This window comes from Ptychodera flava, chromosome 22 (genome assembly GCF_041260155.1).
Source record: "Ptychodera flava strain L36383 chromosome 22, AS_Pfla_20210202, whole genome shotgun sequence".
Taxonomy (NCBI): domain Eukaryota; kingdom Metazoa; phylum Hemichordata; class Enteropneusta; family Ptychoderidae; genus Ptychodera; species Ptychodera flava.
In genome coordinates this window covers 4,452,802-4,524,890 of record NC_091949.1, presented here as the reverse complement: position 1 = coordinate 4,524,890, position 72,089 = coordinate 4,452,802, and the positions used below count along the sequence as shown (strand labels likewise).

At 36.6% G+C, this 72,089-nt stretch overlaps 1 protein-coding gene across 1 annotated transcript; it reads left to right on the top strand.

Moving 5' to 3' along the window:
• Window positions 1-13,417: 13,417 nt before the first annotated feature.
• Window positions 13,418-55,533, top strand: LOC139123398 (uncharacterized). Its single transcript, XM_070689544.1, has 14 exons — window positions 13,418-13,661; window positions 17,785-17,926; window positions 19,431-19,550; window positions 26,268-26,390; window positions 26,744-26,860; window positions 28,508-28,753; window positions 38,502-38,756; window positions 39,200-39,796; window positions 40,267-40,806; window positions 41,594-41,863; window positions 43,053-43,292; window positions 53,845-54,102; window positions 54,579-54,877; window positions 55,399-55,533. The coding sequence occupies exons 1-13, from the start codon at window positions 13,422-13,424 to the stop codon at window positions 54,674-54,676; spliced, it is 3,246 nt and encodes a 1,081-aa protein (XP_070545645.1). The 5' UTR covers window positions 13,418-13,421; the 3' UTR covers window positions 54,677-54,877; window positions 55,399-55,533.
• The last annotated feature ends 16,556 nt before the right edge of the window (window positions 55,534-72,089 follow it).

Sequence of the window (72,089 nt, the reverse complement as noted above, 5' to 3'; positions counted from 1 at the left end):
TGGGTACTATTCTTGTGCAAAGTTTGAAAGAAATTGACCAGGGCATGTCTGAGATATCTGCGTGAACGGACGGACGGACAGACTGACATGACCAAACCTATAACTCCCCCAGGACTTCGTCCGTGGGCACTAAAAACAACGCAACAGTTATTACAGCTACACCGGCGGTAGGTTCATATCCAGAGCCCCGTACGGTCTGCCGCCGTCGCTTGAAAACAATCTCATAAACCTGGCCATATGGGCAACTGTGTATGAGCAGCTGGATGCTTGACTTCCCGGAGAAGGCGAGCTGTCACGTTCAAGCTCAGGATTATTTGTCGATCAAATTTCAGTAAATTTACCTTACCCAGATGAAATTTTGTCTATATGCTGAAATTTCGCCGAAGTTTGACAAAATTGCATCGATCTTTCAGGTTCATATCCGACATTTTTTAGTTTTGAGTGCAGACAGAAATAAGTTTTGAGGCAACATGGCTACGACCCCATGTTGACCCCTATATATCCCTGCGTACGATGCTATGTGCTACAGCTAACACACAGCATCGTACGCAGGGCTAGCGAGAGAGTTGCCGACATCGACGGTTATTTACGAGAAGTGAATAAAAGACTGTCATTTTTGGAAGCGATCGAGTAGCTGAGGTAGGCTGGGATGCGACTTGGGCCCAAGAACGCTGAATTTCGGCAGTAATTTGGCTTTTTACGTCAAGTCCCAAAATGGATTTGAAGTCACCGACCCTACGTACGCGTACGGGTCTTTGCAGGGCTGTGGTGAGCATGGGCTTCATGGCACAATGAAGCGAATTTAGCAGTACGCCCTCACCGATCAAATTGGCGTTATACATTCGTTTTATTCCATGAACCTGACCCCCCGTCAAATAGGAAGATTCCGGAACATCAACCTAGCGCAGACGCCTTTCCTAAAGAAACCCAAAATAAAGTTAGCATAATAATCTCTTCTTTAGTCAGTACGTAAACACGATCCATGCTTGTGTACATCCGCACAAGCAGGCATTTGCCCACGAACGTCACGGCCGGGGTCGATCGACTACACCTGAGGCTGAAATGACGTAATTTCAACCACAACTGAACGCACACCGCCGCACGCGACGGGCACGCGACGGACGTCGGACCAGCAGACGATCTCTGGTTACTAGGGCCAAGACGCGTTTGTATACTGTATGTATTAGGTATATCTAAAACCTTCTCACTCGCTTCCATGAGACAAGTCGAACGAACGCGCGCGCGACCATAGTTACACCTAAAGACGAAACGTACACTTCAGATCATCGTCGAACGAACGCGCGCGCGTCCATAGTTACACCTAAAGACGAAACGTACACTTCAGATGGTCGTTGAGGGCGTCGCATATGCCATCTCTTGCTTTTCATTGTCCCAGGAAGCCCGTGTGGTGAGCGGGGCGATTAGCTGTAGCGGAACACACAGCATCGTACGCAGAGCTAGTTGACCCCAAGTGAAAATGTGTTCGCGATCAAATCTTCCTATATTTTTTTCAGAATTTTCGACAAAATCATTGCTTCTTACATCTTTTTTAAAACATAAAATATTAAAATAAAAATGCGATGTGCCATGTCTCCAGATTTCTAAAATATCGTTCGTTGACCGTTCGACGGAATACTCATTTCGCAAACTTGTGACGCAGTTGAAATTCAATACTGACCGCCAAATAATCTTAATGAGACGAGATCATTCTAGACATCCTCCAAATTATCCAACCATTCGCGTTAGAGTTCAGCTCGCTTAGAGGATCATAACATTCTTCGGCCTTCGTTTAGATCGACCCTAATCTCTCCCATTTAGGAAATAAATACACAAGCTACCTTGACAAAACTTCGTGCACCATCCCGGACCAAACACACTACAAATCTGTCTTGACGTCATCATCTCCTTACATGGGAATCGGCATACCGTATTTTTTAGCAAAGGAGACACAGAATACGTCGGAGTATTCAGTTTCAAAACGTATTACATTGTGTGATGTTGTCAAAAAAAGGTAATGTTACTGCAGTGGTATAAATTACAAAACACAAAAGTTCAAATCAGTTTATTTTGGACTGGCTTTACCCAACATTTCATATTGTTTCTTATGCCAGATTTGACCACGTGCTTACTGGCGACCCCTTTACATGCAAATTTTGTGTCAAATGGTGTGTTCTCCTGGAAAAACAAACGTACGATTTCTATATGAAGGAGGCGAAATTTGCCCTCAAAACTCGAAACCACCCCTTTATGGGGTGTACCTAGCTATTTGAACGAGCTTCTCGAATCTGCAGCTCTATTTCGAAATGATGGTCTGGTTTTCTCAGCTCAAGGATAAGTGTTCTCCATCGCTGTGGGCATTACTATTCTCAACTGGGGGTACAGTTTCCAGTCGTAATGTTTTTCATTGTGTCCGGGATATAAAACCTTTCCTTTTCACAATTTAATTCGATTAACACTAGTCCACATCTTGTCAGCGATTAAACATGTTTCAAGTTTAAATGTTAAATTCTGGTCTCGAGCCCTCTTGTTCGACCAAACTGAAATTACCCCTCCCACTTTGGCTCGTCCAGTGGGTGTAGCAAGGGTCGTGCCATCGCCTAGGAAACGGAGGGTGCATTAATTGTTGCATTTCGATGCACATTTTGATTATATTCAGAAGATTTTGTGGCAAAAACTCAGATAGAGAAGCATTAATATTCACATCTCACTTATTTAAGACTGGCTGAGAGCAGCACTTCCATTCAGTTAACATCATTACGCCATTTATTATGCCAAGAAAGATGAAGCCAAGACATTTTGCCCTCCCTGGTCTCAGCCAGGAATGGTTATACCTTACAGAGTTTTTTCCCACGGAATGAAAACAAATGTACTTGGGCTGAGGCCCAAGTACAATAATAATAATAATAATACACACTTTGGCGTCCAAAATAACGATACTTTCAGAAAAAAAATTGGAAAAATGGCAAAAACTTACCCAGTTATTGAAGTAGATGCCCGTTTTCGGCCCGGTTCTGGACGTATGTTGGAGAACTTTTACCCTAGTTACTGGTAGTGTGTTGTGCACATGCTCAGTAGTCATTCATAGGGGTTTATGGGAGCAAATATCAGATAGAGTGGTTACGGAAAAGGGTAGAAGCGGTAAAAGTATTTAAATTTCACAGATGTGGCGCTACACATTTCAAGCTAAAATTACAAACTCTGATTGGCTGAATGTTGGCGCATGCGCGCGTAATTGAACAAGCAAATTTCTAAAAGAGAATGCGATGTACATTGCACTTGGGGTACCATTTTCTGAAGTTGGTAGCACGGTGACAATGGCTGGTAGCCCATGCACATTTTAGTTCAAGGGTAATTTTTTCGTTAACCAGACAAGAAAAGGCTATTTTTTCAAGATTCTGCACATGAAGTGAATTTTCTAGTCATTTGATTGTATACTCCAACACCTATAATACCCAAGGAAGCAGGTAAAACGGACGATAGAGATACTCAAAAGTTTTGTGACGTAATAACAACCGTTTTACTCTCAGAGCTGTATGCACATTTAAATAGCCGCCATGACAACATCACACAACCTTTCCAATACATACTGTAGCAGGGCTAAAAATAGACCATGGCCCTTCAGTAGGGAGGAGGTATAATTTCCGTGTCATTGTGATTGATAAATTATGTTCAAAATGCAACAAGTATGCGTTTCCATTGGCAATCATTTCCTTTGCCTGTCACTAAAATACTGCAGTTCAGATTTTGAAACTTTGTTGCAAAGTTCCACCGCACGGCCGGTCATCTTCGTAATTTTTAATTTTTTGATTTTGGAATTTCACTGAAAAGTCGATTCACTATGCATTGCGGTCTATGGTGAAGCTATGAATATTCTTTTTTTTCAGTACAAACTTAAATAAATATGTGCATTTACTTATGGTTGAATATTTAGATTATTGTTCTTGATTAGACTAAAGTGGTTACAAGTCTTTGGTTGTGTAAGAAATTTGATTTTGGAATTTCACCAAAATGTCAATTCACTATGCATGGCGGTCTATAAGTGTGTGCGTATTTTGTTGGTGATTTCCTTTTCAAGAAAAATCACACGGACAATCAACGTTTTGGCTATAATATCAGCTGTTGTCAAAAGTGACCCTCCCCCAAGATAGGTTTACCCTCCCCCTTGAACTGTTTTCTAAAAAGTGACCCTCCCCCAAGTCCCCCGGCCTACCCCCCTGTAATTACTGAAGGCTCCCTAAATCGTTCGAAATTCTTGGCCAAAGCGAACCAAAATACGCTGAAACATACAAGCACCACCAAATGTCGCCGATTCAATATGAGTGCAAGACACCAACGAATGCGTTAATGTTATATATGGTATGTAGGCCAATATGTAGGAGTTATTGTGGAAATATTCATGATGTGACCTAAGCACGCGAGTGGTACGCAAGAAGCTCTCAATCAATATGTGATGAAAAGAAATTGATGAAATGTTTGCTGTCGTCACTAGCGACCGGCTGAAAGTGATGCCAGGTAGAAAATATGCTTCGCTGAATACAAAATACTCAGGTATACTTTCGTCAAGCAGTGATTATTTAGCGACAGATTCCTATGCAAAAATCTTTCGTATCGTTGACTTTGAGAAATTGACTGACGTCGATAGGCACCTTGCCCATCTGAAAGGCCGTCGTCGTTACCTATTGCTATCAAAGAAGTCATGGACAGCCATAAGAGCTGGAGTTAAAAACGTTAAAGACTCAGTTGTAAAAAGCAGAGCTGAGATGTTACATAGCTCACAAATCAGATGGCCACATATTCTAAAATGTGTATTCTGTATAGTTGTAATTGTCAACTCTAGAGCTGGATCTTCAATGTTTTTACTTGTCTTATCGTGTTGTATAAACGTGCAGGCAATTCAATTTAGTAAACACTAGCGCCATTAATCATGAAAAAACATTAACAATGAGTACAGGAAAAAATAGGCAGCATTTGAATCCAACATCTTATATCTTATTTTACAACAATATGTATCTTTATCCGGAGGAGTAAAATCGCCAGAGTACCAGAGAACTGTTCACTATTCACTTCGAGAAAATGTGCAGGTTTCAATCCCTGAGTTAATGTCATCTCTGGCTTAAGGTGTTAGGTTGAGTTTATCCTAATTTACAGAGTTAATAATAATAATAATAATAATAATAATAATAATAATTAAGCACTTATATAGCGCCATACATCCACAAAAATGCTCATAGGCGCTTAACAGAAAATAGCAACAATAAAAATACACAGGCATTACAAGTGAAAATTTAGATAAAAGGAAAAATGAAGAAAGTAACCAAGATAAAAATTGTGGACATAAAACTAACAACACGGTAGAAACCGAATAAAGAACTGGTACACAGTATAAAAATCATCACAGGCTATAAGCAAGCTTAAAAAGGTGAGTTTTCAACTTCTTCTTAAAATGTCAAGTGAATTACAGTTTTATTTCAAGTGGAAGCTCGTTCCATAAAATTGGGGTAGCAGAACAAAAGGCCCGATTCCCAAAGGTATTAGATAGAACTTTCGGAACAACTAACAGACATTGGTTATAAAAACGAAGACAGCACTTTGGTTTGTATCGTGTAATTAGATCGCAGAGGAAAGACGGAGCAGCACCGTTCAGGACCTGAAACATGAACAGCAACAATTTAAATTCAATGCGTTTATGGACAGGCAGCCAGTGAAGTTTAATAAGATATCAGTAATGTTGTCGATTTTTTTAACTCTTGTAATCAGACGAGCTGCAGTGTTCTGGACGAGTTGAAGCTTCCGCATATTTAACTTGGTCATACCATAAAGTAGACTATTAGCATAATCCAGTCTGGATGTTACGAATGCGTGAACTAACTGTTTTGTTGCGTCTTCTGTTAAATATTTCCCTATGGCGCTGATATGTCTGATATGCATGTATAAGGATTTACACACTGCAGTTACGTGGTTGTTCACGCTCATTGTGTTGTCAAAGAGAACGCCAAGGTTTCTAGCGCACGTTGTCGGAATGATGGTACAGCCGTTAATTCACAAGGATGGTATGAGTTCATATTATTCACTCGTTTACCTTCCCTGCGAAAACATAATTAGGAACAAGTAAAGTATTCAAGACTGTGTCAATATTTAAGATATCATGGAAAATATTAACTGACATTAATATTATTGTTGTTCCTCATTTCTGTTTTTTAAGATGCACTCAAAATGAGGAGAAATTTATTACCTTGCCCTTGCATACATTTAATGTTTATGTTAGCTGACAACATACAGTGTCATTGTTCAAGCTTGCTATATTTTGTTCGATTTGCGTTCAATTCATGCGACTCTTGTTGGGTGACATCTCTTTTATTGAAACTTGGAATTTTACCGACCGGTATATACCTTCGGTGTTACTTCATATCTGATCGATAAATTACAGAGTTTATACAATAACGCATAATAAATTTACCGATGCGGAAATGAGGATGAATTACAGTGTTCTTGACGATATCACTATCTATGTTCTCGGAAATGTTTATGCTCATTTGAAGTTCGTTGTTTTTGGCCAATATGATGCACTAGAAATGAGGAGCAAATTAAAGAAAAATCACTTTCGACATCATAAATTGACAAAAAAGTATGATGAAAGGGCATATTTACTATTCAAAGTAAGCGTACAAAATATTAGACATAAATTGAATCTAATTGGGTACTCCAGTGCAACTACGACATTGGGAAAACTGTTCATAGAAGCGCCGTATAACCCATTCACGTTAAACGTGCGTATGTTTTCCATATGCATGTGTCTTATGTAGTATCTTATAGGTCAGTTGTATATTTGCGAAATAATTCTTTTAGAAATGCCAGTAAATATGACTAGCATGGACTTACGGAAGGTTGAAGATAATTAAAAACCATGTATCCCTGGAGTGCTACTATGCGGAGATAATGAAGCTTATTTAGTAACCCCAAAATGTTTACAAACCATGTTTAAAAACCTGTGATAAAACAAGAGTCAGGCCTAAAACTGTCGAAGTCTGTCCTAGAACATGCGAACTTAATATATATTCTAGACTGTTCTAGTTTTACTACTCTTTCTGTTTATATTGTACAATTTTCGTTTATATTAGCCTACTTTTTAACTGTACCATATACTTGTAACAACCTCACTATGTTTTATGTAACATCTATTCCCTTGTTTAACCATTTGGTTGCTTTTAATCAAAATGTGTAACCTCTCAGAATACACTTTGTACACTGTCAAAGCGTTCGTTTTATAAAACCACAGCAATTATCTCGAAAATAACAACTCTTGTCAAGCACAGATCTAGATTTATCACATCGCACAATGTTGCTATGTCAATGTTACCAAGGAAGATCTTGTCGACTAAAACGGCAGAGACTATCAAAAAGGTAAATGAGCGTAAGACGTTAACATTTCAGCTGTTGGTTTACAGCTGTTATACTTGGCCTGCGTTACCCTTTCGAGTGTTGGTTTGGTTGCTGTCAACTATGTCAATTCGAAAAGCATGTTTTACATATTTTATATAGAATTTAGAGACTGAAACAATTATGTCCTTCCTAGTAGTAGTAGTACTGGCGAAGGCGATTGAGAACAACAGTTTTATAAATTGGGAAAATGTTCCGACGAGTTGCAGCCAAAACAAACTGGCAAGGTATAATTTGATAAAGACATTAGAAACATCGGCGCATGGCCATGACATAAATGGGAGTGAATTACTGCAGGCCACGGATGATACCGTTTGATGGTATAAAACTGTAACCTAATTCTCGCTGTCAAAGTTTTCATTCTAAGTGGTTTTTTTTTACTTAAAACTTTGTGACATAATTGCTCTGTACACAAGCTGCAGGTACTCAGGCAGTTGCTGCGAAAGATGTCGTCGACCAAACAGCAATATTTCAACGACCCTTTTATGTAAAGAGTAAGGTAGCAGTAGTTGGAATAACAGTGTAAGTAGCAGCGTTAAATGCAACAGAATAAACAGCCAGATGAACACTTGATAAAAATGGATTGAAAGACCTTGCTGAACCTTAGAAAAAAAAACTATCGAAGATAATGAGCTTCACAACGAACACACAAAAACGATTCATAACTGGTAAAAATCAGGAAGAAAGTAAAGCTCCACTGAGAGAGAACTAAGTGTGATAGGTGACGACAACAAACGTCTTGAGGAAGACTCGAGAACTTTGCGTGTGACGAAACCAAATATATCAGGTCATCGCACTCTTCTTAGACTTATACTTGATCGAAGCTAGAAATTCATATAGCTGCTGGAAGTCAAGGGAATGGTTTTTTTATTTTTTGTTTGCGCTGTACATTTTATTCTCTATCCATCACCTTGTGTTTGCTCGTGCTCTATATTTCTCGAGAATGTTAGCCTACAATGTTACTATACAATTAGTCAAGTTTCCGAATATTTTTACTTGTCAACATCTTTTCGCTGTATTTTGTCACATATCAATTGTACTTGATTAACTTTTCCTTTTGCTTTCATTTGCTTTATCGGTAAGTGTTTACCAGAACATAGCATTCTGTACAGTGCCGAAACGACACCTTTTTGAAGATAAGAACTATTTTGAACAAACATGTATACAAAAACGTTACCCCTTTAAAAATTTACAGGATTAGTTGTACACAGCCAATTTATAAATGTCACTTACTGCAATCGCCTTTCACTGTATTTTATCAATTTTCCACTTTTCTCACTTAACCATTTTTGCTTAATTAAAATTTGTTTCGTCCATAAATGAGCCCAGAAGAAAACATTCTGTAAACGACCAAATATGTATTTTATGAAAAAATGACAATTTTCTCCGAAATTGAACTCTCATTGAACACGTATGTATGCTCATCGTGCATCGTGGCGTAGCTTTGTCAACGTTACATAAGAAGAACTAATTGACCAAAATGGGTAGAAACTGTATCAAAAATGAAACCTTGCCAACTTTGTCACATAAACTTAAAAGAAATCTAAACAAGATTATTGAGCGACAGGATATGTCGATGCAAAAAGCCTTTCGTATAGTTGACATTGAATGAACAAAAAAAATTGACTGTCGTTGTCGTTACCTATTGCTATCGAAGGGGTTATAAACAGTTGCAAAGAGCGGGAGCCCACGGCGTTTTGACAATCACCTACAAAAAGCTAAAGCCTCAGCTGTACATAGCCAAGTTACGATGTTACATAGCTTATAAGTGAATGCAACATATTCTGCATAGTTGTGGTTGTTTTCTCTACAGCAGGATTTTCAATGTTTTCTTTCTGTTTTTATCATATTGTACAAATGTGCAGTCAATTCAATTTTGTAAACATTAGCGGCATTAATGGTGTAAAACATAAGCAAGCAATGAATACAGGGAAAGATAGGCCGCATTTAAATCGAACATATTTTATCTGATTTTACAAAAATGTGTATCTTTATCTATCTTTGCTGGAGGAGTAAAATCGCCAGTGTACCGGAGAACTGTGTTGTTCACTAATTTTCACTCGGAAAAAAGTGTGCAGATCCCGATTCCCTGAGCTAATGTCATCTCTTTTTAAGGTGTTAGGGAGTGTTTTGGCCGAGCGGTTAAGCAACTGATGTGATCGTTAGTGAATAGTTACCGTACATTTTTGGTTAGAATCCGATCAAGAATTTAACAGCAACTTCCCCTATAAAAGTAGGATTATCGTAAATCTATGCAAATGTAATAGATATGACATTAGGTCCAATAATCGTTATCATTCAAGGTAACTATGAAATTTACCAGATCCAAGGAACATATCGATGATGACAAAGGCAATGGGGTCATCTTGAACCACGATATAGTGGTGGTACCAGGTGTCCGGAATGGGTAAGCGTACCCTGCCAGCTAGCCGCACCCGTCAAGATTGACCCAAAGCGACAAATCCGTGAATTCACCAAATTACTTTTGTGAGTCAAAATTTGGTATGTTGTCACTCATCATTCGAGAAAAAGACAGGTCATATTTTGATACAACATCTCCGTATCTACCGTAGAACTTCTTAAATGATTTCACTTATCTATTTTCTGAGAATCCTTGCCTCACTAACTTTTGAGCTAATAGGCTGTTTCTAACTCGAAAGTCTTCATATAAATTGCATGCTCTACTGTATCTAAGAAGTTGTGAAATATACACACCATAAGCTGGAGATGATGGTATATTGCTCGACAAAAAGGGAAAGTTTATGATTTCAAAATTGAAATCGTCTCTTTTGTCATACAGCTTAGTATATAGTGTATTATGTCTAATTTCAAACAATACGTCTAGGTATGATGCCTAGTCCACACTTTCCGTTTCTTTTATTTCTAAATCATCTGGGTAGATGTGGTGTAGATAATTGGATATACCAGGATTGTTTAAACTGATGAGATCATCAATATATCTGTGGGTGTTGTTAAATCGCTTGGCAATCCTTTTACACCCAGATTTCTGAAGTGATTGCATGAACTCTGCTTCATACGAATACAAAAATATGTCTGCAAGAAGTGGGGCGCAGTTTGTGCCCATGGGAATGCCTATGGTTTGCCCGAATGTCATGCCAGCAAACTTGATAAATATGTTGTCAATTAGGAATAATATAGCATTTGAATCACCTCAACGTCACTGTATTTGAGTTTGGCATCTCTGTTGTTGGTTAAATAGCCTAAGTTGCGCTTGATGGCAATGCATTCATACCTACGACTACCATGAATTCTTGTAAGAGAAGGCTTTCTTCACGAGAGATGATAGCCTGTCTTTAAGTTTGTTATGTGGGATGGTTGTGTACAAAAAAGCGAAGCTACCAATCGGACGTGCCCTGTTTGGTCCTAGGATCCTATATTTTTTGCCATGTTTTAGGCGTTTATTGTCATTGAATCTTGCATATGAAGTCTGATGTTTGACTAAACTTGAGTCGAAAATAAACCGTAAAAAATGTTCATTTTTGTCGGAGAACGCATATGTTTCAAAATGTGTTCCTGTACGACCATTTGACACATCTTTGCGTATGTCACGAAAGTCCCCATCATGATTATTCTAACTCATCATACCGTTAAAGCGATGCTATGAGAATTCAAAGACTCCCGCCAAGTGTATGCAAATGGCTGCGACATCTGCAATCCCCTATTGTGAGCAAACGATACTGTAACGTCTCGTTTAATGTTACCTTCCCTGTGAAAACATATTAAGGAACAAGAATAACATTCAAGACTGTGTCAATGTTTATGATAGCCTCGAAAATATTAGCTGACATTAATATTACTGTTGTTCCTCATTTCCGATTGTTATGATGCACTGAAAAGGATTAGTAATTTCTTATCTTGTGTCTGCATAATTTTGTATTTATGTTAGCTACATTATACAGTGTCACTGTACAAGCTTGCTATATTTTTTCGATTTGCGTTCAATTGATGACTCTTTTGTTGGGTAATATCTCCTTTTTGCAACTCGGGATTTTGCAGAGGGATATGTACTGCACGGTGTTGGTTCAAATCTGATTTACAATTAACAGAATTCATACAATAACGTATAATGAAGTGTTAGTGACTATGTCAATATCTGTTTTCTCGGAAATTTTCGTGATAATTTGTACTTCGTTGTTCGTGGTCAATAGTTATAAAGCACTATAAATGAGCAGCAATTTACACAAGAAATTACTTCCGACATCATAAACTGACAAAAAGTTATGAATAAAGGGCAATATTTACAATTCAAACACAGGCACCCAAAAATTAGATTATGGATCTGATGGAGTACTCAATTGCAACCAATGGGTCAACTGTTAATTTAAGGGCCATTCATGCCCTGGGTCTAGTTCATATTAGTACTTTACGTTAAACGTTCGTATGTTTGCCAATATGCATGTGTCTTACCTTGTTTCATACCATTTCGTTGCATTTGCAGAATACTGCACTTAGAAATGTTAGTAAATATATATATATATATATATATATATATATATATATATATAATATTATATATATAATATTATATATATATATATATATATATATATATATATATATATATATATATTTATTTATATATTGGGGTTTTGGATTTTCTATCTCTGAGAAAAATTAAAAATCTAAAAGTGTCTATTTGCTATAGCTACCTTAAATTCGTGAAAACGCTATTTTCCTCCTTGGACTGACTTTGTGAATTATTATTTGTACATTGTTACTACGAAACTGCTGTTATGGCCCGAAAGCCCGTGTTTAAGGCATACTTTCAACCTATATGGCAAAGTCACGATTCTTGCCTAACCTTGGAACATTGTCATCATCTCACCTTTGTAGCGAAAAACCTTGGAACTGGTCTGGAGAAAATGTTTCCCCCTAATTTTAAATTTACGATGTCACATAAAATACATTGCGCCAACTCAATGTTACTTCACCATTGCAAGAAAGTTGTTTTCGAGACAAGCCTCGACAAGGAAATGTTCTCAATGGAAGAGCTGCCTTCACTTTAAAGTTGCACTTGCATTGATTTCAAACAGTTGCAAAACACCCAAGCAGATGGTGAACATGGTATATTGCAAGTAAATTATGAATCGAAAATTTTCCGGATCTGAACGATCTTTCTACGACAAGTGTCACAAAAAAGGCATCTTTTGCCGGATTCTCTCTCACCATTTCGATGTGTTTCTCATGCTCATACATGTCTGCAAGACTCAAAAATGGTGTTGCCTGCTCCCCTTATTTTAAAATGTGACTTCCTGTCATGACTCTATCGATCAAACCTCAAGAGAACGCGTACTTGACGGTATTCGAGAAAATTGCTCAAATTGTGCAATGTCCTTGACGCGACAAAAATAACACAGAACGTATATACCGAAGATATTCAACTAATCTCCGTTTGAGCGATTTCTCAAGGACACAAGAATGTGCGCAGACGCCGCGGATATGGATCACGAATCGTGCTGATATGAGTAGCTATATTAATTGAGAGTGAAATTTTAATGACCGTAATGTGTCGTCCTCACAAAAGCAGAAATGTATTTCTCGCTGTTTGTTTCCAGTTTCCACTGGGGCTCCTGAAAAACGTCTGGCAACCAATTACCAGATTGACGAATCCTTTTAAACCATAAAAAATCTCAAAACGTTCTATTGATTTTTGAAGAGTAAGAATTCATATACGGAGATGTGCCACTGGTTTTGTGAACCAAGAACGAAACACACAGTGTTACAGAGCAGCTTTACTCGTCATCAAGTTTATGGCAAGGTGATTTGAATTTATAATTTTGACGTTATTGAGCTTTAAAGAAATCTCTCCAGGGACCACGACAGAATGATCTCTGCTTTGCGGCATATCAGGTGATGTCTCCATTATATATTACTCACAAGTCACTTTGTATAAATCACGTGATAGTTATGCTAATCTTTGAATCACAAAATGTTCATGCATCGACTTTGTAATGACAATCAACATGGACAAAGCACATGCACGTAAGATTAAGATGACTGGCAAGAAGAAGAGAGGTTTACGGAGCATCATCTCAAAATTTGCGAAAAATACCACTGCCCATGGGATAGCAAACATTTCCAATAGTACATCAACTTTTGGTCGGACTGTCTGGTCGGTTGTCTGTGTGACGGCTTTTAGTCTTTTTCTATGGCAGTCCTCAGAGCTGTTGAAGGATTATTTAGAATACGGAATTAAGATCAAGGTGAGTAACTAGAATTGGGTCACAAACTCAAAGTACTCTTTTGTTCAAGAATTCCATTTTACTTCTCATACCACTCAGCATAAAAGATGAACCTAACACCGTCTTTTTGGTGCCAGGACGTCCACGTATCACGCTTCTTACAGGTTGTATTCTGCAAAATTAAAAAACGTTTACGGTTTTCTTTCAGAAAAAAAACATGTTAAGCTTCAAATTGACTAGATCGTGCGATACCCTTGACAATACCATTTGAACTTAGTCTATTTTTCAACCTTTTTTCTTGGCTATTCTACGCTTGTTTAGGAAGCAAACTTTCTACCGATCACCGATACAATGCTTGGACGTATACATAGGTAGAGAGAGAGAGTATGAAGCAAGCTCATGCTTCGAACATAATTTTAAATATGTAATCAAACAGCGTACTATTAATACCTGCAAAGTCGAAATAGGAGAACTCACGGACCAAGGGTGTTTCGACGACCCTCTACAAAAAGCTACAGAATCAGTTCAACATAACCTAGTCAAGATGCCAATTAGCTTATAGTGGTCGCATATTCAAATATGTGCATTTGACATAGGTCTGATTGTCACGTCTACGGTAGGATCTTTAATGTATTATTTCTGTTCTTATCGTGTTCTATAAACGTCGATGTAACACTAGTGCCATTGATTGTGAAAAACAGGAAAATATACGCCGCATTTGAATCGAACATCTATGCCTGATTAAACACTTTATGTGTGTTTATCTATCTCTCCCGGAGGAATAAAATCGCCAGAGTACCAGAGAGAATTGTTTCGCTCATTCATTTTAACTTGAACAAAGTGTTGAGGTCCCTGTTCTCTAAGTTGATTTCTTTCTTTTTAAGAGTCATGAAAGTTGATTTTTAGCTGAGCCGTTTGAGAAATTGGTACCGTATATTTTGAGTTAGAATCAAACCGAGACTTTACAAAATTCATATTAGACCTTTACTGCAAAAACGTAATGAGTAACAATTACTGCATTAACGTTTGTGTTGATATTTACGATGTTCTAGAAATTACTTTTATTTGTTTTATCTATAAATCTATCGATGAAAAAGGCATTTTGTATACTGTTCAATGTTCTTCTTATAGAATAACAATTTTCTCGAACGTTACGAATCTCTTCGAACCCAAAGGTATGCCCAATCAAAACGTTGCTTTGCCAACGTTACATGTGAAGACCCCAATTCAATTGTCCAAAAATGGGCTGAAACAGTGTCAAAAATGCATGCTTGCCAACTTTATCACAAGAACTTAGACAAATCTAAGCAAGATTGTTGAGTGACAGAGGATCTTTTTGCAAAACAATTTTTAAATTCGTATCATTGACTTTGTAAGAACATTGAAATTACTGATGTCGACAGAGACCTATTCGATCTGACAGACCGTCGTCATTACATATTGCTTTTAAGGAGTTATAAACAACCGCAGGGAGTTGGGGTCAAAATGTGTTTTGGCCATCAGCTACAAGAAAACTATCGACATAGCGTATAAATTTAAGAATTGTGCACATTCTGAAATGTGTATTCTGTATAGATATGATTGTTATCTTTACAGCAGGATCTTTATTGTTTTCTATTCGTACCGTATTGTTCAAACGTGCAGGTACTACCATTGTACAAACACTAGCGCCATGAATCGGGGGAAAGAAAACAATTAATGGATAATGGGACCATTGAATCCAACATCTAATACTTGAGTTACGACAGTACGTATCTTTATACATGATTCCCAGTGGAATAAAATTACCAGGAACCAGAGAAGTGTTTTTGATCATTGCTTTTCACTGGGCGATAGTGTGTGGGTCCCTATCCCTTAGTTGAGGCCATCTCTGTTTTTAAGGTTGAGATTTACACATGTGGTTTTGGCATAGACCCTCGAGGGTGTATGGTTTTGGCAACTGTGGCTTTGCTAGTTTAATGGGTACCAAACGTTTTGAGCTAAAATCCGATCGAGAATTTACATAGTATAATACGCATAAATTTAAGCTAAAATTTGAGCTAAAATCCGATCGAGAATTTACATAGTATAATACGCATAAATTTACTTTCCCTGTCAAAATATAATAAGGAACAATTGCGGCAGTTGGAATTGACTGATTATGTTCTCAGAAATATTCTCTGACAACAATGTTACAGTCGTTTCTGATTTCTGATTGTTATGATGCACTCAACATGACGCCTAATTTATGATTACCTTGTCTCTGCATACATTATACATTTATGTTAGCTGACAATATACAGAATCATAATTCATATTTGCTGAAAGTCAACATCGTTTACTGTATTTTATCCCTAATCCATTTTACACAATTTACCGTTTTGGTTCAGTGTTAATCCATAATAAGTGTACACCTGAATAAGGCATTGTTATACTGCAGCATCTTCATTATTTTCTGGCTATTCTCATCGTGATGTATAAACTATTCATGATTGTTTGGTTGACTACATTAGCAGGTTGTGTTATTGATTCCTATCTAAATACGTTTGAAGTATATTTATGTGGCGTAACTGTTTTTCTTTTTCGACTGTCAGGAGTTATTAAGATGCTATATACATGGCTTAAATTTCTTATCCATGACCTAACGACCAAAGTAAGATGTATTTACATGCTTAAATTTCTTCTCCATGACCAGTGAACTCTGTGTACTGTTTCTTTTCTATTTTGTGGAATTCTTTGATGAAAACGAGGAGTTAAATTTTTCTGCGTTGTTTTGGTATCGAAAGAATTGTGATGGTTTCCTAATAAATGCAGTCTAATGGGTCACTTAATGCATCTGGCTTATGTTCATTGATAAATGAGTTGAAGTCGCTTCGAATGCAACTTTTAAATTTCTCCATCAAAATAAGTTGTCGTACCTTTGCATGATGTTCACAAACCTTCTCAGACGAACGACAACGGCCAAACAGTAGTTGTTCTCTTATCGACGAGTGACGAGTAAATTCAATATAAGTATAATATTTCACTTTCATGCAGTCTCTATAGTTCTGACGATCAGCTTTTGGAACTTATGTCTAGCCCTTGAGGATTAATCCTTACAGGGAATCAGTGTCCATTCCCAAACAGTGGAAAGGCTTCGGTGTGGCACTACAGCCATACTTCAATTAGCATAGACACTTTGCACATAGCGACGTGACGTCAGTACTTTAAGGTCAGGCAAGGTCACCAATTATGTATGCCGCAAACAACTAACAACATTCAAAATACGAATTATTGCACAAACCATGACCATCACTAAGTGCGTAATACAGACTTTCTACATAATTTCTCATATGAAGTAAGTAATTTAGTTAACTTTGTTATTATTCCTAGGTTTACCTTAATGAGGCTAATCAATTTTTGCTCTCGCATGGTAGTTGAAGTTGTGGCTGCCTCTCAAGAGGGCAGCTGAGCCTACATAGCAATAAGATGGGAAGATTATAAATGTGTATTCGTCTGTTGGGGTGTTCACAAAAATTACATTGCTCCCTGTCCATTCACTGTTAAAATGACTCTCATATGAATGCTGTTTCTGAGAATGAACGAACTTGCGCTCCACCACGAAAAGTCGATTGTCCACAGGGTTTCTCTATTTGCCACATCAAGATCAAGGGTTAAATACCTTGATAGTCTCATCTAGGATTTTTCTTGACCAGTTACATTCACATTAGAATAAATGTAGCCTAACACTTATATCCGCCGAGGTACTTATGCTTGCCACCATCAGCACTGTTCTTGTATTTCCTGTATTGACTGGTGACCACTGTGACAGTGGCCTTTCATGCGAACGAAATGCAGCAATTTACAAGATTTAGATTGTATGTGTCGATAGTAAAGTTCAGTTGGTGAAGCTTATTGGTTAACACGGAAAAGAAAGGTGTTTTAATTATTGCCGTTTGACTTTATAACGTTTAGCAATAGAACCTAAAAACGATATGTCTATTCTAAATACACGTATTGCTTGGCCATGAACTGTCACGGATTCCCACCTACTTTCCTACCGACCTACCTATACCTACCTACATACCTGCTTACTTATTCACTGACTCCCTGACTCATTCACTTACTCTCTCACTCACTTACTGGTGAATACCTAGCTAACAATCTTTTTTTTTTCGTTTCTTAGTTTGATGTTGTTTCTGTACCAAAGCTGTCTTTCCCCACGGTGACTGTCTGCAATACAAATAAGATTCGAAAATCAGAGATCTTGAAGTCGGAACACAGAAGAATACTCGTTGTTGATGAAGACGTCGTTCATCCTTATTACGGTAAGCAGCCTTTTTTACCTTTGCTTTTATATCTACATTTGAGTATACTATTTCTTCCACGACTGTTCTTAGATTTTCGAAAACAGTTTCACTCAGAACTAATCCAGTGAGTTTGAAGTATCTATTGCCTCAGTATTCTTCGGCCATGCTAGTGCATAGTTTTATCAATGACATCAAGGAACATTCTTCTTTCTAAGGCAAAATGTCCTGCCAGGGCTCTATAGAATCGTGTGGAATCAATAGTTAAATTGCGATACAAACTTTGTTTTCGGAAGTTGACCTGTAAATTTATTATTTCTCCTTTAAACACCAAGAATCATATTCCTCTGTTGTTTTTGCAACCTTTGGTAGTTAATTATATGACATATCATACTAACTGTTCATCACAAATTGATCGTCGAAAACAAATATGTTTTGATGCAATGCACGAACTGTATTTGTCAACCAAACCTGATCAAGAGATATATTATACATTAAATTGTTCTGACTTAGAAGTGTGTAATTGTTTGACTGGTATCTTTGAGCGATTTAACGTTAAGAAGTTAAATGTAATAACAGTACAATTGCGGTTCAGAGAGAACAACGCTCATGCACACTGTCAAAGACACATTAGTGCACTGTAAGCGTTTTACACAGAACATACTTCGCATATAAGCCTTAGTCTTACTCCAGCGGCTGCTCGGACGAAATAATCATTCTTATTATCTAGTTTGGTCTCGGTTGCACCATATTGTCGTTCTCATACCATCTTTTCTCTACACTCAACCAATACGAAATAATTATCCTTATCAGTAATGATGTCGTTGTAGGAATCGGAGCAGCTTTTGTAAGATATTAAAATATTTCGTAAGATATTAATGTTTTCCTTTCGGCAACAGGTAGAAAAGACCAATGATAACAGGAATATAATCTTGATGTATGAGCCTTCTTACACGTGATATTTTGATAAGTTTGTTGTCTTTTCTAAATATTCACATAAAATGAAGCCTGTTGCATAAAACGTTTGCATGCATTCTCATTAAGACGAACTTAATTAATTAATTACAATGGGTATTCTATATTATGTCTGTGGTATGAGCTCATATTTAAATGAATAGAAGTCGCCTTACCTTCTTGTAATACGTTATTTAGTAAACGTTGTTCATATACAAGAACTCACAACAGTAGAACTTCATAAAAGTTACAAATACTGTTAACCAATTATTTTAGATATCTTTCGTTTTTAATGAAACGACGGCATTTGTTTAAACAGATTACTAAGTCAGTCGGTAAAGCAAAAACTAAAACCAAGCAATCATAGCACACAGCAAAACACTAAATCAGGCAATGAATATATCGCCACGTTTAGCTTGAGTCGCATCAGGGACATTCTATATCCAATACTAAAAACTTTCCCGCGATTGAAAATACATTTTTCCTCCACAGCCATTATAGATCTTTGATGAACACGTACATGCGACTTACGATTGACCGGCATTTCATTGTTGTTGTTTTTTATTCTAAGCCCCTTGCCTACCCAGTGACTTCACATGTAAAAATGGTACACATTGCATCAAGCAATATCTTGTCTGTGATGGTATCAACCACTGTCAAGATATGAGCGATGAAGATAACTGCGACTATGGTAAGTGTTTGGAAAACATATAGTTGTGAAATATTTTCATGTATAGTGTAATGTCTAAAGAATGCATATAAACTCTGACAACGTTTTCTTTGGGTGAGAGATGTTTAGTCATGGTCGAAAATATGACCATAGTTTACCATAAAAGTTAAAACAAAATCAACTTCTTTTCTAATTCACAAAGTTTTGTGACGTAGCCATCTGATATCATTACACTATCTACGTCACCCTCCCTGTGTGCAACGCGACCCTGTATCATATTCAATGCAAGGCATGTTGTGCTGCATGATATATAGATTAATGGTGTCATATCTTTACATGGTAAGACGTTTCAAGTACATCCCAACGTCTAAGAGACTTAGAAAGCACAATTTCTTATCTGTTGTTGAACAATTACACTGTCTACTGGGTAGTGTACTTGTATGTACCTGAGACATGAGTCGCAAACGCATGATACTGTATTATGTAAAGGGTTATGATGGTCACAGGATAGCAATTGTGCATTTTGTTTAACTGGAAGAAGTTTAAGAAAATATTCGTCATAGTTGCTGGCTATAACGCTTTTTGGGACTGTATACAAATATGTAAAGCATGTATTGTAGAATAAATCTTCCATAACAACGTGAGAGATATATGTTCCAACTAAATTAGTAGTTCAGGAAAGAAATATCAGATATTGTAAAACAAGTTATGTATCAGAGTAGAGATCATTTTTTCTATCAAATGATGACCTTACTATAATCATACAATCTAATGGTGTAGATACACAATATCATAGAAAGATTTAACAAATCGCACGTAGACGTTTTAACCGAGTGTATAATAATATGCTCACTCTGTTAAGAATTGGTAATGAAATTCAAATGTAAGACAATAAACTATGGTAATAAAAAGTATTGCTTATATACTACAATTAACGTCATCGTGGCCGGTAAAACAGAAATATATTACACTTACTTCGTACAATTGAGAAAAAGTAGTCCTTGTAGGCAGTATTCTTTAATTTAACCTCTCTCCCATTTAAGATTTCTGGTGACTGTATGATATATTATTAAAAACCAAACCTATTAGTCTGACATTAGTATTACCGTTTTGTGCAATGGTTTTAGAAAAAGGCATATCAAGTAATTGACATTGTGTTTCAGTAATTTTAACCACAAATGGTATTTTCACAGGATTCATGCAATTAAAATCAGCATACAATTACTTTCTCAGTGTAAACAAAGGCCAAAAAGCTGTCTTGTATGACTGGTAAATCTTCCTGTTTATTGATCACGTCACTTAAGGTAGCTTTCCACCTTTGTTTTGGTATTTTGAGACAATAACACGATTTTTTTATCCCTGAAAAGTATTCCTACAATATTGATCTTCCTGTGTGTAGAATATCTTGGTCGTGAAGTTCCTGTTTTTGGGTGAAATTTTGGAATAAAAATGTACGAGAGGCACAGGTGTACATTTTGGCGTTTGAGACTACCGTTAAGTCTTGATTGACAAGGGATTACGCTAAGCAAGCAGCGTCACAGTATTCGAATGCACTTGGACAACATCCGCTGTGAAAATCCCATTAACACCTACCGTTCACTGCGTGGGTCAAGACCATAGTGCACCTGGCAATTAGGCGTCGAAAGGTGGGTCTTACCGTTTTTCTCATGGGGGTGGCCGCTCCCAAAAAATCACAATTTATCGACACAATCGGACAAGGTCAGACTTATGACATTTTTTATTGCCATTCAAAAGGAAAAAACCGAACCAATTTACTAAATCGCCTCTTTCTCAGTTCGGCATTTTGTCACATTGCAGCACGTTCAAAAGAGTTTAAGGTAGCTTTCCGCCTTTGTTTTGGTATTTGGAGATAAAAACACGATTTTTCTTTTATCCCTGAAAAGTATTCCTATAATATTGATCTTCCTTGTGTGTAGAATATCTTGGTCGTGAAGTTCCTGTTTTTGGGTAAAATTTTGGAATAAAAATGTACGAGAGGCACAGGTGTACATTTTGGCGTTTGAGACTACCGTTAAGTCTTGATTGACAAGGGACGTTCTTGATTGACAAGGGGATTACGCTAAGCAAGCAGCGTCACAGTATTCACATGCACTTAGACAACATCCGCTGTGAAAATCCCATTAACACCTACCGTTCACTGCGTGGGTCAAGACCATAGAGTGTACCTGGCGAAAGGTGGGTCTTACCGTTTTTCTCATAGGGGTGGCCGCTCCCAAAAGATCATAATTTATCGACACAATCGGACAAGGTCAGACTTATGACATTGTTGACGGTACAATTTCAGATTACAAAAATGGCCCACACACTAAATGTTTTATCTGGGACATTTTTGTGCTTTTGTAAAAGCACCAGGAGTGGTGGATAAGTTTCGTAATGATAAACATCTTCGAAGAGGCTGTCCCGTATACATAAATGGTACGTTCCATTGGCGGCCTCAGTGACAGCGGGAACGCTGGAATACCGCAACAGACACCCGTCACATCTACAACATTCAAGCAACATTCGGCCTCTTTCGGCCGAAGTTTCAGCTTCTTTTGGCCCCAAGACATTTCGACACCCCTGTTACGATTTATTTTTTTCCCTTCAAACTTATAAGTAACTGACAGACCAGTCATATTCATAAGCGTGACCTTTGCGTTCTGACCAGTATGACTTTTACAGTGCCGTTTAGGCGCCGCTTTTCAAACTTTGACAGTGTCGGCGGCTATTGCTATTGAAAATGATATGAAACTCTTTCCTCACGGTTTTTCACCATGTTCTCACAAACTTTAAAGCATGTGAATGCTGACACTATATTTCTCAGTGTTTTGATTTGTAACATTTGGCACGAGTTTCCCCAACCAGGTAGTGCCGAAACGTCTTTGGTCGCGTTGCCTAAACGTCTTGGCGTCGGAAATTGTGCGGCCGAAACGACTTTGCGCCAAAAGGTCTAGAAACCCGACATTGTCCGTTCGATGAGAATACTGAGTGAGTTGAACAATTTATGAATAAAAATGAAATATCAGAAACCGCGGCACTTGAACTACTTGGGATTAGAAAATACAAGGTGGAAATAAATTGCATGGGCTTCAAGACATCGACAGGAAATTTTCCCGTGCAGAAATCACACGCCACAAAACAATAGCTGCTTTGGTTTGCAGACGTTTTGGCACAATGGCAGTGAACTGATAATGTCGAAGTCGTTTCAATCCCGCGGTCCCGTTTTTCCTTGTCCCATTTCGTCACCGACCTTGACAAGGTAAAAACATACGTCGACTAACAAATGTTCATCGTACACCGGACGAATGTGAATCAAATGATTTTATGGGAATGGACACGACAACATTGTTATCAGTTATCATGGCAGTAGCCAAAATGCTGCAGGACCGAAGACAAATTTCAATATGAATTTGACCGTCACAACGTAATAACGTAATCGCCCTGAGTTTTCATCAACATGTCATCATTGGTCGGTAAACCATTGAATGCGACGCTTACGGGCTAACTACTTGAATACAGTGCAAAACACCACCCTAATCCTGAAATTTACATGTAATGAAGACGGGTCTGATATCATATTCGCCTGGAATCGATGGTACTCATGTTGGATACGAACGACAGCAGAGAGTTATCTATCTGTGACGTATGACGCTTGACGAGCGGTCTATCGCATGCAACTTGCGCTTGATGAAATGACGTACTTTTCTCTATGTTCATGTTTTCTCAACTTCTCTCCTTTGACTTTTATGCCGCCGACAGGCGATTGGCTCATTTTAGCATAAATGACTCCAGAAACGGTCTTCACCCACAGAAATGCTGTACAGAGTGAGGACGAACTATTGTCTCAGAAATGCTCGTAGTTTGATAAGTGTTAATCGGTTTTCAAGGCGCGTGAAGATCTAAAAAATGGCTTCTCGCTAGAATCCTCGGTTACTCTAACCGTAATGGATCACAGCATGGAGCTGTTCTTTTTATCTCCATGATCACAGACACCGCAAATGTACATCCACATACAAACGCAGATATTTTTGTTGTCAGCCAATATTGTTTTCTCTATATCACTCATCGGGCTCGCTTTCATTCCGCAGCCGTGAGTCGTTTCCGAGGTCGAATCGAATGCTGCCATAAACTTACACTACAGTGTACGCTTGTCATGGAGGTAATAAGTCCAAACGCTCGTGTAGACGGCATCGAGGTGCCGTAGCAGTTCCGACAGTTAGGTCGAACAGTTAATACTCTATTTAAACCTTACAACTAATCAGTCAACAGATTATGCATAATCCCTTCCCTGGCACCCCAAGTTTATTTACTCATCAGCTACTGTGTAGATTGCGCTCTAAAAAGAGTATAACGCTCCCAAAATTCACCCTTTTTAGCCTCATTTCGACCGTTGACACTGATTTCAATGAGTGAATATACTGTTGAAGTTGAACACTTTGATTTCACTATCTGGTTTTAGTGTTTTGTCGGTTGAGTACATTGTTTATTGCCATTCAAAAGGCAAAACCCGAACCAATTTACTAAATCGCCTTTTTCTCAGTTCGGCATTTTGTCACATTGCAGCACGTTCAAAAGAGTTTAACTCGAGAACGCGTGAACGGAAGTTCACCAGATTTTCACAGACGTTTGTCAAGTAGGCTGTCTCCAAAGACGTTTCTCAGTTTTTTTTATGAAGATTTTTAAGGTGAGTTATTGCTGCTTAATTAGGCGGCATTTTTAGACAAATCGGTTGATAAACTTTGACTCAACGATGTGAAAAAAACTAAGGTCTTTTTCAAAAATCTGAAACACGGTTTTGTAGCCAGTATTCTGATGACCAATTGCCCGTTAACACCTAAACAATAGCCCCTCTCCGCCCAGACTTAAACTTTTTTACTTGAGACTACACATGTTCTTTACACTTTCACTAAGATCTTCAAAAAAATTCATCGCACACTAATTTTCTTGATAAAACAAAAATATTCATAGAAATAGCTTTCAGGTGATCTATAATACTTGGGTAAAAGTACACATCTTGATGGCAAAATTCACGTTTGAAAATAGGTCGTCGCAAAGGCGGAAAGCTACCTTAATATATATTCTCCAGTTTTTAATTGTACAATGGATTGTTTGTCATTCGTGCATTTGGAACCCTAAAATTACGATTTATACTTTCTTTTATCAGACATTGTCGTACCACTGATCCCTTTATACATCCTTAATTAAAGGTCGAGGAACTGAACCTTTGTCACCTTACTTGTCATAAATATAGGGTGCGTTGCTAAACCAATAAGTGAGATTCCCACGATAGCGTCATACATAGAGATGGATGTGTATCAATACTAAGGCACTTTATATAGCTGGTGTCGAAATGTCAATTTTCATCTTATGTGAGGGGACGTGTACTATAATAACAACACGCTATGACCTCAGCACGTGAATTGTAATTTACAGATGTCATTGCCAAATGTCATTGCCAACATGTCAACTGTAGAATATCATGGCATTACTCACGGAAATAGCTTCTCTGCTATACAGTTCATGCGATGAGGTAGTGGTGTTGACTTGGCGTGGCTAATTGGTTCTCAGACATTAATTATATAACAGTTTTAATGGAAATCTCATATTACAGACTTTAGTTTATGGTGCCAATATAATTTATGTCATGTATAGATTATGCTTTAACCGTGATAGAACACAATGTGTAATGTACACACTTAGTCATGTCTCAAGGTAAACGCTTCGTAATGTGTTATTAGAAAGCTACTACTATTGACACTTGGAGTCAATGAATAAATAAGTGAATCAACTATTAAGGCGCGGAGGATAATTTTCGGGTCTTTCTAAACAATATAGAGCCTCAAATTGATCTTGCAAAAATACCTTATATTAATTACTGCATTTTCCGAATCGATGAAATTCGATTCCGTGATGTTTAGAAAATAGTACACTCCTAGTATACGTAACTCTGAAGGTGAAACTGATTGATTGAAAAATCGAACGATACAACACTCATTTACGCTGCCGTCACCGGTCTCGCGGTTGTAAACTCGGATCCCGATCTCGGTCGTCAATGTTTTCGTCTAACGGACTTTGATGTTTGCAGTGACACATATCTCGCCCGTAGATAGATCCTAATTTTGTTACTTGACGGAAACTCTGTTATTTTGTGAGCGTTGTCTGAGCGAGAATTTACGGAACTTTTTGTGTGATGAATGACATTTATCGTTGTTAGTCGAATGTCTTTTTGCTTTTGCCTCCTATGTCGCTTTCCCGAAGATTATACGGTACTCATTTATTCAGGTGAACTTACGTTGAGATGTAGATTTCAGGTTTATCGCCAACCGGGATCGCCAGGTACGACGTCCACATTGAGCCCTGCCTTACGACTCGATTGGGGCCTGGCCGCGACATTACTGAGCCAGTAAAATAAAACGATTGACGGTATCCCCATTCTATTCTCGGGAATAGCTATATAGTTTTAAGCAACTCGAAATTTCGTTGGACATGCCTTGTATGTTTCCAGGTATGGAACCTTTTTTGTAAAAATGTCATGAGAGCACGGCATCGATCACTACAAATTGGTCTGTGTCCGTCGCGACTTTCAGGTAGAAACGGTAAGCTTACCATGTAGGAAAAACGTTCCGGTTGATGACGTACAACAGGGGTAATATGGATTTCTTCTCTGTGCTGGTGTACGTCACACAGGTGGAGATACGGGCCAGTTCATGTGATAAATATATATATTGTAATTATTAGGTGAATGTGGCAGTGATCAATTTAGATGTGCATCTGGTAGTCCTAAAGGATACTGCATCGATGACAGATGGAGGTGTGATAGGAAGGATGACTGCTACAATCAAGAAGATGAAATGAATTGTGGTACACTGTTTTCACTAAATCTTTTAGTTGGACTGTGACGCAATTATTCCTGTTTCCTTGTTTCATCAAACAAATTGAACAGTTTTGTTTCATTTTAAAAACGATATTGAGTGAAAAATTCCCGAAACTTGTACATCTCATATGCTAAATGCACTTGGCTCAAAGCATTTATAAAATAGTTTGCTCCTGAATAAATGCGCAGCTTTTTTATTTTCATGGAGTAAATGCCAACTAAACGGTATTCGAAGACATATAAAACATTAATTATCATTTCTGGAACTTCAGTTTAAGCTTTCAAGTAATGTATTTACTGGCCTTTAAATTGAAAGCTGACATATATTCTTCTCTACTAGACTGTCGTGACAAGGAATTTCAGTGCGATGATTCCAGTGGTACTTGCTTAACTTATGACATGGTCAACGATGGCATCAAAGACTGCCCGGGTGGAAGTGATGAAAACTCTGCATGGGGTAAATGTCTTACTCTCTCTCTTTCTTTAATTAGCTTTGGTTTTAACATCTTAGAGACAACCACACCAGCTCTAATTCTAAAAAATTAAAAAGTATCGATTGGGTTTAGTCTTAGAGTCAGAGTTAATTGAAAAATATAATCTGCGCTACCAACAAGGTATAAGGTTCGAGGGAGGGCCTTAATCTACACAATGATCAACTCCGAACTTCATCTATGACTAGACTAAACGAAGAATAAATGTTCAATAAGAGGAAAACGGTAACGACACAGCCCGTAAGAAATCCTGCAAGATCTCACTTAGTAGTATGCGAATTTTATATCACCCCTTGTGACACATACTAGTCTTTTGAATCATAACAATTTTGAACCTTTGCTGTTGACTACAAGGCATTTAAGAATCCCCAGATATCTTTAAATTTACGATATGTGCAGATATAATGCAGCTTAATATGCATATTCCTTATTTCACAATTTTACGAATACGTAGATAAATCGAATACTTGTCACAATAAAAATCTCACGTTACCGAGCTACTTGTACGTATATTTGCAAATTTAAGGTTAATTAATATTCGCAAACGATAGCGATTCATTATATCGTAACAACCACACTGGAACAGTCTATCTTAATACATGCTGCATAAATTAATACAAGTGTGTGGCGCTTCCAACTCAAGATATGTCAGTGTGATAACAACTGTAAGTTTTCGATCGGGTTTGAATCAACGACGTACGGCTTCCCGTCACCTAGTCGAGACGCCACATTTACAACCGCTCGGTCAAATTCTCACTCTCAAAAGAAGAGTGGTTCAACCGAGCTAAGATGTTACAACTTCAAACCCTCCACACACTCTGGAGTTCATGACGCACTAGCACTCACACACTCGCTAACATACATCATACAAAACCCTCATCAAAGTAATGAATACACATCTTTTTACTGCGCAAAAAACAGCCTCAAATATTTACTATTCCCTGCCGTTGTTCGGAACATTTCAGCGTCAGCAAAAGCTTATTGAAAGTCAGTTATTGATTAAAGTGACACTCCCTAAGTTAGCTCTCACCAGCTTATTATACCTAAGGCAAATATTTAATTCAAGTGTCACCAAAGGTTTTATACATTCAAAGCACGATTTCAAATATTCATCAACTCCAGCCACTTGACAAGAAATGGAAACTCCCATTCATTTGAGAGTTCAATATTTAAAGCTGTTTTTTTCATATAATTTGATTCGCAAACTCTTTGTATATATCCCTTATAGAAAAACAATATGAATAAATGAAAATTAGCAGACTATTGATAAGAAGCTATTTGTATCTCCCACTCAAATAAACTCTCTGTGCAATCATACTTTTAGCTGCAGATATTGATGACTATCTTATTACAATCATAAACAAGAAATTGACAAACTATACACGCTTTATATTTGTAAAGTATGGTATAGCGCATTGAGAAATTAAAAGTCGTTTTTATAGTATCTCTATTTTAGGGTCTTCAATTATATTACCCTACTCGTTGAAATGTACAGTAAGGACATTTAAGACTTACTGGTCTCAGTCAAATTGACCCAATGGTGTAATATTAACTCGGCAGGATAATGGTGCAACCACTCAGATTTGATATTTTCATTTTGTCTTCCTTTCTAGCTTTACAAGCATTCAAGAGTACATACAATAAGCGATTGTCCCCGAAAGATGCTGTTCTAAAAACAAATACATCTCTTGGACTCTGTGCCCTGTCCTGTATGCATTTCAGCGAATTCACGTGCTTGTCATTCGATTATGATTCTCAAAGGCGAGAATGTTATATCAATCCCGGAAGTAAGGATACGCTTGTCCGCTTCACTCTAACAAATGATGATGATTATGATTATTACGAGAGAATTTACCGTGGTAAGTAGACTGCTTTTTTTCAAACCAATCATTGTTCCTTTCAATCGCGGTAGGCTTTGTTTTAACCACTCCCATTACTCTGATTACATTATAAAATAGAAGAAGCTACATTCCAGTAGAAAATTTAAGTGTGCACTTATGCTTTTTCTCTCACAGAATGACATCCCAGTAGAAAAGTTTACACCTTTGATTTGTCTCTCACAGAGTAGCGTATTTAAGTCATGTTTCTCGTCTTGCGTAATATATCAGAATTACATATTAGATCCATTGCAGTTCTATTTGTGCTTTTGTGTCTAAGTATTTTCTGTTTATCCGACATCGGGTAGTTTCAAGAAAATCTAGAATTTCAAAGTTTTCACTGCAAAATGTCGCCGCATTCATTGCATCGGTACCGGTGTATTAATGTGACTTGGAAAGTGTACAGAGCAATAAAAGACAATTCTTTCCTCTAGCATATGCCATCTATCTTTCAATAGTACCTACGCTTAGGGAACAAGCAAAATTAACAAAAGAGGGCCTAAAAGGAAAATTGGGAGTCACAAAAAAACTTGGTGTCCAAGGGGGTCTTGGAAATTCCTAAGTAACATGAAGGCTCATCTCGCTTTTAATACAAATCATACCGATAAATCACACTGAAAAGAGAAAGAAAACACTAGTATCATAAAATATATATAAATATCCACAGAATGGGTTAGTTTTACGTTGATAAAATCAGAATTTGCGCTGCACTGTAGATAACCATATAGGGTGAAATGATCGCAATCATACACACCCGTAATCAATTCCACTAGGTCGAAATTCGTGATACGCTAGTTATAAACATAGACACAAAACAGCAAAAAACAGACAGTAAAGCACCGGTACACACAACAAAGTCAAATTCATGAAAGAAAGATATATGGACCTCTGGCCAAAAGGCCATGAAGTGATGTCAGGTGTTTCAAAAATAGTTAGCTCGTCCTGCCCAACGAATGGCACCCGCACTCTGTGGTCACCAACTAAGGTTCAATGTCACTGATGCCATCGGCGATCATTTGTCGAAGAGAAATGTTCTTTTTCTCTACCAGCTTGTTATACCTACCAAACCAGATGTGAACTGAATATGCTCACATGTTTTACAACAGGTTCATTAATAGTAGTACGCTTCACAGAACAATAAGATATCTGTTATATCAATATATGTAGCAGGTTTTATAACCTTCGCACAGTACTCTCAGAGTTTAATCACTAATTACAAAACTTTATTTAATATACAAATGAGCTGTTAATTAACGTGACACTGCTCAATGCTTCATGGGACAATTAAATATCCATCAGATCAACATTTGTAGCACGTTTCATTAAATTTAATGCTGTAGTTTTAGAGTAATATCACTAATTACAAAGTTCATTAAATATGAAAATGAGCCCTAAATTAACACTGTTTAATGTTTCATAGCACAATTGAATATTTATCAGATCGATATCTGTAGCACGTTTCACCAAATTTGGTGCCGTAATTTCAGAGTTATATACCTAATTACAAAGTTATTAAATATGCACATGAATCCTTAATTAACTTCACACTACTAAATGCTTTACAACACAGATATCTGTCGGATCAGTATATGCAGCAATTTTCATCACATTTGATGCAGTTATTTCGGTGATATATGACTAATTATAAAACATCATGAAATATGCAAATGAGCTATTTATTAACTTTGCACTGCTCAATGCTTCTCAGTACAGATCAACATCTGTTGCAAGTTTCATCAAATTTAATGCTGTAATTTTGGAGCAATATCACTAATTACAAAAATTATCAAATATGCAAATGAACCATTAATTAAATCCACACAACTTAATGCTTTACACCATATTAGATATCTGTTGGATCATTATCTGCAGCAGATTTTATCACATTTGATGCAGTTATTTTGGACTCATATCACTAATTACAAAACTTCATAAAATATGCAAACTACCTCATTGTTAACTTGACACTGCCAAATGCTTCTCAGTACAATTAGACATTTATAAGAACAATTTCTGTACCTGATTTCACTGACTTGGGTGCCGTAATTTCAGAGTTACATACCTAATTACAAAGGTCATTAAATATGCAAATAAACCCTTAATTAACTTTACACTAATAAATGCTTGACACCACACTTAGATATCAGTTGGATCAGTATCTGCAGCAGATTTCATCACATTTGGTGCAGTTATACTGGAGTTATATGACTTATTACAAAACTTCATATAATATGCAAATGAGCTATTTATTAACTTGACACTGCCCAATGCTTCTTAGTATAATTAAATATATATCAGATCAATATTTGTTGCAAGTATCATCAGGTGTGGTGCAGGAATTTCAGAGTTTTCTCACTTATAACAAAAGTTCATCAAATATGCAAATAAGCAGATAATTAACATGACACTCACAGTATCATGATGATGTTCTGAGATTGTCATCTGTGAAAAGTTTCATGAAATTTTGTGCAGTATTTCTTTATATATGTCTACAATGTCATTATCGTCTCCATAGGGAAACCATTGTAAAGAAAAAAAGATATTCCATAACTTCATTAATATGCAAACCACACTAACCAAAATCTAAGCAGTTCTTGCAAGTAGTATATGGTACCTGTCTACCGAATCTGCCTTGAATCCGTTCAAACGTTTTTGAGTAATCGTGTAATTAGTGATATTACTCCAAAATTACAGTATTAACTATGATGAAACTTGCTACAGGTGTTGATCTGGTAAATATCAAATTGCACTGAGAAGCACTGATATGCAAGTATCATCAGGTGTGGTGCAGGAATGTCAAGTTAAAAATTGTTCATTCGCATATTTCATGAAGTTTATAATTAGTCATATAACTCCGAAATAACTGCATCAAATGTGATGAAAATTGCTGCATATACTAATCCGACAGATATCTAATTGTGTTGTAAAGCATTTAGTAGTGTGAAGTTCATTAAGGGTTCATTTGCATATTTAATAAACTTTGTAATCAGGTATATAACACTGGAATTACGGCACGAAATTTGGTGAAACGTGCTACAGATATTGATCTGATAAATATTTGATTGTGCTATGAAACATTGAACAGTGTCAAGTTAATTTAGGGCTCATTTGCATATTTAATGAACTTTGTAATTAGTAATATTACTTTAAAACTACAGCATTAAATTTAATGAAACGTGCTACAAATGTTGATCAGATGGATATCTAATTGCCCCATGAAGCATTGAGCAGTGTCAAGATCATTAACAGCTCATTTGCATATTAAGTATAGTTTTGTAATTAGTGATTAAACTCTGAGAGTACTGTGCTAAGTTGATAAAAACTGATAAATATAGTGATATTACAGATATCTTATTGTTCTGTGAAGCGTACTACTATTAATGAACCTGTTGTAAAACACGTGAGCTTATTCAGTTCACATCTGGTTTTTGTATATAAATGCCCTTCGTATCACCATTCATATCAACTTCGAGCACATAGAAATGCACGGATAATGCTAGTTTTGTTTAAAGAAAAAAATCATACTTTTTGCCATAACAAACATGTATGATTACATGACAAGCGTGGGTGAAATTAAAAAATCAAATTCCCTATAGACATGTGGAATTCCAATTTCCATATTCCAGACTTACATATGACATTTAGTTTGAATGACGGCAAGTTCTATCATTGTCGCCAACGAAACGACCGAACGATGTTCGTCCATAAGTAGTCTGATCACCTGCTAACTATAATTCAACACATCGCTGATCATATTAGCAAACACGTCTCCAATATCCTGTGATAAGGACATCTTTGACAAATACAAAGGTCATTCCAACACAGCGTTGAAGTCTAGTGGTTACACCGACAAAATTGAATGTGACAAGACCAACTAATCAACGAGGAGAAGCAATAATAGTAAACGTAACATGACTTGGTTCAAACCCCCTTTCAGTAAAACACATGGAAACTAACATTCCTCAACATGTTGGCAAACATTTTCCGAAGGTGTCCTAAATGGAAACACAAGGTAACAGCTGCATAAAGAATACGGCAAGTATAATCAAATCGCATAATAAGGGGGCAATCACTTAAAGCAATCGTAAAGATCGACTGTTGTTTGTCATTGCCAGGACAAGTCTAAATGCCTGTTAAAAGATTATCATCAAGCCAAAGCCAAAGGTGTTGTTTACAAGGCCAAAGTATCAAAGGGAGTCAATAAGGAGAAGGTGTCGCGCTCGCAGTTAGGGGAATACGAGTTTAGGTACCTGTCTGTATCGTAATGCTTTCAGTAACTGAAGCTGACACACCAGCATATTGATTGTAGTAGCACTTTCGATTTTTATTGCAAGATGGCGAGCTTGATGTTTCACGTCTCAAATTCCAAGTCTTCATTGTGCAGTCTCTATAAATACGTTTCTTTATTTACATAACTACAAAATTATCATCGTTATCCAGTGTTCATTAAGTGGAAATTTCAGTCAGTCTTTGATTGTTTCTTAAGATTATACAAGATAACACCATGGATTATCAGATTCTAGATTGCTCTTATTCAACGTTTTACAAATTATTGATTAACAGTCTATTTCTTATCTCCTTGTTGTACGGTATTGCACCTAGCTTTACACGTCTTTGCCACATGAGGAAAGTTTCGAGATATAATGTTCATAGGACAGACTGCTACAAAGGTTTACATAGGTGTCACTGATAACACCTTTAGGCGCACTTCGTTTATCACATCCAATTGTTCAATAAAAAAGTACGAGACCAGCACCGAGCTATAAAAGATTATTTGGTCTCTAAAAAACAAGGAACAGGTGTTTGATGTGTTATGGTCAATTATTGACAAATCATAGAGTTACTGTAATAAATAACCGAGTGATGTAATCTTTGTAAATCAGAATAGTTACACATTATCAATGCTGATAAATCTAAGCTGTGAAACAAACGATCCGAGTTAGTGTCAAAGTGTCGTCATCAAAACAAATATTATTTATCGAATATCAACACCATCCAGAACTACAGGACAATGGTACTTCCTTACCCTATTAAAGGCAAACGTACTATTGGGTTAAAGTAGTTCGGTGATTAATAGATGCACGAAATCTACGTAACATATATTATTACTTTATTACTTTGTACTTTTGGTAATGTGTTTTATTATTTATAACGCTGATAAATCAGCGATATGATATATATCTATATCTATATATCTATATCTATCTGTCTATCTATCTGTCTGTCTATCTATATATATATATATATATATATATATATATATATATATATATATATATATATATATATATATATTTATACATATGAAAATGTTTTGCTTGTCAATGCAGGCAAAGTATAGTGCTCAATGCATTTCTGCACGGCAGTAATACTGTTACTGTAAATGTATATATATATATATAGATATACACACACACACACACACACACACACACACACACACACACACCACACACACACACACATATATATATATATATATATATATATATATATATATATAGCTGATTATCACTCTATGTCCAGTAGCACAGTGTATGGTGAAATAAAGTAGCATAGATTATAGTACTTGCCGTCTCCAGTCTTTCTAACAACCCTTCAACATCAAAACACTAGTCTTGCTGGCCCTTACATGCTACCAAGTGATCGATTATACATTATTACCCCAGTCACGCCACATTGGTGCCAGCATATGGAATTTTAACTAACTTCCTCAACACCGACTTTGAGGAAAGAAGTGCATAAAGCAAATTATATTATATCATGCTACCATGCGCCATTCTGATTGGACGAGAGCGATGCTAAAATATTGTTTTAGCACTGATAGCAGTGGTAAAACGGGCCCCTAAACCAGCATTTTTGAAAATTGCCCGGTCGGTGCATTTGAACGATGTGGCTCTGAACTTAATCCGAAACAGTCCGCTTTGTTTCAAAGACCGAGTTCGAATTTCGATACAGAGATAAAGTATGGGTCTGTAACTCACCTCTTGGTCTATGATGAAAGAAATCTCTGAAGCACCACATATATTTTGGTATGATGATGTACAAAATTGTATAGGGTTACAGCGCACTGTGTAGTTTGCTTAATCGATTCAGCAGGAGTCGAGACGCGCGTACCGCTCTTTAAAACGAAGCTACTATTCGTTCATACACAAAAAAATTGAAACTTCCTCACAGTAACAGTACGTCAGATATTCCTTCCTAAAGTTTGGGCTGTAACAGACCAGGGTGTTCGTACGATGTAGTTGTAGCCTAAGAACTTGAAAAGGTTCAAAATAACAATGCGATCATTCCTGGCAACTGCGACGAAAATCGCTGTGTCAGCGTCCAGCTCTCGCTGAATCGGGCAACACACTCTGCTCGCATATTACAACTCAAACTGTTCATACAGTCACCGTAATCCATGTCTGGATTATTTCAAAACTGCACGTTTTCTGGCATAAATTATCCATCCAAAATATCCATCAAAATAGAACCTGTAACCCCACACTGCACCACCTCCTCTGTCTGAATGATACGACGGTTGGCGCACACCGGACTGACAGTGAATGAGACAAATCTATTTTTAGTGTACTACGCCAAAAAAGTCAGCGCTATTGTTTTTATGTAAATTTACGAAAAAATTGTTACTTTTTCTTTTGCTTTGAACTCTTTACCCATTTCTGTGTCTGAAGCAGTTCGTGTTGCATGTAAATATTAATGAAATGTTGATGAACGTAAGGGACGGACCATTTGATCTTGGGAGGGGGGGTGGTCAAAAACAGAAAAAAAAATTTTCAGAGCAGAAAGTTAGGGAAAAAAAAAATCTTCAAAATAGTTTGCAAAATAAAAAAAAAATAAATAAGAAGACAAAGGCGTAAAAAAAAAATCTGCAAAAGTCTTTAAAATTTTGAATTTTTTTTAGATTTTACCGACAGTAAGCAACTTTCTGTATTTTTAATACATCCTCCCTGCACATTTTTAATTTTAATTTATACATTTAAAGTGACTGTATCCCTTATACTGGAAGTTGTGATTATCTTATCTTTTCAGGACTTTTGTATTCTGATCACTTGAAAATTATGAAATTATAGAGCCTGTTTTCTACTTGTTTCCTGCGTACAAACCAAACAGGTACACTCGGTAAAACATTGAAACTATGGTATGGTTGTCAAGACAGAAAGTTGTATTTGCCTTTTAAGATCAAGGTAAACAGATACAGGCCACATCAGTTTCATTTTTTCACAGCATTTTATTACAATGATGAATGCAAGAATGGGTGAACGAGTAGAAACACGTCAATAATGATAAAACAACATATCAAGTCATTATGTATTATTTTGCTTTTAAAAAGGCATTTTCAATTCTTTTTTCTCAAAAAACAGCCTCAAATAACAACAGCAACACATGTTTTAACATTCAACAATACACTACGTAGAATGCCATCTATCCAACAAATCCCAACCAAAAAACACATAAAAGGGTTGAACTTTGAAAGTTTTTTGATAGCAAATACTGAATAAATCTGCATGGTTAATCGTTTTTGTGTAGAAAATGTCAAAGAAATTGGACAAGCTCTTTCAGAGAATACAGATTTTTTGACCATGAATGGCATAAATTGCCCAAAAGACAAATATTGAAATTTCAACACATCTATACACATCCAATCAATTTGGACATGCTGCTACAGAGAAATAGATGTTTTGATCAAAAAAGGGCAACAGTTGCTCTAAAAACACAAATATGCAAATTTCACTATATCATTTAGCTTAGTTTAGCTTCTCAGCTTGTCAAAATCAATTGTAAATCATGAGATATGCATGATGTTTGGTGGGGTGAATGTAGGCATTTCACCACGCAGTAGAAAGGGAAGCCAGGAAACCAAAATAGACAATTTTCAAAAACTATACGAAGCTACTGAGGAGCAAGAAGACCATGTTTCAGAGGAAGATGTGTAATCCGAAAAAAATGCTCCCAAAGTGCCACCAAATAACACCATTTTTATCTCTATTTTTCAAAAGCTCCGACAGCAGGATCCGGGGGGACACCCCCCTCCTGACCGCCCCCCGCAAAACATAATCCCCAAGTGCCACCAAATAACACCATTTTAATCTTTATTTTTCAAAAGCTCCAATGGCGGGAGGGGGACACCCCCTCCTGACCTCCCCCCGCTAAAATACTCCCAAAGTGCCACCAAATAACACCATTTTAATCCCTATTTTTCAAAAGCTCCAACAGCAGCAGGGGGACACCCCTCTCCTGACCTCTTCCCAGTGACCGCTTGCGTGGCCGCTTGTGGTGCTTGGCACCACATGTTTGCCCTCTTTATCTTCAGACAGCGACGAATGAAAAAAAATTTATAAATCTGAAAATTTACTCTGAAAAAAAAAATTTGCACAGCTAATCTCAATTGGAAAAAAAAAATTTCAGAAATTTACAATAGTAAAAAAAAATTTTTCACAATTTCATTGTGACCACCCCCCCTCCCAAGGTCTAATGGTCCATCCCTAATGCGTATGTTATCGTAGGATATTGTGTTCGTGTGTTGTCAACGTAATCCAAACTTATAAAAATGCTCGGTCTCGGGCGATGATTTTCCGACGTTCGATCTCTCAGACGTCCGTTTTCTGCATTTTGGGCTAAAACTGACGAAAATGCCGGACCAAGACGACAAAGACACACAAGTTGATATAATATAATAGCAATAACCCCCTTCGCAGTCGGGTATACACTCGATTTTGGTACAATTCGCTCCATATAGCACTCGCCTATCGGCTCGTGCTATATGTCGCGCATTGTACCAAAATCTCGTGTATACCCTCCTGCGGCGGGGGTTATTGCTTAAATAACCGTGGGTACTAAGTAAATTTATGAGCCGGGTGCGACACATGCCGAATACTTAAACAAATATATGTGTGCTACTAAAAGCTGACAGACTCTATACAAACACTACTAGTCGCTATAGTAACCTGACATTGTGACAAACAATTAGTTAAAATCTGCCGAAGAAGACTGGAATACTTTGGGAAGTTTCATCTGCAGTGGAGACATTGTCAGTTGAAGGGATTGTCAGCCTGTTTGCATAGGGTGTGTACCAGCAAAGCAGAGTCTCTGGACAACTGAGATACAGTTTTAACAGAACTGAATTTCTTGATCAACTCAATACTGGATCAGAAATTGCTGCGCGGTGCGCCAGCAATTGAGAAGTTGAGGCGTCAGCACTGTCCAGAAGAAGACTTCTCTCGCGATGCGGATGTGACTAACTCCTTCGCGAGTCATGAGTATGCGATTGATGCAATCTGTGTTATATATGATGCAGATGCGATCGATCAGCGATGCGATATGTAGACGATGTGATGCGGAGGCGATGGTGACGCGATGCGGATGAGAAATAATGCGATGGGTTATGCGATATATGTGTGTGTTTGTGTGTATGTGTGTCTGTGTTTTACATACAGGCAGCTGCAGAAACATAGATACACGAACACTGTGACATTAGGCGATTATTAAGTTAGCGCTGGCTTTACATTTTTAATATTGGAAGTTAAGGGCCTCCAATTTGTGTTTGAACAGAGGGGTCTCTGAAAACATTTGCAAATGGTAGTTGGGGATAGTTTCTGCTAAAGGAATATGATGATATGTTCTCACCGTCCCTCTATCTATTAACTGAGCTTGTTACTTTGGAAAAAGCATGGAATTGCGTCAACGTTAACTCGAATTATACTGTTTAATTGTATTGTGCTCTTCCTAGTTTTTAGCGCACTTGAGAGCAACACAGCATTGAAATTCGAACGCTTTCCAAACGCGAAGATTTCGTCAAACATTCCACCCAAGAGAGCAACTACTGAAGAATGTGCGCAGCTATGTCTAGACGAGATCTCTTTCGATTGCCTGGCTTTCACATACGAGCCTTTTACAAGTCGATGCTGGTTGCATAATAAAAGCCATTTATTGGATAGTATTCCCTTGATAAAAGACTCCACATGCGACTACTATTACCGCAGAGGTTTGTAGGATGCAATTATTACTTTCTGGGAGAATGTCAAGCCTCGCACAGCAAACAATAATGTCAGGTATACATATTACAGTCGTAAGCGACATTAATATAAGCAAAGTCCGAATACTCAAAAGGCTTCTAGTGCACAACGTCTTCAATGCCAAGTGACTTTCACAGAAAATTCAATGCAGCCAATGGAGCGAAATAAAAGTCATGTTTACCGGAGCAGATTTCAATACTCTAATCATCAAATATTCTAGGCTATTGCTAAAAAGTGTTCGTTAAACTTCAAAATACTTTTAGTCGGAAATCGATATAAGAACCATTTTTATTCTATTGACTTGTATACTCTAGATGGTTGGCTTTTATACTGTAACGTACAAAGGTACACCTTGGATAATCTTGGATAATGCTAAACATTACATCAACAAAATAAATATTGCTTTCCATAGGTATGGAATGTTATACACTGGACGATGGCACAGACTATCGTGGCCATGTATCTCTTTCATCTTGGGGAGAACGCTGTATGAATTGGAGTTCCCTAGATCCATCAAAATTTAAGTATACACCATCGACAGCACCTGGCAAAGGGCTTGGTAATCACAATTACTGTCGTAATCCAAATGATGAACCTGGCACTTGGTGCTACGTATACCGTTTCAACAGCAATGTCCCAGTCGCCGCTAGATGTACAGTGAACCCGCCAAAATATGGCTGTCTGTCACAGAAGCAATGGGAAAAAGAAATTGTAGAATCCGACACCTTCCGGGATTCTAAACCTATACCAGCGATAGCTGTAAACTGTTCCGCTGATCCATCTGGTCAAGGCTATCGTGGAAACAAGTCAACAACCGTGTCCGGCAAGCAGTGTCAAAACTGGTTGGCGAACTCACCACATTCCGCAAAACGGTTTTCAACCATTGGTATCGACGACTACAATTACTGCCGTAACCCCAATGAGGCGGAGTTACCGTGGTGTTATACTAATGATCCAAATGTAACATGGGAATATTGTGATGTCAGGGAACAACCGTGCATTGATCCAGGTAGACGAAGTTTCATATGCTGTTTTGAAATCATTATCACCATTATCATTATGCCATCATTATCACAGTCTCAATAACACCATCGGTCAACATAAGTATATTTATTTATATATTTATACTTTAAGTTCGTCAACATTTTGATGAATTGTCAATTGAAGAATGAAAAGTTTATTTATGCTATGAATTTCATATTTACAACTAATGATTGTGTTGCTGCAAAATGAAACAAAATACTTCTGGACTGACATAATTGGTAGAATCACTGAAATTGAATCCATGAAGTTAAAGGTCAACAATTAGTCGTGAAAATGAATGTTGCGATAAAAAATATTGCACTAAAGTGAAATGGTAACCGTGAAGTTCAGCTGTTTCTCAGGCCCACCTTATACAGAGTACGACGACGCATACTAATATCTGTTAACAAATAATGTTTTCGTAGTGAGGATAAATTTGAAATTTTATTTCCATAGATAAGGAATGTTATACGACAGAGAATGGAACCGATTACCGTGGTTTTGTTTACGTCACTATTTCTGGAAATGTATGTAAATCATGGATAGATGTACAATCGCAGAATGGTCTGGCCTTAAACTCAAGTGATGGAATAGGTGATCACAACTACTGCCGCAACCCCAATAATGCTGATGCGCCATGGTGTTACACAACGATTTCTGGAGATTCATACGAATCTTGCAATGTTGGACAAAGCCAGGAGGAATGTTCACTTCATGCAAAGCATACAGAAACAAAAGAATGTTTTTCTGACCCGAAAGGTACTGATTATCGCGGAACTATATCGACGACTGTTTCTGGACATACGTGCAGAAAGTGGAAAGATGTGTACTTAAACACGGACAATTTACTTCTTGATTCGATAATCGCTTCAGTAGATCACAATTACTGTCGGAATCCTAACCATGAGAGAAGTCCATGGTGTTTTACAATAAACAATGATAAACTGTGGGATTTTTGCGATGTTGGAGAACGTAATATTTCATGTAACTTTTTAGGTAAGTCTGTCAAGTTACATAGCAAATAGCATTGTGCCCGGGCAGTGACCAATATCTCATTGATGTGTAGTATCTCTAATACGTAGAAAATTTTATGCACAGGTTGTGGAAAGTTGTCATATTTTAATACGTTGTCGAGATGTTTTTGATATATCTGAAGACTTGTAGGAATGATGTAAATTTATTGACATTTTTGTTATTTATGTACACTGAGAAGATCTTTTTGGTGAATATTTTTTTTTATATGGTCGCAATCTGGGAGCATCTATTTCATGCTGACATCTTGACGTAATACTATACACATTCCTTTGCCATTTCGTTCTTTTTTCTTCACTTCAAAAGTATTTTGCAGTGAGTATATCACTGACTTATGATTATGGTTACTTGACACATAGAATTTATATCACAATTGTAGTGATCTATTATTAGACGCGACCCTTCAAATTGAGTGTACTCACTGGTTGAACTTATGAGGCATCGTTCCTCATTCCTATGTGGCTTTATCTCCTTTTCATGATATTACTTGGGTATTCAATTTATTTATTTACTTTGAAATCATTGAAGAACTTATTACTTGACTGAGATATATGATGCCAAATTTCGGCTGTTATTGATATACATGTGTTTTTGTTTTTTTTTACCATCATTGATTTTGTCTACAAATTGATATACGAAATTTCAAACGGCGATAGGATACAATCGTCTGTAAGTCGTCTTAAGAAAGTATTCAAAGCTTATTTTGTTAACTTTACAGTTGCTATGACAATATTTTCTCTTACAAGCACAGGAGTGGAATGCTTCTACAATCAAAGGGCGACTGATTATCGAGGATATATGAGTACAACCTCTTCAGGTCGTAAATGTCAAAAGTGGACTGAGCAGTCTCCTCACACGCATCCATTTGATACAGAATTTTATCACCAGCGTGGTATAGGGAACCATAATTACTGCCGCAACCCAACTGGAGAAATGATAACCGCTTGGTGCTTCACAACGGATCGATATACACCTGTCGACTTTTGCGATCTTGAACTCGACAGAGAAGAATGTGTGACAGGTATTTGTCTTAGGGCAAGTTAACTAAACTTTCCGAAATGGTAGCAATGCTATCTTTATTGGCGGATGGGCATGCTATTCAAGAATCATCTTGCAAAAAAAGTTCACTTTGTTACTATGCAGGCAACTTGAAAAGTCTTAAGGATTCGGCAAGCTTAATGATCCGATTGTCATGGAGGTTTGTCAATGGATATTTATCATTGTTTAGCGGAGAGAAGACAGTTGGCAGGAGAAAGAAACCTTACAGTTTTGGAGGAAAATATTCAAGTCGGGGTGACAAGCCTGTTATGAGCATCTTTCACTTTCCCTTCATTTTGCCTTTGACGGCACCTTGCATAATATATTTGCGTGTAGACATGCTTCCAGATACAGTTCTCAAATTCGACTTGTTGGTCAGTTCTACCGGTTAATAAAGATATAATTTGCACCAATGAAGTGTCTGCAAAGAGAGGACAAATACTTCTAAACGATTGAAATAGCTTTTGTAGAATAAATAATGAACATAAGTTAACCGATATGAAATCATGTACAAAAGTTTCGTTATTTGGTGGGAAGCTAATTGATAATCGGTGAAAATAGACAACGGAAACAGATATCACATGAAATGGTGTTTACTTGCGGGATTTGTTGGAATAAACCATCCCAGTCTGAGATTATGTCAACTTTGATTTCCATTTCATTAGTACATTAACCCACTCAATGTTCTGAGCTATTACATTTGTGAATAACTTGTTTGTATGCGTGAAAAGGACTACCTGAAATCAACAGACTCAAATTTGTTAATTTGTCACAATTACGTTTTATTGAGGACCATACTAAAACGCTGGACAGGTAGTTTGGCAAAGTTGAGCTATATCTAGTTTGGACCACAGCTAGGCTTGCAAAATAATTTCAGGTTTAATGGTTTCTGAACATTTTTTTTTTACGATTTTTATATTCCTAGATCATTTTCACAAGTTCTATTTTAATAAATTTTTGAAATCATTTTATTAGCTAGCCAGGGGTTTGGATGTCGCTTCTCTGATCTATGCTAATATTTAAAACAAGTGAAACACCCAAGCGCATGCTGTTTCCAAAGTTATTTAATGACAATGTCTATCTGTGTCATGCCATGCTTTTTCGAGCCAGCATTCACCTGCGCTAGCGATAGTTCCATATTTATTCTCTTCTCCTACTAACTTTATAAACAGATCATGTACTCGATGGCTTCAGTTCAAGATCAACTTTGGAACTCACATATGATCACCAATATGATGCAATGACTGAAAAACAATGCGCCACTTTGTGTCTCGATAACATTGCGTTCTTCTGTGTGGGATTTTACTACTCCTTTCGAAACGAAACTTGCTATTTGAGGTCAACCTCTTCAGACCAGAGCCAAATGTCAGTTTTGAAGGGAGAAGTTGTCCAGTACACAAGAATTCTTGATGGTGAGTGAATAATTTTGATAAATGATAACTGTGCAAAACACCCATTCATCTGTAGTCGATTTACGCATTTAATAGACCTTTTCCCGGTTATCCCACAATGCTTTGCAGTGACTTTATCAAACACCGTCTATAAGCTCAAAACAGCGAAAACATGCTGATTTGTCTTGTACAACAGATTGTTACAGAAGAATTACACAAATTTGCAATGCCAAATAATGCCCCGTGTATTATCTAACCATCAGCGGCGAAAATATAGGTCAGGGTGTAATCTGCCATAGAGTTCTATGAGTAAAGTACCCTGAGTGTACCCAACGGCTAAAAAGTTCTATGCGTAACGTACGCTTTGTATACCCTGGTGCGCACTGCATCATGGAACCGGTAAAAGAACTATTAACAACGAGCCTCACAAGGTGTAAGTTTGATATGAGATAAACAGCAGTCAAACACTCCGGGATATATACGTTAGCCAACTGTTCACATACTAGTAGAACATTAACTTTTGATTCGGGTGCCACTTCGTGATGGATGTTACTGTTATGTGACTATTTAATACTTGATGGTGTCCCTTTGCCGAGATTTTTTGTTATCCCTTATCATTTCCTGTGTCTAAGAATACGTCTACCGCAATTGTCTAGTCAACCATTCGTTTACCTATCAACATTTCTTATAGTCCGAAACATGGAGCTAAACTTATGCATAGTCTTGACACTGCCAATCAAACACTAACTGTGTAATTTGGTACTTATTCCATCCTGCCTTCTTTTCTGTTCATTGGATAAGTCAAGTAGCGAACTGAAGAGGTCACAGGTTTCTAGCAGCGGGCAATGTGGCCCATCAGTTTTTTTAGCTACAGCAAACCATGTGAAGGATACATCTCACCTCGAAGACATTTTTTATTTTGTGACAGTAATTATTAATTTTTAGCTCACGTGTGTAAACACGTGGGCTATTGTCATAGCGATGTCTGTCTGTCTGTCCGTGTGGTGTGTGTGTGTGTGTGTGTTAGTGTGTGTGTGTGTGTGTGTGTGTGTGTCTGTCTGTCTGTTTACACGGTATAGTCTAGTCGGAAGGTAGGGTTCCCATGCACCCCATGGATGTATTTTTTAACCTACATTTTTGTAATCCTTAGGGTCTATATTTAATGAATTTTGATGTTCCCAAAATCAAATCGTGTCCCATGGGGTTCATTTGGCGCCATCTTTGCCGCCATCTTGGCCGCCATCTTGGATTTCAACAATGGGGTAGGGGTCACGTATCTACCGCTCGACGGAAACAGAAACAATAAAATACTATAAACGTTACATTTTTAGAAAGCCAAGATCATGGCCTTTTTATTGATATATAACTTAATAGGGATTAATTAACATTCGAACGTCGATTAGACTTTATATCGGCCATTGGCCGTAAATCGTAAAATTTGCTAAATTTCACACCCAATAATTAAGTTCCCGTTCCTCCAAACAATTTTTCATAAGGTATTATATATTTTTGGAAGAACTCGGTGCAATAAACAAGAAAAACAGATTAAAAGTATGTGGCTTGAGATTTAGTGGGTGCATGAGCTTGTTTTCTTATTACGCGGTATGCCACATATCCGTGTGTAACATAAGGGGTAGGGGTAATGTTTCCCTTTCTGTTTCGAATCATGAATGATGAAACCATAAAAATGTTACATTTTTTGAAAGTGCTGCATCAGACCTTTCTAAAAATATATAGATTTATGGTGAAAAGTTGCATATTTAAAAGTTACAAAGCTTAAACCTTTCGGTTTGTGTCGATTTTAAGTGATTTTTTAAGAACGAAATTACAACATATGGGGTAGGGGTAATGTTTCCCTTTCTGCCTCGAATCATGAATTACAAAACCATATAAATGTTACACTGTTTGAAAGCTCTGAAATGGCCCTTTCCAAACATGTATAGTTTTATTGGGAAAAGTCCATATTTTAAACTTACAAAGCTTATGCCTTTCAGCTTGTGTCAATTTTAAGTGATTTTTTAAGAACGAAATTACAACATATGGGGTAGGGGTAATGTTTCCCTTTCTGCCTCGAACCATGAATTATGAAACCATATAAATGTTATACTGTTTGAAAGCTCTGAAATGGGCCTTTCCAAACATGTATAGTTTTATCGGGAAAAGTCCATATTTGAAAGTTACAAAGCTTAAACCTTTCAGTTTGTATCGATTTTAAGTCATTTTTTAGAACGAAATTACAACATATGGGGTAGGGGTAATGTTTCCCTTTCTGCCTCGAATTATGAATTATGAAACCATAAAAATGTTATACTGTTTGAAAGCTCTGAAATGGGCCTTTCCAAACATGTATAGTTTTATTGGGAAAAGTCCATATTTTAAAGTTATAAAGCTTATGCCTTTCAGTTTGTGTAAATGTTTAGTGATTTTTTAAACAAAATTATAATATAAGGGGTAGGGGTAATGTTTCCCGTTCTGCCTTGAACCATGAATTATGAAACCATATAAATGTTATACTGTTTGAAAGCTCTGAAATGGGCCTTTCCAAAGATGTATAGTTTTATTGGGGAAAATTTCATATTTGAAAGTTACAAAGCTTAAGCCTTTCAGTTTGTGTCAATTTTAAGTGATTTTTTGAACAATATGCACAAAACAGTTAGTCCGTTGGCCAGGTATCGAAATCATCCCCTCTAAGGCATTTTACCCACTATGATTTTCTGTTAGCTAGTATTCTCAGCTGTCATAATCTGCTTATTTTCCATTTAACTGATGGTGTGTGAGAGTGTAACGACTTGTTTGTGAAGGGCTGTCACGCCCTCAGTAGTAAAATAGGAATTGGTTAGGGGTAACATATTTACCGCTAGTCGGAAACAAAAACAAAAAAAAAACCATAAACAATACATTCTTAGAAAGCCCAGATAATCTCCTTACCATTGGTATACAACTAAATGGGGATAAATCGATATTCAAACATCGATTAGATTTTATATCTGACATGAAATGTAAATTGTAAAATTGCTTAATTTCAAACCCAATAATTAAGTTCATGTTCCTCTAAACAATTTTACAATGTATTTATATATCATTTGAAAGAACTTAATGCAATAGAGAAGTAAAAAACATTAAAAGAGTGTATCTTCTTGAGACTTATGGGGTGCGTCGATTGTTTACCTAATATATGGTATGCCATACATCCCTCTATATATACATTTAAGGGATAGGGGTATGGGTAATGTTTCCTTTCCTACAAAACGCAGCGAATAAGGAAGCCACATAAATATCATATCTCTGAAACACTAACGCAGCTGTTTTTCAAACAAGATATGGCTTGATGGGGTAAACTCAAAAATTATGCAGTGACAATGCCTAAACTCAAAAGTTTTTGTTACTTTACTGACATTTACTTGTTAAAAGGAACATAGAAAAATACTCTATAGGCATTAAATAGCACTAAAAGCTAAAATAGTGGTTAATAAAAGACGTTTTACTCATTTCAATAACTCAAATTAGGGAAAGAAAGTTAACAGCTATAATATGTAAAAAATTATATATTCCGAACCCACAAACAGTAAATTGGATGTCATAGTCGTCATGCAAAGTTGATATGACAGCAGCAACAATCAATCCCTTTTCTTTAATTGTATCGCAAGAGATATATAAGCAATAAAGCACCACTTTGAAAGGATACCACACGGTTTCGACCGGTAAACAACATATACGCACGAACTTCAGTCGTGTGTATAAGGAGTGAAATGGTCAAAACCGAGCTCGAGTGGTGTGCCCAACTTATAGGGGTTGTTTATCGCTATATTATATCAGTATATTGAAACTTGTGATGAAAATACAAACAATGTGAAAGAAACCCACTTTGGAGATAGGAATGGCCAACTTTACCGTGTATCGTAAATACATGCACAGTCACGTGACCGTCTGGGCAAATCAGAGCTCACTATTAATAGTGTTACTTTTAATACCACACGGGAACACGAGAGAATCTTTTATCGCTGAAAACCAATCACCATTAATCCACAATATAGCTTCTCCATAATAAGATAAGATGGATCGACAACACTTTACCTTCCTTACCAGAAAACAAGAGATCATAACCAATTTTTCGAAATTATTTTACAACGCAGAACACTATATACTCCCGATGAGGATTACATTTTCGACTGGGTACTAAAATTCAATAGCAAAATAATTCTGGAACTAAAACCCGAAAAGCCAAATGTCACAGAACGCATTCAAATTACGCAACTAAATAGTAAACAGAAGGCGAACAAACACTCTCTACACCAAGCAATAAGAAGGCGAAACAAACCTCAGAAAACGACTAAAAAGGCTTATATTCCCATTGATACCTCAATGTTTAAAATGCCTTGTGAGTGAATCTATCATTAGTTTCTTATCATGGATGACATTAACCAATGTTAGACCCTGACGTCTTTGGAGCAAAGACCCTACAAACGGACGTTTTAGGGTCAATGCTTGAAGATACCACTCCCACCAGCATGATCGAATCAGAGAGACTAGATTGATCTAACTTTCGAGCTAGATCAGCCACCAGCAGCTGAGAAAAAATAAGTCAACATAATCATCAGAGTCAAGCGAGCTAGACAACGGCTTCACACATTATACACCACAGAGAGGATATTCTTACACAATTCACTAAAAGCGTTCAAAAGCTTCGTTAAAGGCATTGTTCGCGATCCCAGGGACGGGCATGGCTGGTTGCGCGGCAAATGCAAAATGTTAGTCATGCTGAATCAAGGTGTAATCAAGTAATAGCTTATTTATAGATTGGGAAATCCTAATCCTGATAGTAATGATGGAATATAAACTTTGTGAAAAGTTGAGAAAATTTGCCACTTCTTTGATTTGTATGTTTTACATTCCATGTTGTACTAGCCTGTACTGTACATGAACAGTCAATACATCCGGCAAGTATCCTGTGCTGTTCTTTTATAGTTAGGTCCCCGCAATCCGAGATAAGTCTTTCTATAGTGTGAACCATTCTCTTCGATTACTGTAATCTACTCCAATAAATTCCCATTTAACTCATTTGTATGATTACAGGGAAGCCTAAGCCTATCTCTTACAATCTAAGATTGAGATATTTGACAACAATATGTATGCAATTTTCATATTTTTCATAGGCCTAAATAACACACAGAAGAAAGTCATACTCAATGTTTTGTCCAATTGAAAGTCAAATTTTCACCGAAACAAGTAGAGGTGGCAATCTGTAAGCCAAACAAGAATTAATATTAGCAAAGATGGATATTAATTAAGCCTTTCCCATTTCCGATCCCAGTTACTCATACAACGGGGTATAAGCGAAAGCCAAGAGTATCGAATGTGTTGAAACCTAAGTGGCCCCTATTCAGTACCACGTAGCCTACAGGTACACCTTAAAGAATACTTACCAGGCCAAAATACCGAGTGTTGAATTCCTTCAAAAGTGGCAACACCTGGAAAGACACTGCGGCAACCAATTTATCACCCTGATCTCTAAATATTTACCTCTACACCAAATAAAGCACCGGACTCAAGACAGTTGTACATCACAAACTTAAGAGAGCGATCGAAGACACTCGCTACACAGAACGCAGGATGGAAGGCTGCAAAGACGATTCTTCAAATGGGCAAAAAAAGAGGCTAAAAACAACACAAACATTCACAGCAACGACGACAGGTCGGGTTTTCTTCCTATACTACGGTACAAAACCAAACCAAAGGGTCTTTCAAAGCCCACCGCACTTCCCTTAAAGCCCGGCTTGAAATGGACTGGGATCATGATTAGTGCCAAGTTTGGTTGGGCGTTTTGGGCATGGCTCTGCATAATGAGTCTGTTGGTAACGGTTGCGATCGTTCGCATTATCTGCGGATCTGTTTGCTCTCAGATCACGCTCAGGCTCGGACTAATATAGATACGTACAGCCTTCGTTTCAAGGTTCGTTTCAGTCATGCCATGGTAAATACTCGACATAAAAAAGAAAGGAAAACTATCAACTTAATCAAACAAGAGTTTGCTTGAATGAATTTACCGAAGTTTCAGGCCATATCAACGTTCGTTATGTGAATGATTCAGCTGCTGACCGCCATGTACATACGGAATATTGGCGCCATCTAAAGTCGAATAATTATCAAAAAAGTAAAAAGCTTATATCTGGGCTTTCTAAGAATGTATTGTTTATGGTACTTTTTTGTTTTTGTTTCCGACTAGCGGTAAATATGTTACCCCTAACCCATTCCTATTTTACTACCGAGGGCGTGACAGCCCTTCACAAACAAGTCGTTACACTCTCACACACCATCAGTTAAATGGAAAATAAGCAGATTATGACAGCTGAGAATACTAGCTAACAGAAAATCATAGTGGGTAAAATGCCTTAGAGGGGATGATTTCGATACCTGGCCAACGGACTAACTGTTTTGTGCATATTGTTCAAAAAATCACTTAAAATTGACACAAACTGAAAGGCTTAAGCTTTGTAACTTTCAAATATGCAACTTTTCCCAATAAAACTATACATGTTTGGAAAGGCCCATTTCAGAGCTTTCAAACAATATAACATTTATATGGTTTCATAATTCATGGTTCAAGGCAGAACGGGAAACATTACCCCTACCCCTTATATTATAATTTTGTTTAAAAAATCACTTAAAATTGACACAAACTGAAAGGCATAAGCTTTGTAACTTTAAAATATGGACTTTTCCCAATAAAACTATACATGTTTGGAAAGGCCAATTTCAGAGCTTTTAAACGGTATAACATTTATATGGTTTCATAATTCATGGTTCAAGGCAGAACGGGAAACATTACCCCTACCCCTTATATTAAAATTTTGTTCTAAAAAATGACTTAAAATCGATACAAACTGAAAGGTTTAAGCTTTGTAACTTTCAAATATGGACTTTTACCGATAAAACTATACATGTTTGGAAAGGCCCATTTCAGAGCTTTTAAACGGTATAACATTTATATGGTTTCATAATTCATGGTTCGAGGCAGAAAGGGAAACATTACCCCTACCCCATATGTTGTAATTTCGTCCTTAAAAAATCACTTAAAATTTACACAAACTGAAAGGTATAAGTTTGTAAGTTTAAAATATGGACTTTTACCGATAAAACTATACATGTTTGGAAAGGCCCATTTCAGAGCTTTCAAACAGTATAACATTTATATGGTTTCATAATTCATGATTCGAGGCAGAAAGGGAAACATTACCCCTACCCCATATGTTGTAATTTCGTTCTTAAAAAATCACTTAAAATTAACACAAGCTGAAAGGCATAAGCTTTGTAAGTTTAAAATATGGACTTTTCCCAATAAAACTATACATGTTTGGAAAGGGCCATTTCAGAGCTTTCAAACAGTGTAACATTTATATGGTTTGTAATTCATGATTCGAGGCAGAAAGGGAAACATTACCCCTACCCATATGTTGTAATTTCGTTCTTAAAAATCACTTAAAATCGACACAAACCGAAAGGTTTAAGCTTTGTAACTTTAAATATGCAACTTTTCACCATAAATCTATATATTTTTAGAAAGGTCTGATGCAGCACTTTCAAAAAATGTAACATTTTTATGGTTTCATCATTCATGATTCGAAACAGAAAGGAAACATTACCCCTACCCCTTATGTTACACACGGATATGTGGCATACCGCGTAATAAGAAAACAAGCTCATGCACCCACTAAATCTCAAGACACATACTTTTAATCTTGTTTTTCTTGTTTATTGCACTGAGTTCTTCCAAAAAATATATAAATACCTTATGAAAAATTGTTTGGAGGAACGGGAACTTAATTATTGGGTGTGAAATTTAGCAAATTTTACGATTTATGGCCAATGGCCGATATAAAGTCTAATCGACGTTCGAATATTAATTAATCCTATTAAGTTATATATCAATAAAAAGGCCATGATCTTGGCTTTCTAAAAATGTAACGTTTATAGTATTTTATTGTTTCTGTTTCCGTCGAGCGGTAGATACGTGACCCCTACCCCATCGTTGAAATCCAAGATGGCGGCCAGATGGCGGCAAAGATGGCGCCAAATGAACCCCATGGGACACGATTTGATTTTGGGAACATCAAAATTCATTAAATATAGACCCTAAGGATTACAAAAATGTAGGTTAAAAAAATACATCCATGGGGTGCATGGGAACCCTACCTTCCGACCCGACTAATAACTCAAAAACGCCTGAACGGATTCAAGTCAGATTTGGTACACAGGTACCGTATGCTACTTGCAAGAACTGATTAGAATTTGGTTAGTGTTGCTTGCATATTAATGAAGTCATGCAATATCGTTTTTTTCCGTACAATGGTTTCCCTATGGAGACGGTAATGACTGTGTAGACATATATCAAGAAATACTGCACAAAATTTCATGAAACTTTTCACAGATGACAATCTCAGAACATTATGATGATACTGTGAGTGTCATGTCAATTACCTTCTCATTTGCATATTTAATGAACTTTTGTTATCAATGAGATAACTCTGAAATTCCTGCACCAAACTTGATGATACTTGCAACAAATATTGATCTGATATATATCTCATTATACTTAGAAGCATTGGACAGTGTCTAGTTAATAAATATGTCATTTGCATATTTTATGAAGTTTTGTAATTAGTCATACAACTTCGATAAAAACTTCACCAAATATGATGAAATCTGCTGCAGATACTGATCTGACTGATATCTATTTGTAGTGTAAAGCATTTAGAAGTGTGAAATTAATTAAGGGTTCATTTGCATATTTAATGAATTTTGTAATTAGGTATATAACTCTGAAATTACGGAACCCAAGTCTTTGAAATTGGGTACAGATATTGTTTTGATAAATATCTAATTGTACTGAGAAGCATTTGGCAGTGTCAAGTTAACGAATAGGTCATTTGCAATTTTATGAAGTTTTGTAATTAGTGGCATAACTCCAAAATAACTGCACCAAATGTTATGAAATCTGCTGCAGATACTGATCCGACAGATATCTAATTGTGGTGTAGAGCATTTACTTGTGTACAGTTAATTAAGGGTTTATTTGCATATTTAATGAACTTTGTAATTAGTGATTTTACTCCAAAATTAAAGCATTACATTGATGAAACTTGCTACAGATGTTGATCTGATAAATATCGAATTGTACTGAGAAGCATTGAACAGTGTCAAGTTAATAATTAGCTCATTTGCATATTTCATGAAGTTTTATAAGTAGTCATATTACTCCGAAATAACTGCATCAAATGTGATGAAAACTGCTGCATATAATGATCTGACAGATATCTAACTGTGTTGTAAAGCATTTAGTAGTGTAAAGTTAATTAAGGGTTCATTTGCATATTTAATAAACTTTGTAATTAGGTATATAACTCTGAAATTACGGCACCAAATTTTGTGAAACGTGCTACAGATATTGATTTGATAAATATTTAATTGTGCTTTGAATCATTGAACAGTGTCAAGTTAATATAGGGATTATTTGCATATTTAATGAACTTTGTAATTAGTGACATTACTCTAAAATTAATGCACTAAATTAAATAAAACGTGCTACAAATGTTGATCTGATGGATATCTAATATTGTCCCATGAAGGATTGAGCAGTGTCAAGTTAATTAACAGCTCATTTGCATATTAAATAAAGTTGTGTAATTAGTGATTAAAATCTGAGAGTATGGTGCGATGTTGAAAAAACCTCCTTCATTTAGTGATAACATATATATATCTTATTGTTCTGTGAAGCGTACTACTATTAATGAACCTGTTATAAAACACGTGAGCATATTCAGTTCATATCTGGTATTCCAATGCCGAATCGCTGTGCTATTTCACTTTTTTCCCTTGAGACATAGATGTTAGAATGGAAACTGTTCATAGCCTGACGAAAACCTCTGCAAGGATCACGTTCATTTCTGTGACGTCACCTGTATCGCCTGTGAGTGTAGAACAGAGAATATATAACATACATAAGTGAACTATAAAATGGCATCACAAGTTGTGTCAGCTCTCGCCTATTGACTAGTAGTGTAGACCTCAAGAACACTGAATTCGTCTTCGAGCAAAACGAAAGTGGCTACCGCACTGAATGACAGTGCCAGACCGCATGCTCCAACCCTCATCAAATGTGCATATAATGACGTTTGACATTATAATCAAGACTTTACACATCCTATTAAAGGTGTGCGCACATAACATATAGATACTACGTAATCATATATTAATATTACCGTATAATGTATGTCCATCACTTAATCGCATGTCAGTGTCACTGAAGCAAATATTTAACTACCTGGTCATATATTTATTTTATAAAATCATATAGTAACAATACCTTATCATATATTGACGCGACAGTATAATACAAAGGCATCACCTTATCATTTATCAGCAACACCTATTCAGATATTTACATTGCGGACGACGTGTAGCCTGCTCTTAAACAAAAGTTATCTTAAAATGTTCAACACGTGAACATATATACTATATTTATAAGTTCCAAAACAGACAACATGTATTATTGTCATTCTTGTTTCGTTAACGGCAGATTTCGAAAGGGTAATATTAAACTTACAGTTTAGTCTGTATCCGAACATGAAAATGTTTGATGAAGTTTCGCTGAAGGATGTCCCTGCTGCAAGCATATCTGAATGTATCATCGCGTGTGTTGAAGAGGAGACATTTACATGCAAATCTCTGGATTTTAATCCATCGCAGTCAACATGCCATCTGTATGAAAAGCCAGCGGCTAATATTGGCGATCTGCTGAAGAAAGACGTATATTTTATTCATCTTGAAAGGAGGGGTAAGTGTATTGTTTTAAGTTTGTAGTTGTGATAAGAAACACAACCATTATCAAAGTACGTAACAAAGCAGATTATATTAATAATGAAGTCATACACGGTGCGGGTATTTGGCTGCGGATACAAGACCTCCTGGGTGAAATTTAGCATATTTTGTGAAATATAATCACTTCGCTTCACTCGATTATTATTTCCCGTTTATTTGTAACCTCTAATTGCGAACAGTGGGAATGTATCATGCTAGTGCATAGCCATAATATTATAAAGGATAGACCCAACAATGTTGACCTTTGGGGAATGGTAAATCGATTGCCAAATGCTTCAATCACGCAGTTTTGAAAAGTTTGTCCTGCTTTTAAAGAATTGCCATGTTTGACATGACAATTCAGATATTTGTCAATTCAGATTCAAATATTTATCAATTTAAATATTTTTCATTTTTTCATTCAATTCAGATATGTTTTCTACTTTCTTTCAGAAAGCACATCCAAATCTTCAAACAAATCAGGCATAAAAATGTCCTCCAGCCGTTTAAAGAACAAAGTTTGCGCTTTTTACGAGATCATAACGATGTAGTTTTCCACCGGTCTTCAGAAAAGGATTGCGCAAGACACTGCTTAATGGAATCCAGCTTTGTTTGTCTCTCATTTGAATTTACTGTCTCGACGAGGAAATGTACTATAAGCCGTACAAATAACATAGAACTGTCTGTAGAGTTGGAAGATGGCACAGAAACACAAACAAATTACTATATAAGATGGAACATAAAAACGAAAGGTAATGTGTATTGTACCTACCTACCTACCTACCTACCTACCTACGTATGAACGTATATATGTATGTATGTATGTATGCTCTTTCATGGCCATATTTTGTCTTTTAAAAACTATCCTCGTCCTGTTGTCGGACGATCATTGACATCAAAGTTCTGTAGCATGTTATTGATTGTCAGCTGAGAGCGTTGGATTTTGACTAGAGCAAAAAATGAACACGTCGGAAAAGATTTAAAGATCAACGGGTCGTATGCTCTTATATTCGCGCGTTTTATATTAGGATTGTTTCGAGACTCCCGAAAACATTGCCACATGTTGTCAACTTTCTGAATGGACAGTGATTAAGAGAAGCATCCAACAGCCTAAACTTTAAATGGATAATCCACTGGGAAAGAAACTAGAGGTAAACCTGTAAGCGTAATCTGAAAAACGATGAAACCAATAAGGAAACCACTAAGATGTGATGTAGTATATGTATTTATTATGCATCCGTATCCAATTTTCATCTTTTTGGTAATTTATCAGACGACAAAAATATTTGCCCAGATGAATACAAAGAATGTGGTTCGGGAGAATGCGTTTACCAATATGCAATATGTGATACCATGCAAGACTGTGCCGACAAGAGCGACGAGGTTAATTGTAACGCTACAGTCAAAGGTATGAATTATGCGAAGTCTTGATAAATGTAAGGAATCCCGAATATACATCTACTTTGACTGACTGTGAATGTGCAGTTGAATGGCCATACGTAAATAGTTTTGCCCACAGAGTGAATTGGAACGCATATCGCAAAGTTTACAAAAAGAAATAGTGAGTATCGATTGTCGGACCTTCAACAATTATTTTGACATCGACCTATAAAGAAATTGCTGTGGATTAGTAAATAGATTTAAGAAAGCTTATCATTGACTATGTACGTTCAATAACGCATCGTCGACAATTCATGGCAGGGACGTAACGAATGTTCAAAGCACCCAGATGTATACTTTCGTACGCTATCTGGTATTCGTTTATCCAACAGTCAATATGTCCACATAGTTATGTCATTAAACTTTACAAAAATTTAAAATATACGCAGATAATATAAATGACATAAGAGCAGTTACGGATCGATTTTTGGCCATACGTGACGTCACTCCTGAGACTTTGAGTGATTTTGAAGGTGGTTACTATAAGGACAGTGGTTTCAGTGGTGCTGTCAAGGGAGAGGTCCCTCCGGACTGGATTGGCTTCAAGACGTTCAGTTCGACTCCAGATTATAGCGATCTGAAAAACGTTTTGAAATTGACGCGGGAAGAAATAGCAAAGTATGGTCATCAAGCGGAAGATTTCATACTGCAATGCACGTACGACGAAAAGACGTGCAGTCCGAGGTAAATATTTAAAAACAGATTATTGTATGTAATTCATCCTCGACATACGTCGATCATAAGTTTCAATGACCATGCATGCACGCATTAGTTGAACACAAATGCACATCTGTTGTCAAAGTCCATCATGAAGAGTACCGAGTCTGCATGGAAACATTATAAAATGGTAAACATGGGCTACGTTTGGCGCACAATCAAGACAAAAATAAGCAGCTAACATTCTTAGTGAAATGCATCGCTCAACCTCAGTGCAACACTCGCCAACCTAAATGCAACTTTCTTGAAATGCATTCGTTTTGAGCCGCGACTCATTTGGATCGGACTCCCTGGTTTCCCTTTGATGCTCAACTGATTTGAACTGCACTGCTTTCGTTTTGCTTGAAACTTCAGTTGAACGCATTTAAGTTTTGGCAAACCATCTTAAAGTGGGTCCACTGCTGCTTTCGATTTAATTAAATGAACTAAAACAAGGCATATTTTGTTGAGACAAACCATAAAAGCACCATACGATCGCAATTTATTGCTAAGTTGCCAACTCCATTATTTGGTAATCACTTTCCAGTCCATGAATTATACTTTTCTGATTGAAAACAATCTCGCACCATGCATGCATCTCACAGAATAGGAGCAAGGTAACGCGATAACAAGAACTTTCTTGAAACTCTTCAGGCGTAGTGTGTACAAGAGGAAACTCGTCCAAGCGACAGATGAATCGTCGCCTACGTGAAAAACCTACATGTCAGTTTTCCATGCGTCTTCGCCTGACCTCCTTGAGCGACGTGACGATATCATGCAAACGAGGCAACTCGACGGGCAACTCAAGTTCCCTAAACCATAGACAGTATAGTCTTCCCCCTACTGTGTATGCCAAAACGCGTTCTCGTCGCGTTCCTCAACAAGTTGCCTCGTGTAACTCGGCCTTAAAACTGTCATTTAGGCTGCATTCACAAACACCTCGGGGGATTCAGGAGGGGACTTGAAAAAAACAAAATTACAAAATGCCAGGGGGATCTGAAAAAATTGACATTACAAAAGCGGGACTTGAAATTTTCTTGAATATCAAATTCATTTCCAAATACTTTCTGGAACTTTCATTTCCTGCCATTTCCATTATTGTCGACAATTAATGATCATCATGCATTTTGGCAATTAGCTTTTTATGAAATTTCAATTATCTACCGAGAAGACAGCGCGATTTTCACTCTAGAACATTCCCTATGTTCAATCCTTGTGCTTAACATATTCCCAATAACAGAACCGACCCGAATTCAGTAGTTTTTGTGTCAGTTCACATCGTTTATAGTTTTATTTACATTTAATTTTTTCATTTGACACTTGAGCTTTAAGAGAATACTTTTTAACCTTTACACAAATAATTTATGCAAAATTCAAGTAGTTTGGTGAAAAAGGGATGACATCTTGTCATTTCATCAAGAATAATTCTATCGACTACTTAAGTAACCAGATATGAACTGAATATGCTCACGTGTTTTACAACAGGTTCATTAATAGTAGTACGCTTCACAGAACAATGAGATATATGTTATCACTATATGTAGCAGGTTTTTTTAAACTTCGCACAGTACTCTCAGAGTTTAATCACTAATTACAAAACTTTATTTAATATGCGAATGAGCTGTCAATTAACTTGACACTGCTCAATGCTTTATGGGACAATTAGATATCCATCAGATCAACATTTGTAGCACGTTTTATTTAATTTAATGCTGTAATTTTAGAGTAATGTCTCTTATTACAAAGTTCATTAAATATGCAAATAAACCATACATTAACTTGACACTGTTCAATGATTCATAGCACAATTAAATATTTATCAAGTCAATATCTGTAGCACGTTTCACCAAATTTTAGTGCCGAAATTTCAGAGTTATATACCAAATTACAAAGTTTATTAAATATGCAAATGAACCCTTAATTAACTTTATACTACTAAACGCTTTACAACACAGTTAGATATCTGTCGTATCAGTATGTGCAGCAGTGTTCATCACATTTGATGCAGTTATTTTGGAGTTATATGACTAATTATAAGACTTCATGGAATATGCAAATGAGCTAATTATTAACTTGACACTGCTCAATGCTTCTCAGTACAATTGGATATTTATCAGATCAACATCTGTAGCAAGTTTCATCAAATTTAATGCTTTAATTTTGGAGTAAAATCACTTATTACAAAGTTCATTAAATATGCAAATGAACCCTTAATTAACTTCACACAACTAAATGCTCTGCACCACAATTAGATATCTATCGGATCAGTATCTGCAGGAGTTTTCAGCACATTTGGTGCAGTTATTTTGGAGTTATATCACTAATTACTAAACTTCATAAAATATGCAAATGACCTATTTGTTAACTTGACACTGCCAAATGCTTCTCAGTACAATTGGATATTTATCAAAACAATATCTGTACCCAATTTCACTGACTTGGGTGCTGTAATTTTAGAGTTATATACCTAATTCCAAAGTTCATTAAATATGCAAATGGCCCTTAATTAATTTAACACTACTAAATGCTTTACACTACAGTTAGAAATCAGTCGGATCGGTATCTGCAGCAGATTTCATCACATTTGGTGAAGTTATATCGGAGTTATATGACTAATTACAAACCTTCATAAAATATGCAAATGAGCTATTTATTAACTTGACACTGCCTAATGCTTCTATCTATAATTAGCTATATATTAGATCAATATTTGTTGCAAGTATCATCCAGTTTGGTGCAAGAATTTCAGAGTTATCTCACTAATAACAAAAGCTCATTAAATATGCAAATGAGAAGATAATTGACATGACACTCAGAATATCATCATAATGTTCTTAGATTGTCATCTTTGAAAAGTTTCATAAAATTTTGTGCAGTATTTCTTGATATATGTCTACACAGTCATTACCGTCTCCATAGGGAAACCATTGTATGGAAAAAAACGATATTGCATAACTTCATTAATATGCAAGCCACACTAACCAAAATCTAATCAGTTCTTGCAAGTAGCACATGGTACCTGTGTACCAAATCTGACTCGAATCCGTGCTGGCGTTTTGAGTTATCGTGTAAACAGACAGACAGACACACACACACACTAACACACACACACACACGGACAGACAGACAGACATCGCTATGACAATAGCCCACGTGTTTACACACGTGAGCTAAAAATGGCTATTAACAATCAAAAGGAACAATAGCTGTAATGATTACTGCTTAACTGAATTGATCGTTGGGCTTGTAATGGTACAGGGAGCACTTTAAATGTTTATTAAAAAAACTTATTGCAGTCTTAAAGTCAACATTTGATAGGAAGTGAATTAATGTTTTATGTAAAATTTCAATGTCATAAATCTTGTTTACATCGTCACTTCCAAATACCCTATTGAAATTATGCAAATTTATATGAATTATCAAACATTTCTGAAAGCACAGATTTTGGTAGTTTTTTGCTCACGTGTTCACACACGTGAGCATATGGTTTAGCCATGTCTGTGTGTGTGTGTGTGTGTGTGTGTGTGTCTGTGTGTGTGTCCGTGTGTCTGTATCCCCATTATCTCAAAAACGGCTGAACGTATTTCAGTCAAATTTGGTAGACATCTTCAGAATTCAAATGGCTAGAACTGAAAAGGTTTTGGTGGGCGTGGCTTGCATACTTTTTGTTAATTTTCATAATTAATGATTTTAGAGAAAACAGATATACATTAAAACAACTGCACACAATTTGATGAGATTTGCTACAAATGTTGATCACACCTGTATATATCAGCAGTGGGAACCATTAAGGGGTGACGTGAAAGATAGTTGCTAATTTGCATATTTAATGAACTTTCCTAATTAGGGATATATATCTGATTGGACATGATCAAAATGACCAAACTTGCTACATGTATTGAAGATACTATGATACAATATTATTGAAAGTCATTTAGCATTTTCTCTTCAGGTAATTCCTAATTTGCATATTTAATGAACTTTCCTAATTAGGGATATATATCTGATTTGACATGATCGAAATTGACCAAACTTTCTACATGTATTGAAGATACTATGATACAATATTATTGAAAGTCATTTAGCATTTTCTCTTCAGACAATTCCTAATTTGCATATTTAATGAACTTTGCTAATTAGGGATATATATCTGAATTGACTTGACCAAAGTTGACAAAACTTGCTACATGTATTGGAGATATTATAATACAACATTATTGAAAATCATAAAGCATTTTTACTTCAGTAATTCCTAATTACATATTTGATGAACTTTGCTAATTAGGGATGTATATCTGAATTGACTGGACCAAAATTTATGAAACTTGCTATATACATTAAAGACACTATGATACAACATTATTGAAAGTCATTTAACAGTTTTACTTCAGCCAATTCAGAATTTGCATATTTAATGAATTTTCATAATTTGGGATATTTATCTATATTGACTTGATGAAACTTGCTATGTACATTAAAGACAGTCATTAAGCATTTTCTCTTCAGCCAATTCCTAATTTGCATATTTAATGAACTTTCCGAATTGGGGATATATATCTGAATCGACTTGACCAAAGTTGACAAAACTTGCTACTTTTATTGCATATACCATGATACAACATTATTGAAAATCATTAAGCATTTTTACTTAAGCCAATTCCTAATTTACATATTTAATGAACTTTGCTTATTAGGGATATATACTGGGATTTACTTGATCAAAGTTGGCAAAACATGCTATGTACATTGATGATTATACCAGGTTAAAACAATATCAAAAGTCATTTCACATTTTCATGTCAGCTCATTTATAATTTGCATGTCTAATGAGCCTTCACAGCTCGGCATATATGGCTTGAAGGACTTGGCCAATGGTAATTACACTTGCTATATAAAGTGGAGATACAATGACAGCAGTCAAAGAACTTTAATATTTTTATTTCAGCTTATTACATATTTGTATACTTCATGACCTAATCGGCAGTGATTATTGTTCATTATGTTGATCATAATACTTTCAATGAAGTTGTAAACATGTGGCAAAGGTTCAATTTTACACAACTGCAATATATAATGAAACACGTGAGCATTTTCAGTTCATATCTGGTTATAACTGAAATTAGTCATTGGTTTTTCATGGACTACATGTACATTGCATCATCACTTTCGGTTAAATTCCTAAATCAGATTTGTAGGTGGATTCACATATTCACTAGTATAGTAAAAACCATGTTCTAGTCAAGTACATGTATATCAATGCACATAAATTTAAGCAATAATCCCCGCCGCAGGAGGGTATACACGAGATTTTGGTACAATGCGCGACATATAGCACGAGCCGATAGGCGAGTGCTATATTGAGCGAATTGTACCAAAATCGAGTGTATACCCGACTGCGAAGGGGGTTATTGCTATTATATTATATCAACTTGCGTGTATTTGTTGTAACTTGGGTATTTTCATCATTCTAAGCGTCAAATGCAGAAAACAGACGTCTGAGAGATCGAACGTCGGAAATTCTGCGCCCGAGACCGAGCATTTTTATAAGTCGGGATTCTGTACAGGCACACAGTATCCTACGATAAATACGCATTACGTCCATATCGACATTGCATTTTATTCGCATGCAACACGAACGATACTTGTCAAAAAATACCTGCTGCACTCACACAGAAAATGGGTCAAGAGTTCAAATCAAAAGAAAAAAGTTACAATTTTTTTCGTAAATTTACATAAGAACAATAGTCCTGGTTTTTTTTGGCATACTAAAAATAGATTTGTCTCATTCTGTACCGCATACCGCGAAATTCAGTGGTGGCAAAGTGAAGTTACAGGATCTATTTTTGATGGATAATTTGGACGTTAATTGTCCGAGAAAACAAGCAGTTTTAAATTAATCCAGACTTGCGATGACTGCAACTGTGATGAACAGTTGTGCAGATTCTGAGTGTGTTGCCCGATGCAGGGAGAGCTGGACGCTGACAGTGACACTGCTCATTGCATTTGATGTCAAATATCGTCGCAGTCGCCAGGAGTCATCCCATTGTTATTTTGAACTTCTTGGTCTACATCGTTAGGACATCCCGATCTGTTAAAGCCCAAACTTTGGTAAATAATATCTGACATACCGTTTCTGTGAGGAAGTATCAATTTATTTGTGTATGAACGAATACTATCTTCATTTTAAAGAGCGGTAGTAAGATATATCGCGTCTCGACTCCCGCAAAGTGAACGGTGCGCTGTCGCCCTAATATTTGTGTGCATCATACCCCAAACGTGCTGCTTCAGAGATGTCTTTCATCATCGATCCCAACTTATTTACACCAAGAGGTGAGTTACAGACCCACACTTTATCTGTGTATGAAAATTCGGTCTTCAGTCTTTGAAACAAAGTGGACTGTTTCGGTCTTTCTCGAGGGTCTATGGTTTAGATAGGTACGTTCAAATGCACCGACCGGGCAATTTTCGAAAATGCTGGTTTAGGGGCCCATTTTAGCACTGTTATCAGTGCTAAAACAGTATTTTAGCATCGGTGGAATGAGCTCTCGTCCAATCAGAATGGCGCATGGTAGCATGATATAATATAATGTTTGTTTTATATTTGGGAACATTGTTCTAAGTCGTCTTACAGAGAACCATGCACGGTATATAATCAATTCCATTAAATCGAAAAATTAGATTTCCTTTAAACACATATACTTTTACCTCCCACTCGTAGCAACGCATAATGCGATAAATTATAAAACACATACAGATGTACAGATATAGCTGCATCTGTATGGTATACCTAAGGAATATAGTACACCCAGCGACTGTGTACCATGAAATGTTGACCACTTCACGACACATATGCACGAGCGAAAGCGAGTGCAAAAATGCATTGAGCTGATCAAAAATGAGTAGTACATCGTCGCTGAGTGTGACATAACGCTATTATATCGTAACAGTGCATTAAATTCAGGCATGAATGTCGAAAAAGGAGTTTTGCTCAAGCCGAGAGCTCGAGTGTGTGCCAGCTATGGTCTATCGCGAATATACCATGGTTATTTTCATGTCACAACAAATCAGCGCCATCAATATGATATAATATTATATGGTATGATATAATTGTTAACACAATGTATTAGAATTTGATATTTAGGATGCAGCAATTGCTATTAATTTAATTCAGACTGATTCATAAAATCGTCCATAAACAATTAAAAAATATGCGAAGACAATCGTTAAAACCTAAAAAGACTGACATGATTATAAATTTAAAAAAAACATTAATATACTAAAAATCACTTACAGTAAAAGAGGGATCGCCAGTGACACTGTTAAGAAAAGTACGTGTCAGACGCGCATAACGCAATATGTCGGCTATATCTTATCACCTCATACCATACAAAATAGTGACCCTTCCCAAAGGCTTTCGTGAAATTTTGTGAACCTTCAAAATTGCTTGCGCGCAAAACGGCAACGCAATCCCATAAAAAGACTTCCCATCAATTTCTGTTCACTTCCTCATTAAATGCATTATAGTTTCGATCACCAAGACTGTACATTGGAGCTCTCATCTGGCCAACCCCACACAGTCTCGAGATATCCCACCAAGCAATATTATTAGGCTGCGTTCACAAAAAACAGGGGGCTGAAGGAATTCAGGGGCGATTCTAAAATTTTCGGAGTAGTAGAGGGGGACTTGAAAGTTTTGCTCTATCTACAGGGCCTACCTGAAAAGTTTTTGGTTCCCTTTTTTACGATTCCAAGGTTTGGCTGAAAATTTAATAATATTTTAATGTAATTCAATTCTTTTAATAATAATTATAATAGATCTAGAACCATTTCCTATCATTTCATTACTTTTGTCTCAAAAAAAATCTAAAAATGTGTGAATTTTCGTTAAAAATCAAACAAGTAGACGTAGTATTGGGGCAGAAGCCGGACTGTTGATAATTTTTTCAATAGTTCTATGCAATATATCAAATGCAGTTGCTTGCTGTCTCCCTACAGTATGCTGAAACACATATTATTCAGTTTGTCGAACAGGAATATTGAACACGATTGGAACTAATTTGGGATGATTGGATGGCGAGGTAATGCCGGTTTAATCTAGAAATGTAATCTCATCTGCTTTTCGTTTTACATTACACACTTGGTTTTATGAGTAATTTGCAATATTGCAACATTTAGCTATATAGCACCTATCACTTTAGATAAATTTGAAAAATATGAAAATCCAACTATCCCAAATTAGTTCCAATTGTATTATTGGTTGATAATTGAATTAGAGGCCAGACTGAAGTATTTGTCAATGATACAAATGTGGGATACGTGTTCACAGGCTGTGTTGGCAAGCTGAATACTCGATAGTTAAACACACTGTAGGGAGTAGAACAAGAATGCAGTTGTATACACTGAACAAAATTATTGTCAAAATTATCATCAAAGTTAGTAAAGCTACTTCCCTGCTACTGCGTGCAGACAGTATCACTGTTACTATATACCATAGCAATAGTGACAGAGATGGATCGCTAGAGGGCGTTCGAATTGACACCTGGCTGCAATTTCGTGTCCCGATTTCTTGGTGTTTTTTCATGATAGACGGACTTTTGGTCATAGTGTATCATACTGTTGAATAGCTAAAGTGTTACTGGTCAGCCTGGAAGTTCAGTTCTGGAAATGGGAGTCTCTATAGAACAGTGGAGAATGAGAATTGGTACGTTCGAGCATCCACCGAGTGGTACTGGTGTTCGCGGCCATTTTGATGTCAATGGTAATACCGTTTGTTTGGCTGTTCGTCTTGCGTTGATATCTTTGTTGCTGTTGTCTGGAGACATTGAAAGTAACCCTGGTCCTAACCAAAGTAGCCAACAATCCTCCGAGAAACGACGTACAAGGCAAACTACGCTTTTTTCATCGAATCCTGCTGCAAATAACGAAAGTGTTGAACTCGGAGATGTTATGCAGGAGTTACGTAACATGAAACTTGACCTAGGTAGGAAAATGGATAGAATGGCCAATGAATTGAACAAAAAGATTGACAGTCTGGTTGAAGACATCCAAGACGTAAAACAGGAGCTTCTCGAAGCTCGAGAAGAAACAGCGCGATTGACCGAAGAAAACAAGAATCTGAACGACCAAGTCAACGATTTGACAAACGATCTAGATTCCCTTAGAGGCCAAATGAAACGGGATAATCTATTATTCAAAGGCATTAGTCAGGACGATGACGAAACGTGGGATCAGTCCGAGTCAAAGGTGAAATCATTCATAACGGACAAATTAGGCTTAAATGGTTACAATATCGAGTTTGACAGAGTCCATCGGCTTTCAAGTTCTCGAGTTCGGCCACAACCAATTTTAGCGAAATTCGCCCGCTATCAACAACGAAAGCAGGTATACGAGGCAGCTAAAGTTCTGAAAGATACAGATTCAAGATAACAGAAGATTTTACCAAAGAGTTAGAGATAAAAGAAGAAAACTTGGTCACCATCTAGCATCAGCAAGAGCACAAGGAAAAAGGGCATTTTTATCGTACGATAAATTGAAAATAGACGGTGTTACATACGTCTACGATAGCGTTCGCGACGACATACGTCCGTTGTCGGATAGAAGATAGGGTAAAGGCCAAGGCCAAGATAATAAGAATCCGGATAGTGAAGAGGACATATTTTGCGATTCTTTTGAACCGAACGTTTTTCATGAATCACCATCAATAAGAAATCTGCCAAGACTTCATTGTACCTTTTGGAATGTCCATGGTTTGGCTTCTAAGATATGTGATGTTGATTTTATTTCGTATTTACAAAGTTTTGATTTAATTTGCTTGACAGAAACGTGGATTTCAGAAGGTTCTAGTTATGCTATACCTGGCTTTAAATCCTTTCACTAATCTTCAACTTGTAAACCTTGTTTGTTTATCATATGGACTGTAAAACTACTTTGTCAATTGCTAGCGATCCGTATCTTATGTACTGCTCTTGTTTTTGTACTTTTTGGCCGGAGGCCAGTAGTACTGAAATAAATCTATCTATCTATCTAGTGACAGAGATAGCTCTGACTATGAAGTAGCTAAAGAAGAGTTAACGTTCGCGTAATGTGACACTCATGACCATGAAACATATTTGTACACAAGATCAAGCCAGGAAGCAACACATGGAAGACAGGAGACTTGAAAGTTATCAGGGATTTTTGAATTCTAGCATATGAGAACAATTAAATATTTCAAACATAAATTAAAGAAAAAAGATAGAGGTCACAATGCTTGATTTTCTAAATTTGTATATTAGCTCACATGTGTAAACACGTGGACTAATGTCATAGCGATGTCTGTCTGTCCGTGTGTGTGTCTGTCTGTCTGTCTGTTTACACGATAACTCAAAAACGCCTAAACGGATCAAGTCAGATTTGGTAGACAGGTACCATATGCTACTTGCAAGAACTGATTAGATTTTGGTTAGTGTGGCAATATCGTTTTTTTTCCGTACAATGGTTTCCCTATGGAGACGGTAATGACAGTGTAGACATATATCAAGAAATACTGCACAAAATTTCATGAAACTTTTCACAGATGACAATCTAAGAACATTATGATGATACTGTGAGTATCATGTCTATTATCTTCTCATTTGAATATTTAATGAACTTTTGTTATTAGTGAGATAACACTGAAATTCCTGCACCAAACTTGATGATACTTGCAACAAAATTATACTTAGAAGCATTGAGCAGTGTCAAATTAATAAATAGCTCATTTGCATATTTTATGAAGGTTTGTAATTAGTCATATAACCCCGATATAGCTTCACCAAATGTGATGAAATCCGACTGATATCTAACTGTAGTGTAAAGCATTTAGTAGTGTGAAATTAATTAAGGGTTCATTTGCATATTTAATGAACTTTGTAATTAGGTATACAACTCTAAAATTACGGCACCCAAGTCAGTGAAATTGGGTACAGATATTATTTTGATAAATATCTAATTGTACTGAGAAGCATTTGGCAGTGTCAAGTTAACAAATAGGTCATTTACATTTATAATATTTTATGAAGTTTTGTAATTAGTAATAGAACTCCAAAATAACTTCACCAAATGTGATGAAATCTGCTACAGATACTGATCCGACAGATATCTCATTGTGCTGTAGAGCATTTAGTTGTGTGAAGTTAATTAAGGGTTCATTTGCATATTAATGAACTTTGTAATTAGTGATATTACTCCAAAATTACAGCGTTACATTTGATGAAACTTGCTACAGATGTTGATCTGATAAATATCCAATTGTACTGAGAAGCATTGAGCAGTGTCAAGTTAATAATTAGCTCATTTGCATATTTCATGAAGTCTTATAATTAGTCATATAACTTCGAAATAACTGCATCAAATGTGATGAAAACTGCTGCACATACTGATACGACAGATATCTAACTGTGTTGTAAAGCATTTAGTAGTGTAAAGTTAATGAAGGGTTCATTTGCATATTTAATAAACTTTGTAATTAGGTTTATAACTCTGAAATTTCGGCACCAAAATTTTGTGAAACTTGTTACAGATATTGATTTGATAAATATTTAATTGTGCTAAAAATCATTTAACAGTGTCAAGTTAATTTAGGGTTTATTTGCATATTAAATGAACTTTATAATTAGTAACATTACTAAAACGTGCTACAAATGTTGATCTGATTGATATCTAATTGTCCCATAAAGCATTGAGCAGTGTCAAGTTAATGAACAGCTCATTTGCATATTAAATAAAGTTTTGTAATTAGTGATTAAACTCTGAGAGTACTGTGCGAAGTTGAAAATAAACTGCTACATATAGTGATTACATATATCTCATTGTTGTGTGAAGCGCACTACTATTAATGAACCTGTTGTAAAACACGTGAGCATATTCAGTTCATATCTGGTTTGCATTATAAAATAACACTAAAAAGTAAAACTTTGTACAGCAAAGACTTTAATTCAAATGAAAAATGTGTTACTAGATGGAATTATTTTTATTTTACCAAATTTACCATTATTTCACATAAAATTACGGCGACTAAAACGTTTATTTGATGGAATATTTTCTCCTTCCTTATTGGTATTGTCAATTTTGTACAACTTATAACTAGCATCTAATGTACCCAGAAATTCACAATTTGCCTACTTTTTCATTATCATCATTTTGTGTGCTCTTGAGCAGGTACCATTGGCGTGGCCAGATTGACTTGAATTAACTTAAGTCGGCTTTGACTGATAAATCAAAAATGTCTTTAAAAATGGATCAGTTTAAGAAGTTGCGTTATAAATATGGCTCTACAAATTGCTAATAACAGGTAGTGTTGAACATTTCCGAGCAAAACTGCAGCGTTAACCCCTGAGCAGTATTAACCCCTGAGCAATTATATAGTGTTGGCCGCCACTCTTTAATTTTTGTGAACAATAGAAACACATTACCATAACAATTACATTCATTGATATGCAAATTGGTCTCCACTCGACCAGAAAATCCTGGGAAGAACTCTGATGATAATGGGAAGACTTGAAAATTTTTGACCATATAGACAGCGGGGACTTGAGCATTTTTTAGGAACATTGTTTAGGATATTAAGGGGAAAATCCGCAAAAATAAGATTTCAATCACGATTCCTCCAGTCCCCTTAATTGTTATTTGTGAACGCAGCCTTAACAAATTTCTGATAGTGCGACACGAAAACGAGTAATGCGTCGTGTGAGCAATGATCTATGATTCAATTATAACACTACGAAACAACTTCACGTAAAATGTGTCTTCGAGGTTGTGATATAGTGGCTTTCTCAGTAATGAGTGGACATTATAACATCATGGATCTGTTTACGATGAAGGCACAATGAAAAACATTTGTATGCTTGGTCGCAATTTGGTTTTACTTTTTGTTGGTCTCGGGCCAGTGCACAGATATGACTCAACACAAATCCGTCATTTGTCAGGCTTACGCGATAAAAATACAAATATTTACATTATAAGCACCAAATTCAAATTTTTAGATCGAGAAAGTGAGTTCTTCCCGTTCGATATACTGATTAAGAACGCTCGATATGTCAATAGCGCGACCGAAATTGACCAAAGGCATACAATGTCTTCCAATTCAGTGACTTCTACATGTTTCAAGATGATCAATATGGCAACTGCTTCAAATTCAACGACGGCGCAAAGGAACCAGTAATACGACAAGCTGACCGACAGGGGGCGCTTTCTGGTGAGTAGTAAAGTCTACTACGTTTTCTGCCAAACCAAACCCCCCCCCACCCCACTGCCCGCCCGTTCGTCATACGATAAATGAACATTATTCTGTAAACAAGAAAGTTTTCAGATAAGTTATAAAATTTTGACAACATTTGGTAGGCTAGATTAACAATTTCTTTAATGACTATGTAAACGTCTACATCATTTCAAGGAGGCGGGAATTTCAATTTTCTAGGGGTTAATGGAGAATAATAAAATACAGTAAACACATGTTGACATGCCTTTAGGGCAACAGCAAATGTATGTCGCCCCCAAAATCACTGTTCGGCTGACGGAAACATTTTTAGGGGTGAATCGCAGCCCAAAGGTTAAAGACGTATGTATGCTGTTGCCCACATGGCCAGTCAATATTTGTTTTATAGCACACCTCATCCGCAGTCATGCATAAGAACGTGCCATACACAAAACCTATCGCATGTAAGATGTTGGAGTGATTCAGCAAGAATTTTTCCCGACAGCGTCGCAATACTTCTGCAAAACGTGCGATGCACCTTTGGTTATCGTTTTGGTTCGTTTCGAATCCTTGTTGAGACCTAGAGGATTCAGTTCTTCTTCAGAAAGTAGGATAAAGCGACAACTTTGTCGAATATCGTTTCGCTCGGCCGCAGATGATATATTTGTTCACATTCCAGCTCGCACATGTGCAAATGTCGTTTACTCAGGCATCAGTTCCGAAAAATGATGCCCGATGATGTCGTTTACGTGGATCAGCGCAAAAGAGCATCCCTCGTGACTATCATGTGACGAATTAGAACATAGACTGCGGATGGGGTGTCTACATAAGATAGTCCAAGCTGTGAGAGAGGGTACATCCTATTGGGCTTCGTTGTTGACACAAGTACCCAGATTATATGTAAACTTTTACAGGTTTGACGCTGACATTGTTCCTGGAACAAAACGAATACATAAGTATTTATGGACGCGATGCCGGGGCCAGGGTGAACATTAACCCTCTGAACGAAACAGTGTTTCCTCAAGATGAAGGAATCACCATAATGCCCGGTACTGTCACTTCAATCGGAATCAGAGAGGTAGGATTGACTTTGCCATGGGTATTATTTTGGTATATGTCTTTATGAAGTGCTTTCAACTTTTTGTAGACTAATGAGGCAGATCTTTGAAAATTCAAGAACCAATAATTGTGAAAAACAGACCCATCCAGCACAATAGCATTCTATACGAAACTCGATTGAAATTAATTTGAAAAAATTGGATCTTTGTAATTTTCAAGTTTCTCAAAAGTAGCTTAATGTTGCGATATTACAAATTACTCATAAAACAAATGTGTAACTTAAAAAGAAAAGCTAAAACTTGTCAAAGTTAACTGTCAACTTTGCTCTTATTGAAAATTAGAAATCTTCCTCCCCGTCAATTAATTCACCAATAATTGTCAGTAATGTAGTGAATGATTACAATTTAACGATATCTCATAAATGCCTGTTACAAAAAGCATGGCCAATTGTTTTAACATAAGTTATCAAAAGGCATATCTGGGCCAAGATGGAAACAAAGATCACATTTTATTAGAGTGCAAATATTTAATTAAATTTTGCAAAATATTGTTTCTTTTTCTTGTTTGAAAATATCATATCAATAACTAATACCAATACCAAACAATTAGCAATTGCATGAGTTAATTATGATAAAAATGCAACATAACTATAAATATTACTAACTACAGCCACTCTGAAAGGCAATTTATTGCCTTTGATCATCACTGATGAATACATTTTTCTTTATTCATAAGATGATGCAAGTGGTTTACATATATGACGAAATTATCACCTTGTGAAATTATTATGCTGTAAGCTCAATTGATTAAATTACACTTTTGATGTTCCTTGTCTTTTAGCCTCAGTGTCAAATTTTCCGACAAGGTCTTTTGAGTTTGACATATACAGTTCTGTTGATGATTTACACATCTGCTGTAACCATTTCTGTGTGTTCCCTATTCCGGGTATTCAGTCTCGCTAACGAATGTGTGCACGACGTTTTACAGTAATCTCGGTCTGACCCGACTTGCCCTGAAGCCAATTCGGCAAAAACCTAACATTTCGACGAGTGTTTGTATGTTCGGCATTTTGTCGCGTCGCAGTCCTTTTAGTGTTCCCTCCAAACGTGTGAAATGAAAAGCAATAGTAAAGTAAAAATAGTAAAGCTATAAATCGTACAGCGGTCAGTGAGTCGTATTCTAAAAAACATCCCCTGTGACGCCAGGAAGAATTATTTAATTGTTCCACGTATTTCCCGCTTCGTTTTAGCTATTGTTTTACTTTTTAACTGCAGCCAAATTTTATTCCGATCGAGATTGCTTGGAGCTGTAAAGAGGCTAAAACATGCAGCCAGAGTTATACGAGAAACTGCAAATGTTTAACCCTACCTTGAGGACTTTAATAGACAGTTATTTTTTCTTTAGGGCATTTGTTGTTCATATTTTCACATTTTTGTGTGTTCTTCTGGGAGCATGTAAGCAATTGAAAATGCTCAGAATTTGTATTTTCAACATAGCCTGTCGCTATCATTGTGGACAGTTTACAAAATCTAGACTAGGTTATCAGGAAAAATGTA

Coding starts and splice junctions, on each gene's coding strand:
- LOC139123398 (XM_070689544.1), top strand. CDS start 13,422: ATGGACAAAGCACATGCACGTAAGATTAAGATGACTGGCAAGAAGAAG. Junction 28,754..38,501: donor TTACGAGAGAATTTACCGTG/GTAAGTAGACTG, acceptor TGCTCTTCCTAG/TTTTTAGCGCACTTGAGAGC. Junction 40,807..41,593: donor TATTTCATGTAACTTTTTAG/GTAAGTCTGTCA, acceptor TTACAAGCACAG/GAGTGGAATGCTTCTACAAT.